This window comes from Macaca thibetana, chromosome 14 (genome assembly GCF_024542745.1).
Source record: "Macaca thibetana thibetana isolate TM-01 chromosome 14, ASM2454274v1, whole genome shotgun sequence".
Lineage (NCBI taxonomy): Eukaryota > Metazoa > Chordata > Mammalia > Primates > Cercopithecidae > Macaca > Macaca thibetana.
Window position 1 is genome coordinate 22,878,124 of NC_065591.1, and position 72,089 is coordinate 22,950,212.

The 72,089-nt window shown below is 37.2% G+C and overlaps 1 long non-coding RNA gene across 1 annotated transcript; it reads right to left on the reverse strand.

Annotated features, from left to right (window-relative positions):
* Nucleotides 1–4,631: 4,631 nt before the first annotated feature.
* Nucleotides 4,632–51,980, reverse strand: LOC126936597 (uncharacterized). The gene is made up of 7 exons (XR_007719452.1): nt 51,686–51,980; nt 47,198–47,293; nt 43,239–43,362; nt 34,027–34,123; nt 22,545–22,705; nt 6,757–6,870; nt 4,632–4,753 (listed from the first exon to the last, which is right to left on the reverse strand). It is a non-coding gene; the product is annotated as an uncharacterized LOC126936597 (long non-coding RNA).
* Between the last annotated feature and the right edge of the window lie 20,109 nt (nt 51,981–72,089).

The window sequence follows — 72,089 nt, forward strand, 5'->3', positions numbered from 1 at the left end:
ATGGGCAGAACTCCTTTGTGAAAATGCTGCAAAATTCAATGGCCTATTGAGGAAAATGCTATGATTTCCTAATATTTCAATGGTGGAGAATTCAGCTCGGAGTTATATATTGTTTGCTAAGGAGAGAATCATTACGTTAGTATCCGATTTACTTAACTTGGGACATTAGTGGGGCTAAGCAACTGAGAAACAAATAACTACCCAGATTTATAATTCACTGTGCTGAAATTGTCTGTGAAAAATGCTGAGAAAGTCCCAATTTAAAGTCTGCTTTTATTTTGGATAAAGTGAGAGAAGCCACATGAACTGAACAGCTTATGGGCTTGTCACCATTTATACAGAATTAGATTATGGCATGAACATCAGTCATAGATAAAGAATAGAGATAAGAGGTAAAGGATAGTATATCTTTTAAAATCAATTAGAATTATTTGTCTATTTGGACTAAAATGTCTTATTTTCAATAGTAAGTATATCAGATTCAATTTAAAAATTAAAATATTATCTGAAGGTGTTCTTAAACTTTGTATCTTACTTTAAACATGGGGATTTATTCTCAGTTGATATTCTTTAAAAACAATTCTTTGTAAATACTTTACAGGCATTAATTCAACTAACCGAGTTTTAATTTGCATAATAAAGCTATCAACTTGATTCTAGTGACCATGTGAAATGTTCTTACTTGTTTTATCTATAATTCCACTAATTTTGAAGAAAAGATTTATAAATGTCCATAAAATGGACCTACAAGTGTTATTTTCAAATAGGTTTTTTTGCACCAAGCATTTTCTTTCCATGGCGTTTACTTGGATCACGTCCTCCAATTTAGTAAGTGGAGGAACAGACACAAAGAAAGAATAAAAACAAGTATTTCAGAGCTGATGAGAAATAGAACCCCTCCAATTTCAGTGGCTTTTCACTCACACTGGACAACATCCCTTTTTTCTCCATGGTACTTCTCAGCAGCATTGCTGGCTAAATGGTATTCTCATGACAGCACAAGCCTGTTTCTCCTGTGAATACTTCACCAGGAAGTGAAGAGTGGGCTGATTTCATGTCGTATCATCAGACTAGAGTCCTTGTCCAGTTTTCAGAGTTTTGTAGCAGCTACACAGGGGGAAATTGAGCCATTTGTTTTCGATTTTTCATGTTCCTGGCATTTTATGCCAGGCTTCTGTATGGACCTAAAGATGAGTCTCTGCCAGATACTGACAATAAAGTACATGGATTAGAGACCAACAGAAGCCTTTCAGCTTCTGAAGGGCTTATCCACTTATGTCTGGGCTTTCTGTATTAAATGTCAATGAAAACATTCGGGTAGCAATTACTGCCCTGGACTTCTGCTAGAGGCTCCTGAATTCAAGGATCTTTGACTCTTGACTAGTGAATTTCATCTTTATGGCACCGTTAAGCAACCTGTACTCTTGTTCAGACTTTCACAGCTCTCTCTTAGCTCTTGTCTACTAAGAACTCACATGACTCACCCCTAGTAATCAGCCAGGCTCTATCATGTTCACAGTGCTGAAATACCTCCCCCCAGGATCAATGTCTCTAGAATAATATTATTCAGATTTTCTCACCAAAGTACCCTTAAATAAAGAGGAGAGTGAACATATATTTCTACACAGTATAGGGGAAGAAAATGGAAGAAGTTTGTAGGCCAAATTAAAAGGTGATGCTAATGACATGTGAAGATATATCCCAAAGTCTAATTTTTAAAATTGTTGCAATTTACCTTGTAAATTCACATCACAATTTAACATTTAAGCCTATAATACATAGGGCCAAATTATATGATACAGTACATAATTTTACTTTGACACTGTTTAATAATATATTAATATAGAACACATCAATATGTGCGATAATGCATTTCTTACCATTTCCATATAAAATATTTCCCCTAAATATTTGAGTAAAAATAATTGTCCAGGATGTTGTACTATTTTTATCCAGTGTTTTTTTTTTTTTTTTTTTTTTTTTTTTTTTTTTTTTTTTTTTTTTTTTTTTTTACTTTTATTACATACTCATATCCACCCAACTCATATCCCAACTCATATCCACCACTACCCAGAGGTATAAGGAATGTATGATGTAAAACAATTGTCTTATCAGGACACTAGCTAGTTAACTCAATTGCCTGAAACACTTGCACAGAGGCCTAAGATTTTACATTTTTGTGCAGTTTTTACTTTTAATATAGTACATCTGTTTCATCCCTTCCCTCTTTAAAAATATCTATAAGGAACAGCAGAGTAAATTCACAATTAGGAGCATTGTCAAATGTAATTTCTTTGGAAGTGAGTCACTTTGTCTTTTAATAAACTGTATGGAGGTGAGAATTGCATGCAAAAAAGGAAAATAAATCTAAAAAATAATGGAATATAGTTAAATCAATATTGATTATTTAGAGTGAAAATGTTTTATGGGAGGCAGTAAAATCTTTTAGGATTCCAGTGGGAAAATGTGGATGTAAAAGTAAAATAAATTACTACAGTTTAATCACTTGGTAAATAACTAAAATACTGTTGCTGGATTTATGGTGTCAGAGAGCAGCCTCCTATGAAATATAGAACATATTAGTGATTCAGGTGTGATGGATTTTAAAGAAATTGTGTAAGAACCATTACTGTCTGTATAGCTTGCCCTTAGCATTTCTCTTCATGAGTCTACCCTGCATGTGGGCCTATTTCTAAATGTCCTGTGTTTGTCAAACAATACATTTTTATTTAAAGGAAGTCCAGTGGATTCTGAAGTATCCGTTTAAGACCCTTATTCACCTGTGCTACTCACACTCCTGATCGTTTTTATTGAAACCTTTCATGATTCTACTTTACTTTACTCCTTTGCATCCAGGCCCAGTGCTTTGGCTGCAATCCCATGGCTGTATTGACTCCCGTGTGTTTTGTGGTGATGGCTATAGTTATAATTTTGTGCAAGTTGAGAAAAATAATTGATCTCCAGATATCTAACATTTTCTAGCTCCCACTTGCTTTATCATGATAAAGCATTGATCTGGAGAAGTAGAAAAACTGGGCTAGTAATAGAGCCTCTCATCAAAACCATACGCACCATGGGAAAGTTAGATATTGACTCCAACAAAAAGTAAGGCAACACAAGCCTGGGCAACATAGTGAGACCCTGTCTCTTAAAAAAAAAAAGTAGCAGAGCATGATGACACACACCTGTGGTCCCAGCTCCTCCAGAGGCTGAGGTTGAAGGAACGCTTGAGCCCAGGAGACTGAGGCCGCAGTGAGCCATGCACTACAGCGTGAGTGACAGAGAGAGACCCTGTCTAAAAAAAAAAAAAAGCCAACACAACACATTTCCATTATCCCTCTCATCAAAATACTCTTCTTCTACTCTTCGAAGTTCTTTCATTACTCAACAATTCTGACATTTTAAAAACTTTTTCTTAACATTTTTAAGATATTTTTTGCTTCCTTTGTCCCATTTTTCATAATTGACTAGAAAATAGGGAAATATTTTAAGTCTTACTAAATTGTAAGTCATCAATAAAATGTTTTAATCATATTAATTATATATATTCGGATATTTATATTAAAATAACAAATACAAGAAAGTACAAAATGATAAGAGCATGATGTACGGAGAAGTTAATATTGAATTACAACATAGACTCTTTCTCATACTACATTTAAAATCATTTTCTTGTTTTCAGTAAACTTTACGTTTTTTCTCATGTGTGATATTTCCTTTGCCAAATTACCTTCCGTCAGATCAAACCACATAAGACTGCCAATATCTAAGTGCATCAGTCAGGGTTCAACCCAGAGAAAGAGAACCAACAGGAGATATACATTTAAAGATTTATTGCAAGGAATTGGCTTATGTGATTGTAGGGGCTGGCTACGCAAGTCTGAAATCATAGGGCAGGCAGCCAGAAAGGGTAGGCTGGAACTTGCAGCACAGGCTGAAGCTGCTGTCCATAGTTAGGATTGCTTCATCAGGGAATCTTCAGCTCTGTTCATAAGGCCTTTCAATTGATTAAATGAGGACTATCCAGAATAATATCCCTCACTTAAAGTCAACTGATTATGGACTTGAGTCACACTTACCAAATATCTTTGTAGGACACCTACATTAGTGTTAGATGGAATAAATGGGGGTTGTAACCTGTCAAGTTCACTCATCCAAGGACCATCATATGAACCTTTCCGGACTACTAGAAAAAGCAACTAGATGTGATTTGACTGAATTGTTAAACATGGCTTCCAAGATGCTTCCTGTATCTATATAACTCTCCTATTTTAGGACTTAAAAAATGCCTTGAAATTACCTTGGACCCATCAATGGGAAGACATTTGATAGCTTCTTAGATTTTTCCATGGCCCTGAATCATATTAGAATGTTTATTATTATTCCACATGAAAGCCCTTCAGTTTTTTGAAAGGCTGCTTTTAATTAGTCTTCTCTTCTAGACATGACCAGCTTCATTAATTGGGCCTCAAGGGAAACCTGTACAGTGGTGACTAAGAACATGGCTTTTGAAGACAAATGAGAATTCAAAACCACTATCTGTTCTCTGTAACATAAGTTACCTTGGACAAGCCACTTAACCTTGTCTAATTTTATATTTCTCACCTATACAGCAGAAATGTTAATACATACCTTATAAAGTTGTCGCAAAGATGAGGTGGTGTCTTAGTCCAGATTTACCCTAGAAACAGAGCCTGCGACAAGGGTATTTGTGCACGTAGATTATTTTCAGAAGTGACCACAAGAAATTGGACTGTGAAGAGTAAAACAAGGAAAGAGGAAATGCTAGTCCAAGGTAAATTCTTATTCCCATATCTACTAAGGGCAGCTGGGAATTGATCCTATTGGAGATCCTGCTAAGTGTCCCCAGGATTTTCTGCTTCAAGGAAGAGGGTAATGTTTATCCTCTAACTCCCACCTCTCACTGGACATAGGCTATTAACTCCTTCCCATTTCTTAGTTGCCTCAGGCATCTCACATCGAAGTATTAATGGAGATTTGTGTTGCATGATGAGCCTGAGATGAGGTGCTATCAATAGGTTGTACCTGCATGCAGCTGTTTGCTATGATAAGAGCTGGAGTAAAAATACGAGAATAGGATACAAGGGAGGGCTAACCTGGTGCTTGAATCAGATGAAGTGACATGTGCAAAGTGTTCAGACTGGTAACCAGTATATAATACACACTAAATAAATGCTAGGATTTGAAAATACAGTAATGAGGTTGATGGCAACAATAATGATAATAGTGACAAGTATAATAGTAAATGCCATGGTTTTTAGATCATCCTGTTTTTTTTGTTTCTAAAGATATGCTCAAGGTTATAAATCTCTTTAAAATGCATTTCTTAAAACAGAATTAACTTACTACAGGTTAGTATGATCAGTTCAAGATAAAACAGGATTAGCATTTTACTTCTTGTGACCATATGAATTCCTATTATTTCATCTATAATTACTATTTTGGCAATAATGATACACTATATTTGTTACTTATTTTGAAGTTAAAATAATCCTTAATCTTTTTTCCAAAACAAATATATTTTAAATATATTCCATAAGTGTCTTAGTTTTTGAACCTCTATTCAGGATTTTATGCTTATTTTAATATATATGGAAAATATTATATAGTAAAACAATGATTGGCTTTGAATTTTGCCTTTGCCATTCACTAGCTATCCAATACTGGTAAAATAACTGAACTTTTCTAAGCCTTTGTTTCTTGATCTGTAAAAGGAGAATAACATTGCCTGATTTCTTAGATTATTAATATATGAAATAATATATCATGTGTATACAGATGCAGAAATAAATATACACTAATTTTTATTTTGCTTTCTTTGCCCTTTATAGTTCTGGCATACTATTTCAATTTCACCAAGAACATTTTAAATTTTGATTTGTTATATAACTTATTAAGTTATTCATTCCAGGTTATTATTCACAATTTTGTAAGCAAACTCTTTATGTTTTAATTGATTTTCAAAACAGTTCTAAATCCAGTGTTCCTTTGTATCAAGGATAATCTTCACTTAATTTAATATACATGAACTTTTCTGGGATGCCTCTATTCAGCCAGCTTTGGTTTCATGTTACTCTAAATTCTCTCATCTTTTCTACTTAATTCACAATAAAATCATAGAATGGTATGTGTTAAATACCTTACAGAAAGTCCAGTGCATTTTTACTCTAGAGTTTGTATGCCCCTAAGCCTTGGAACATAAAAATAAAGAAAGCAATAATTTTGATTATTTTCTCATCTTGAACCAACCAAATCTCAAACTATATTTACGCACACAAAACGGCCCAGTTTTTTTTTTCTTTTTAAATAAACAATATCCTGACTTGGCAGCACTCACAAAAATAAATTACAAAGCAAAATTTTGACCCAAATTCTGAGAGTTAGACTTCTCACAACAGGTAATTTTTTGAAGGAAGATGGAGGATATGGTTTTATTCATTACTGTTTGTACAGTCCTCAGAAACTCTGAAGATCTAGCTGCACTTCTTGAATTAACAAGTCAAGGTACCAGCTTCGCTAAGGAAAGCTTGGTGAAAGTGTCAGTATGGGCAATGAAAAATTGCAGCTTAAAACTTCACAGTCTTAAAACAGATGTTAGAAAATGTCAACCCCGTAAACAATTGATTGCCAGCATCAAGTGTTGCCTGACGTACTTGCGTCAGTACGTTTCCAGCATCATTAAGGTTATGAAATTTGCAGAGAGTAAATCTGTATTATTTACAGCAAAGGACACACCTGTATTATTCTTGTTTTTATTTTCCTGCCAAGTGTTGAGATAAATCAAGCCCCTTATACTCTGAGTCAATAGAAGCTTTATGGGCTTTCAATCATCAATGCTCGCTGCAGCGGCTGGAAAAATAAAGATGGTATCTGTGGTTAGAAAAAGAAGAGTCTCTTTTTTTTTTTTTTCGCTTTTTATCCTGTGTAGTTTGAGGGCGTTTAAAATCACCGTGTCATAATGAAACCAGTGTGGACCTAGCTAGAGATTGCTGAGCCATGGCATTGAGGTGGAAGTTAAGGCACTGAAGTGAACTGAGGAGGTTTATTGGATCCTCATCATTTGCAGATGCCAATAGCTACATCAGAACCAGGATCCCAACAGCTATAGGATGGAGCACCTTCAGGAGTTACCTGAAAGGGCAATAGACAAGTGTAATGATTTGGCCATCCTCAGATCCAGGGTGATGTAGCACTATTTGCCATTCCACTGTCTCTGTGATAGTCTGTAGTGAGCCTTACTTTCCCTTAGATATGGATAGTTTCTCTCCAGGAATAAATAGAGAAAGGGTCAAATAGAAATTATCTTTCTTTAAGGGATAGACAAAACAAATAAACAAACAAAACATGGATCAATGAGTCCCAATAATAGTAATAATGCTTAATGATATTCAAGGTTGAATTTATTGATTTTTGAATTCAGTATGTGTCTGTGCCGTATGAGAAGGGTGCAACTCTTATCTTCTTTCTCCACATAGGGAAGCAAAGGCTGATGGAGGTTAAGTACTATTGCCCCAGGTGATAAGCTATTGGGTGGTGCATTGAGGATTTGGATTCAGATCTAACTGTAGTCCTATTGTCTATATTCTGTTGCATAAAGCTAAGTGAAAGCGACTTTTCCAAACCACACCATCAACCATGAGAACTATTTTAGTCTCCTCAGTACATTTTATTCTGTCTTGTACTTTCTGCCTTCTTTGCTTGCCTCCTGCCTTGTCAAAATGCCTAACTCCCGTTGACTCTCAATGGCTCTCTGTTAAACGCTGCCTCTTCATAGAATACTTCCCTATGTCCACAGTTTAGGTCATGCTACTTTTCTGTGGGCATCTACAGAATCCCAGACTTATCTCCAGTATAACCGTGATTACTTGTTGTTCTTCATGAGATTCTGAGTCTCTCAAAGGCAAAGGAATTTATGTTTCACGTTAAATCTCCAGGGCTTAGCAGAATTCCTGGAACACAGTGTATACTTCGAAAGTGGTAGTCAAATGACATGAATTAGCAATATCATGACCAAATCCTTCATTTAATATGGGCTTCCTTCTCTATCTTGAGAACTTTGTGTGTGTGTGTGTGTATATATATATATATTTGTTTTCATATGTTATATGTGTGTATGTGTATATTTGACCTCAGCATTTTATTTTCTATTTTGTTCTTTTAGTGACTTTTGCTAATTTCATAAAAGGGAGTCAGATTAACATAGAAATGAAATCTGGACAAAATTAGTTGTTTAATGATACTAGACCACACACACACACACACACACACACACACAAAAAAAAAAAAAAAAAAAAAAAACCAAAGAAACCTCCTTTTCTTTCCATTTTAACTCTTAGCAAAGGCCTTGATGCTATCATCTTGGCTGCTATACTTTCTTCTTACCCCTTATTTTTCTCCTTTCTTGTGGCTGCCATTGCTAGTTCAGTATGAAGACACATCCCTGATTAATAGATGTGTCAAATCAGTCATCATCAGACTGTAGAATCTTGGTTACCATTTATTAATCAATTAATTACTTCAATCAAAGGTGCCGATATTGGCACCCTTGCTACTATGCCTGGTGAGCCAGGGCTCCATGAAATCTTGAGACATTTGCTAAGATCATTAGCTAGAAACCCTGAGTGGATTGATGGTGTGCCGGGAAACATCAGTTGGAAATAGCTATTATATCTTGTTACCCCTTAATATACTGCTTTGATTATATTTTTATTGACATTAAACTCATTGGGAACTTTTCTTGGAGTAGAAGTTGATCTCTGTGAAATTTCATGATCAATGTGAGAAAAATATTATATATATATAGAGTTTATAAATACACATATGTGTGATTAAACAAATATATAAAATAGGTGAAAAAAGCTAACTTAAAACTTGCATTGATTTAATGATATTTATGAACTGCATAATACTTTTTCCCCTATTGACAAAAGCACTTTTATGCAATCTGGTGGTTTTTTTACAGCATTCAAGGAGTGTTCAGCTTTTAGATGTGTAATTATCATACCTAAAAGCAAGGTACAACATCTGGAAAGAGGAAAGGAGCAACAACGAACAGAAGTAGAAGCTCATTTATTTCCAAGCTGGAAGGTGGTAAAAGGAAAATACAATATTCACACCTGGGTGTGCAAATCAATATCTATTACATTCCATTCAGAATGCTGGCAGCCCCTATTATAAGAATTGTATGAATGTATAAGATAACTCTGCCACAGCCTTTCGGTGTTATCGTGACAGCTGTATGATGGAGCACCTTGCAGCTAGAGCAAGGAAAACTTGGGCGCAATAAGGCACGTTTAACAGGATTTTACTATATATGTTTCGAGCCGAGTAATGAAATACAATTTCATATCATCCAATCACCATTTCTGCTGCTGAAAGAATAACTTCTGCCTTGGGAAATACGTTGCAAGAAACCACTGCACTCCTTGTGTTTAGGGACCGATGATTGAATTAGGCTTGTAATACAGGTAACTATAACTTAGAGGTAACCAGATAAGAGTATAAGTAATGATATTCATTTGAGGTATACATTGCTAAAGGTTGGGGACCTCTACCAGGAAAAGCAACTGCCAAGTTGCTTGTCTGGTTTTATTAAAAAATAGTTGTCAAACCCTGAAGGACATCTTTCCTTCCTTTTGTCAAGGCTGGATTCTTTCATAATCAGTGTTCTACTTGTGTCTCCAGAGATAGCTGTTGTTTAATTATGTATTGCCTAAATATTATCTTGACAGCATAAATAATATATAGGCAATTGGTCTGGGATATCTGTACAGTCTGGAAAGGTAATATTGATCAGAGCTTCCTAGACATAACTGCTTCTGCATCACCCAGAGCTGGGGAACACAGCACAAGTTTTATTACTTGATGAATTCCAAGGAAAGGATTGACTTCTTTCTTCTGCTTGCTTGCCATACTCCAGACTAAATGTACGTCTATATATATACACACACACATGCACAGACACACAAACATGCACACACACACATATATTTCTTGATTGTAAACAAAGTATATGTTTATTGAGGAAACTTGGAAAATACAGGAAGTCATATAAAAAATTAAAATTACTCATATTCTCATTACCCAAATACAAACATTTTGTAACTATCATTCAATATTTATTCATTTATCAAGTATTTACTGAGCATCTACTGTACACAGGCAGTTTTCCATGTGCTGGAAATATATTAGTAGCCCAAATAGGCAAAAATGTCTATTCAGTGGGAGTGAGTCAATAAACAAATAATTGAGTAAACGTTGCAGTTGTTGGATACCCTCCACTTGGATATTACAGACACTGCTCTGTGTCCTAGCAATAGAAATTCTAAGGACGAGCTCCTTTGTCCTCTGACTTCTGATTGGGTTCAGAAAGTGGCAGGTACTGGCAGGAGATGAGAAGGTGGAAGGAGAGAGGCCAGGGTATTTATTCCTGGTGGGCTGTGGACTCACATGGCTTTGTTTCTTTGTACAGGCCACAGTTCCTGTCTCTACAGTTACAACTTTCTTGTTCTAACAACTGCTCTTTTCTCTTGCCCCTTCATTCCCAGAAAACATTGGCTCTCCCATCATTGCTCATCCTGGAATGCTTTACAGTTTCTTGCTGGCTTCCCTTCCCTCTGTTCACACCCTTGTACAGGGTCCCTCCATTAAATACATCTCAATTACTATGGCTCTGTGTGCCACCCATTTCTGTCTAGGACCTTACCGGATGCATTTAGTAAGGTACAAAGCTGCAAATGCTAACTTAACATCGTGAATCGTAGCTCCCATATTTCCCATGTGTCGAGGGAGGGACCCAGTGAGAAGTAATTGAATCGTGGGGGTGGGTCTTTCCTGTGCTGTTCTCATGATAGTGAGTAAGTCTCATGAGATCAGATGGTTTTATAAGGAGGAGTTCCCCTACACAAGCTCTCTTGCCTGTCACCATGTAAGATGTGTCTTTGCTCCTCCTTCACCTTCTGCCATGATTGTGAGGCCTCCCCAACATTGTGGAACTGTGTGTCCATTAAACCTTTTTCCTTTATATATTGCCCAGTCTCAGGTATGTCTTTATTAGCAGTGTGAGAACAGACTAATACAGCTAAGGAGAAAAGTAAACAAGGAAAGGAGATGGAAGGTTTTGAAGGCCTTGGTATTTTAGGTAGAGTGCTCAGAGAAGGCTTCATAGAAAAAGTGAATTTTTGTTGGGATCTGAAGAAAGCAAGAGAGTACACTCTACACACACTCACACAGGCTGACACAGAAACTGACAGAGAAAGAGAAAGGGAGAGAGAGAGAGAGAGAGAGAGATCATTCATTCTAGGCATGACACATTAATATATTACAAGAATAGAATCTGATTTTGGCACACCATGTTCTATAACTTAACAGTGCGGGAGCATTTCCCCAAGCCATCAAATATGCTTTTATTTTTCAATTGTAATGGCTGTAGGGAGCTTCGTTTTAAGATGATAACATACTTTATTTAATTGATCCCCTGCTTTTAGACAATTACATTGACTTTACAACTCCATTATTATAAATGAACCCTGTTGACAGTTCTTACTTTCTGAAAGCATTTTACCAAGTTTCAGGGGCCTACTGGGTCATCTTTCAGGAGTCACTGTTTTGCTCTTACAGAAAATGGCAAAATGGGCTTGGTTCTGGGGACTGTTAGTGTCAGTCTTTGGGATAGATTCATCACTGGCGTGTAAAAGGGTAATTTCAGAAATGAAAGTGGGCTATATAATTACCATATTGAATAACAAGAAGCAACATCTGGAATAAGGGAAAATGTAATAAAGGGAGTAATACCTTTTTTTTTTTTTCATAAGCTATATGCTTGTGCAGTGAAATGGAAGTACAGTATTCATTGCTGCAGCCTCCTTTCACCTGATGGGTCTTTGCCTCACCCGCAAGGTTCCTGTTCCTCAAGCTGATCAGGAAATGAAGAGTCCCTGGAAGTGCTAACTATGCTGTTTTTCTGCCTAAGCTCCTCCCTTTGGAGGAAGGTACATGAAGCTTGTGTTGGCATGCAGGCAGACTCATGTGATTGAGTTTGAGGACAGAAAGGTCTTCCTGCTGGCTGTGTTTGGAGTCTGAGTGAAAGATGAGAGTGGCGTATCGATTTGCTTTACCTTGTTAGCCCTCCATGGGTTATCCTGTTCTCAGCCAATCTCAGATGACATATGTCACCCACAGAATCAGATTCTCATAGAAACATACTTTTGTCAGGACCCTGAATCTCCTGCCTCTAATTTTTTCCTGAGACAGATTTTATTCTGCACTGATTTATTTCTGTCCAGTAAGAAACTAAATGATATTTATAAAAAGTAATGCTTTGTACATATTTAATAAATATTTATTATAATTACATCTGAAGATACTTTATATCATTTATAGCTATTATTGACATCATTCTTCTTCCTTTCTCTTTCTTGCTCTTTCTCTATTTTAGTCAAGATCCCTCTCCTTAGTGATATTATGCAGAAAGAGGCCTCAAAAAGTTATTTAAAAGTCAACTCAAAGTGAAGAGAGAAACTCTTCTCTTTTAAAAAGTTCTGTTTCCTCTTGTTTTTTTTTTATATCTCAATCACACCTCCTGAGACTCCAAATGCCAGCATAAATATAAACAGAAGTCACTAAGTTTCTCAGGCACTGAAACAAAGTGAATCAACAATGGCAACTGCACTGCTCAGACTTGAAGGGGCCTTCATTGTTAAGCAAGTTTGGCTCAGAGGTTTTTATCTCTGAGGATATTTGCTATCTTTTTCCAACTGTGGAGTGAGTTATAATAACAGCTCAGGGGTATGAAACACACGAAGAGTTCATGTAATCAAAGAAATCCCCTATTCTCATGAGTGATGTGTTTGCAAATATTATTGCCTATTCACACGTGAAGAAACGGGGGCTTACAGAAACGCAAAACTATGCAGCTCTTGTGTCAGAACTAAACAGTAAATCTGAACATACAGAGCATTAACCATGACTGCCATGTGTGTGCATGGCCCGTGTTGCCTTGGGATAACTCTAAGAGAATTGCAGGGCTAACCCCATCTTAAAAGTTGCACAGTAAATCCAATAAGGTGTGTGCTGGGATGCCCTAGTAGAATGATTTCAGAAAGTTTCCAATGCAGGATTTCTAGGTCTGCTTTCTATACACTAGAAAACTGAAAACATAGAAGAGGACCTATCGGAACATAAAGTTTAGTGACTCTAGTTGTAACATTGGATTTCTATTTTTCTCGTGTTAATTTAGAGTGGTTCTTCAGAGACTAAAATAATGGACACATTCTGTTGTGACACTAAATTATTGAAATATTTGGTTTCTTGAATATTCCAAGTATGTCTCCACATGATTTCTATCATTCTGGGCCATTCTTCCTGTCCTACTGCCCTTCCATGGAACCCCTTCCATATTTATGCTCACACATTTTGTTGGTTTCATTCCTGGTTATCCTTCTGTCCTCAGTTCAGGTCACCACACTTGAGTGGAATGGATATTTCTACTCAGTATTCCCATCACTTTGCAAGTTTTACCCATTGTAACTCTTAACCCTTAGTGCTGTAATTGTCTGTTTACTTGTCTACGTTTCCCACTAAATTGGAAATTATATAAAGTTAGGGATATTGTCTGTCCCATGGACTACTGTATCCGTAGCATCTAACACAGGACTGGTACATGACAGGTGCTTCATAAATCCTTCCAAAATGAATGGATGGATGGAAGAATGAATGAGGCTGGGTGCAGTAGCTCACGCCTGTAATTCCATCACTTTAGGAGACCGAGGCAGGTGGATCACCTGTGGTTGGGAGTTCGAGACCAGCCTGACCAACATGGAGAAACCCCATCTCTACTAAAAATACAAAAAAATTAGCCGGGCATGGTGGCGTATGCCTGTAATTCCAGCTATTCGGGAGGCTGAGGTAGGAGAATCGCTTGAACCTGGGATGCAGAAGTTGCAGTGAGCCAAGATCGCACCCTTGCACTCCAGCCTGGGCAACAAGAGTGAAACTCTGTCTCAAAAAATAAAAAATGAAAAAGAAAGAAAGCATGAGTGAATGAAGAGAATAAATGAATAAATTCCTCTAGCAATTAAAGAGTTCTTGTTAAACCCTTTGCACTCAGATCTACCACTCAGCTCACATCACTAACTGCTTGAGATATTTGATACATTTGAAGAGTGATCATTTAAAAAGCTTCATATCCCTGCTCATACTACCAATATCCATGCTTTAGTAAACTGATTTTAGGGTGTCCCTTATGGGCTTTCATGATATCCACAGTACTGTCACCACGCAGAATGGAATGGCCCAACATAAAAATTGGGTTCAGATGTTGAGACTGATGACAACACACACACCAAGAAAGTATGCAAAGCTTTATGACTCACATAATGAGGCTCTCTGAGAAAAGTGGAGTGGCTCCCCAAGAAGGTCTAAAGTGGCTTGAAAATAGGAAAAAGAGATTATCTTGAAGTTTTTGTGCTGTTTAGGGAGTGCATCTGGGGTGAGGATTCCTGTGCATGACCAGGAGTATGTATGGTTTGAAACCCCTGCTCGTGTCAAATGGGTGGGCTCCCAGGCTTTCTTATCATCTTGACCCTACGTGGGGCACAAAGGGAAGGGGGAGAGGTTGCTTAAAAACTGCCACAAGTCAGACATTTTAATACACATATCCTTGTATAATTCCACCTTCTTGAGTACAAATAGGATTTGTGAATTAATTCTAACTAATATAAAAACCAGGATAATGGATGGTCTCCATTAAAACTACTCCTGTGATTATGTTACATTTAATAAGACTCAGTCTTTGCACATTGCAGCTAGAAGTTAAGTGGCCAGATTGGAGAAGCCCACATGGCAAAGAACTGTTTTTGGCCTCTAGGAACTTCAAGTGGTCTCCAAAACCTGATGGCTATCTCCAGCCAACAGACAAGAAGAATCCATGTCCTTGAATCCCTCAGCTACAAGGAGATTAATTTTTCCAACAACCTGAATGATCTTAAATGTGGATTCTTCCCCAGTCAAGTCTGCAGATGAGAACACAGCCCAACCAGGTCTTGACTGGCCTTGGGATACTGAGCACTGAGACTCAGTGAAGACATGCCCAGATTTATGAATCACAAAAATGGTGAGATAATAAATATGTGTGTTTTGTAAGCTTCTACATTTGTGGTAACTTGTTAGGCAGCAATAGAAAACTAATACACATTCTGACTGGATAATCTGTCTGCCACACAGTTCCTCCATAATTGCCTTTACAACTGATGTCAAACTGTCACTATAAGTCCTTTCTAGATGGTTACTTTTCAGAATCACTCAGTGTCTTCACTATTATGCCAGTCTGATATGTGTGGTGAATTTTCAGACTTTTCCAAATCTTGGATAACCCTGAATCATCCAACAAGGAAAATGGCACCTTAACAATGGCTTCTAATTTTTGAGAAATTTTATTTCCCAGTACTTCCCAGAATAACTTTCATAAATTATACCATTCAATCCTCACATTAAACTATAAAATGAGTAACATCATTATCCCCATTGCACAAATAAGGAAATGGGGACTCAGAGACTTTGAGGAGCTTGTGAGAAATAACCCAGCTATTCAGATCTGGAGTTCATGACTAGATCTATGCTTACTACAAAGATTACTTCTCTCCTGTGGGAGGGTTTTGGCAATTTATATCTCCTGCTGATGGCAGTGCAACTTTACAACACTTTTACAATATAGCTTTTATTTTTACCTTTTTTTCTCTAGGACCAGTTATTCTATAATAACTCTAGGCTTTTCATATTCAAGAGAGTTTAATGCCATGAATAAAGCACCAAAATTCAAGGGCTTGGACTTTGGTTTCCTTAAACCAGGGTCAAATTTGTTTTCATCATGATACGCTGGGACTTCTGAATTATCAACTTGGAAAAAAAAAAGATGCTTTGTTTCTGCTTTACAGTTTTCTTTGAGAATAGATCCTATTCTCATGGCTTTAGGTTATAGTATGTCCTGCTCAAAGAAAAATGTAAAGCAGAAGCAAACATAATTTTTATAAGAATTATTTTAAAAAATCAGCCGACTGGGTGCAGTGGCTCATGCCTGTAATCCCAGCACTTTGGGAGGCTGATGCGGGTGGATCATGAGGTCAGGAGTTCGAGACCAGCCTTGCCAACATAGTGAAACCCCATCTCTACTAAAAATACAATAGTTGGCTGAGTGTGGTGGCACGTGCCTGTAGTCCCAGCTACTTGGGAGGCTGAGGTGGGAGAATCACTTGAACCCGGGAAGCAGAGGTTGCAGTGAGCTGAGATCAGGCCATTATACTCCAGCCTGGGTGACTGAGTGAGACTCCATCTCAAAAAACAAAAACAAAATGAAACAAGAAACAAAACATCTAAAACCAGAAAATTTGAGAGTAGATTGATTTTTTCCAGATGATACCTAATGTTAACTTATGCCTGGCCTGGAGGTCTGTAAGCCAGGCACGGAAAGACAAACCTTGCATGTTCTCAATTATTTGTGGGACCTAAACCTCAAAACAATTGAACTCATGGATATTTTTTAAGCAGTATTAATGCAGGAAGGGAATCTAGATCTCCTTTTGAGTCTCAGTGGAGCAGTACATCTCTCTGTTTACCTCATAGGTAATTAAGTAAGGCTTTAATTGTATTAGGTAAGGGGTGGATAATTTTTAAAAATAGGTTTAAATGATTTGGGGAACATGAATTTATTCTTGTGATAAAAGAACTGTCTTTTCCAGTTGCCATTTGCTGCACTGTTTCAGTTCTTTTCGTCTCTAATAAATCACAGAGGCTGGGATCTGGTCCCTTGGCTGAGAACTGTGTCTGAAATGGATGTTGGAGGTGGCCTAATAAAGTTTTCAGCTTAGGAGTTCCATTTTTGACCATTGATCTGGGTTGTATATCTTCTTCTGAATTGCTGTCCTTTTCTGGCGTTGGCCTGAAGTTTACCTTGGACTCAAGGAGAATATATGGGTTTTCCCCAATATTCCTGGAAATGAGACTCATGAAAGAAAGATGCCATTCCCATCCTAATAAAAGGTAATAATAAGAAAATAATTTCACTGCAACAGACACTGCCTGTCCCACCCAAATCCCCTAGAATCTTCTTCTATTTGTTCATATACGTCCCCTTCCCACTCTCCTCCTACTTCCCACCTGGTTCCTGTTACTCTGCCCTTAGGTTACTCCTGCTGCTTTGCCTGTGGGTGTATACACTAGAATAGAAAGTCCTATGATTTTTTGCAGCTCCTTTTTTCCTACCACATCTGCTATGTTTTTTATTGAATGACTGAATAATGCATAAGTATGAAAGCTCATTTCCCTTCCTCGACTTAAGAGGGTATTGGGAGGTTGGGAGGGATGGCAAACTGAGGTGCAATTTATACTTTAGTCTTCGCCTGAAGGATCAGGCTGAACCTGGAAATTTTCCTGTAAGTGCATCTTTGCTTGGCTCCTTCTTCTTCCCTGTCCCACTTTCCCACTCCCTTCTGGTTCTCTCCTGGGAGCACACACTTTTGTTTTCATGATTTGCTTCTGAAGACCTCCGCCTAAGATAGCCGCCAACCTTTTACTGAGCCTACACTGCTGGTCAGTCACATTAAATTGCTTAATTCTCATGAAAATTCTTTGTAGTAAATGTGACAAATTAATGTACGGAAGAAATAATTAATCAATTTTCCCAAATAGCTGGTAAATGTTGCAACCCAGATTTGAACACCGATTCATGTAACCCTAGAACTCATTCTCTGAACCATGTGACATATGCCTCTCAACAGTAAAAGGCTGACATTAAGAGTCAAGAGTTTCATCTTAAAATGGTAACAAAGGCACTGATTTATGAGTCAGAATTTTGGAATTCACACCACCCTTTTACTTGGCATGTGGCTTTAGACAGGTTGCTTAATTTTTCTAAGCATGAGCTCCTTCCTTTATAAAAAATGAGAAACTAATATCTGCCCTCCTTATTCTCCTATTTATAAATTATGATAGAATAATATGATGAAGGCTGGGATTGCTTTGCAATTGAAAAGTATAAGAGGAAAGAACTAAAACTGGATGTGGATTTAATGCTGGGTTTAACGACTAACTCATAGTGTGGTCTTGGGCAAACTAGTTCACCTCTGTGTGCAGTGTCTGCTTCTATAAAACAGAAATAATCATGCTATTTACATGTAGGTGCCAAGATGAGATGGAGTAGGCTGCTATAGCAAATTCTGTCATGGAAGTAGGCTATATCCCCTGTCTGGCACAGGATAGTTGCTTGGTAAATGTTAGATATGCCCATCTTCTTTACTTCCCTTCTTCAAGTAGATGCTTGGATTCAGAAATAACCTGGAATTGTTATTTTCTTCTTCAGCCACTTGCTCGTAGAGGATGTGTATGTGTGTGTGTGTGTGTGTGTATACACTCAAAAACACGTATTTTGATTAAGCTTTTCTTTGCTTTTATCAGTTGCTATTCTTTCAATTCTTTTACTATCTTTTTATGTATATTTTATGTCCAATCAATGTCAGAAACCTTATGCAAATATCTTGTTTGTTTCTGTTTTCTCCCTTGATCTCTACCCAGCTCTGCACTTTAATGAAGCTTAGTTTTCTCCTACTATGTTCTTCTAATTTTAATTTTTTTAATCAAACAGAAAAGGTGTGTGTGTGTGTGTGTGTGTGTGTGTGTGTGTGTGTGTGTTTCCTTCCCAGTGGCAGGTACTCTGGGTCATGCTCACAGTTAGGTACTGAACATTTGGACATTGGTCCCCAGTGACTAAAACTTGCTCTCTGGGAAGCATCGTAAACATTCAGATCAAGTGACTGGAAAGACCATTCAAGTTTCTCATTTACAAGTAGACAAGTTGAGAGAAGGCAAATGGCTTTTTCAAGACTAGAGTCCAGGACCTTTCACTTCAGATCCAATGCTTTTCCACCAGGCTTTCACTGAGACATAGGAGAGATATAGAAATCCTATAGAAAATATTTTAAAATATTTTTAGTTGCTATTCAGAGTGTATTTGTATAGTTTGTGCCTTCTCTCCTCTTGGTAACTGTTCAGTGGTAATGCTCCTTTGATTCAGTTAAAATTCAGTCCTTTCATAGTTCCCGACATCACCACCTTTGCAAAGATTAGACAAACTGAGAGAGGAAAGTCAAATGGTCCTAAGATTTTAACTGTATCTATAACTGGTCACATAAACTGGAATGGTTGTTTTGTCTCTCAGTCTCTTAATCAGTAAATTCAGAATGATAACATTCATCTTGAAGAGTTGTTGAGAGAATGAGATTTTATAATATCAACCAACTACTTAATCTAGAGGCACACATATTTTTTTAACTGACATGTCAGTCTTAGAACACTGAGAATACTAAATTTTCCTCCAAATTGCAGAAGAGATTTGGTTCTCTGTGGAAGTAAGGATGCCTTTAATGCATTCCAGAGTAAGATGAGTTGTTTGGGGGAAGTTTTAAACAGCACCCTAGACAAGTGTAAGATTGCTATTTACTTCTTTCTTAGGTAAATAAAAAAAAAGTAGAATGGGCTGATTTACCTTATAACGGTGATGTCAGAATGATGGAGGTCCCCCTTTCTGATCTCCCCACTTTCTGCAGGAGCACATCTGATAGTAGGGATGTGGTTTCCTTTGTTCTTTTAGTTTAGGAGCTGAGTGACTATCCTGTATTTTAAATGTCCATGGGGAAGGCTGTCCCTTGAAGAGTGTTGCTCCTGTATATGTTTCCTTGGCTTTGTCACTGAGCCTCTGCACTCCAGCCACATAAATGTACCCCAATACAAAATAACTGGAGGAACCCTCTAATTATTGAGAATCTGTACTGTGTTGGGCATTGCCCTATATGTTTTACATACATTATTTTATTTAATTATTACCACAGTTTTGAGTTAGACATAATTATCTGCATTTAGCAGCTGAGAAAATGAAAGACTCACAATATTTTCTGTAAAATGCTGGACAATAAATATTGATGGCTTTGCAGACCACATGAGTCCTCTGTCTCAACTTCTCTGCACTGTGGTTGTAGTGCACAAGCAGCTGTAGACAATACGGAGACAAGCGAGTGTGTCTGGGTTCCAATAAACTTTTATTTTCAAAAATACGTGGTGGGCTGGAATAGAATTTCATAGGCTTAAGCCAACCCCTGTTTAAATAGTGACTACGAGGTAAAACCAGTATATGAAACCAGTTTTGTCTGCCTTTAGAGCTTAATCTCTATTGTCTCCTTAACAAGTTTCAAGATTAGAAAGAAACCCAAATATATCGTGCAAGATGGTGGTTTCTCAGTTTCCAAGATTTAAAGAGAAAGTGGCTTATGGACTGGCATGACAGATTCCTCAGAGGCAATTCCTGGAATCAGAGGCTTTGTGTCTGGGAAGAAGTGGCTGTGTGTCTCAGGCAGGCTTTGCAGGTTTGGCTCCACTAAGTGACAGCAAGCACAATACCAATAGGCCAGATGCACTTTGATTGTGCCTTGACATGTTCTGGCCTGGACCATAGACATGCCAACGCTTTGAGTTTATACTGAGGATCCTAGAAGGACTTCGCTCAGAATTACTGTAAATCCATCTCCCAGGAGGCAAGGAACCTGACATTATTCAAGAGTGAAGGAGGCACCTAAGCCAGGATTCAGATCAGGTAAAGAAGAATCTGGATGTTACCAATGCCTCTTGGTAAAACCACACTCCATTGGCTTTGAAAAATAGCCCAATTATCTTCAAATTCAGCATGCAGAAAAATGATGCAGCACTGTGACCTCATACCATAAATCCCACACACATAAACACTCCCTATTCAATTAGTTGTTGCTCTAAATTGCTCTCATCTAAAAGAAACGAATAGCCAGTTCTATCTGTCACCCAGGGGAAGCATAAAGCAGGTACAGAATAAGGCCATTCAGCTGTCTCAGCCATCAGAAAAGAGAAAGGTTGGGTTTCTAGTTTAGTGGATGTACTAGCTATCAGAGCACTTGTAATATAGCACAGCAAATTGATAGAAAGTACCCAACCATTCATAGTTCGTCAACATGATCTTGCAAGCCACAAAGGGTGGAAGAAAAGATCCTGAAATTCAAAATCAGGACCACTGGCTTCTATTTTACAGTATGACCTTGGGCAATCGTAGAGGGGAGAACTGGGGACCCAGTGTCAGATTATTTGCTTTTAAGCTCTAGCTCTCAAAGTTATCAGCTGGGTGGCATGGGGAAAGTTACTTAATGTGACATCGATTGCTCTATGTTCATGTAAATCCATCCTCTACTCTTCCTAAGGAAATAGACTGCATTCTCCAATCTCCTTTGCAGTTAGTTTGACCGTCTGATTCAGTGTTGATTAATGGAATGTAGGTGGAAGAAATGAAGCCATTCGGCCGGGCGCGGTGGCTTAAGCCTGTAATCCCAGCACTTTGGGAGGCCGAGACGGGCGGATCACAAGGTCAGGAGATCGAGACCATCCTGGCTAACACGGCGAAACCCCGTCTCTACTAAAAACACAAAAAATTAGCCGGGCGAGGTGGCGGCGCCTGTGGTCCCAGCTACTCGGGAGGCTGAGGCAGGAGAATGGCGGGAACCCGGGAGGCGGAGCTTGCAGTGAGCTGAGATCTGGCCACTGCACTCCAGCCTGGGCGACAGAGCGAGACTCCGTCTCAAAAAAAAAAAAAAAAAAAAAAAAAAAAAAAAAAAAAAAAAAAAGAAATGAAGCCATTCTGAGGCTTGGACTATAAAAATTTTTCTTCATTCTCTCTCCCACTTTCCTCAGCTGTAAGTCAAGTAATCCTTCCAGGAACCCCAAAAGCCTAGAGATTGACAGAGGAATCTTGATCCCTCAGTAGAACATGGTACATTTTTCTCTCCCTATGCCTCTCGCCATCTTCAGCTTGCCAACTGAACTTTATATAAATGGGTTAAGCGGCTGAGATTCCTAGATTGATCTATGGGAGTAATTAGTGTTAACTTAGCATCACAATAACAACAATCAGGCAAAAACAGCTCATTTTTCTGAGGTCTTATATTAATTAAAATAGGAATTAGACCATCATGAATTATCTCTTATGAATTTCAAAATACTGACTTTGTTAAATAAGTTATATTATTTTTCCTAATTCAAGATTGAAGCTGAGGCCTACAGAGGTAAGGTAGCTTGTAATGGAGCTGTGACTTGCTTAAAACACCAGTTTTCTCTTCTCCATAATGAGGATGATAGTATCCTGCCTCATCTATGCAAAATGTTATCGTATACGTCACATAAGTTAAGATATATAAAGACACTTGGAGGACTAAAAGCATTGTATAAGTGCTAGGTATCATTAATTTCTCTGAGCCTTAGTGTTTATAGCTATAACATTTGTTCTACTTAATCTCTTTTTAACACAGTAACAAGAAATATTTATGTATTCCATGGAGGCCGATGGTGGTGACAAAGACTCCTTGCTATGTAAATAGTATTTAGTGGGTAATAAGTACATGATAGAGCAAGAAGCATGAGAGGTGAGCGTAAGTAGAAAGATTAAGAAGGAAGAAGGCACTTACAAGGATTCTTCTCTTGTCTCATTCTCTTCTCTACTTTCTTCAGCTACATATTTCCTCTGATCTGTAATTAGACATAATGGCACTAACTGCTGGGTGACGACACTAAATGACTCCTTCATTTCTCTAGTAGATGATGTAATACTCAGCTCAGGTCTCAGGACCTACGGGAATGGGAAAAATCAACTTTTATGGCTTTTCTTTTTAAGAAAAGATAGAAAATTGTTATACTACATGCTACTTGATACTAACATTAAATTCTGATGTAATTCTCAGTCCAGGCCAGATCTAAGGACATAAATAAATGGGAAAAGATACATTTTATGGCTTTTCCTTTAGAAAAAAAGATTAAAAATTATTATACCATATACTAATTGATTATGAAGTTTAAATCAAAATACATGGCAGATTAGTGAAGTACATGTTTAACATGTCTGCCATCCAAGTTCTAATTTAAAAATCACAAGCTACAGGATTCTGGCATATCTTGGACTTGCAGAAATGTTTGGTTTAATTCACAGTGTCATCCCATAGACTGTTAAGTTGGTAAATTGATATTAGGAAATTTTTTACACACCCAGATACACTCATGTACGTGTGCACATACACACCATAATCTGAATCTGCTAGGCTATAATAAAGGTCTAGAAACTTTGCGGTCATGTCTGTACATGACAATTGTTTGGAATTGAAGAATGCTTTATATCAGGACAGGCCTGCACTCTCCACATTATCATAGTCTTCGCCACTCCCTGTTCTCACTATTGCTTCTTAGCATGATGGGCAAGTGTCATTTCCTATTTGCTCCCTTTCATGTTGCCTGTTTACCTTATTTACTCTGGTATCCTGGCTTCTGTAATTAATCAGCTGTCTTGTTTTTAGACTATAGCTTCCCTAGGAAGACAATATTACTGCCACGAATGAAATTAGACTCTTCTCCTCCTTGTTGCTTTTGGGACAGAGAGAAAGTACTGTTCACTCTGGTTAGTAAATGAATCAGGCTTGCTAATATCTGTTCGGATACTGTTGGTTCTACAGAAAAATCTTTCCTTACTATCTTTAATATCTCCTGTTTATCATTGAAGACTCATTTGTATGTCACCTCCCCCCACCCCCAGGAATTCTCCATAACCTCAACCACCTCAGCAGGCTAAGGAGGTTTTCCTTTCTCCGTCTTCAACAGCAACATATACTTGTTTCTGTCAAAGGACTTAACATTGCAATAATTGATTTACTTGTCTATCTATCCTACTAAAACATAAGCTTGAGAGAATTTTCACCTCTTCTGCATATGTCACACTCTATCCAGTTGCCATGACTTTGTAGACACTGTTACCCTTCTTGGAATGCCCTCGCCTACCTGTAGCACTCTCCTCTGCACAAGTAAATACTACTCATCTTTTATTTTTTTTTTAACTTTATTTTGCTACATTTAATGAGCCCATTTCCCTGCTACTGTTTCCAGGACACACTGTGATGAACAGAAGTGCCTGGTCAGGCATCCCTAATTGATTTCTGATCTTGAAGAGAATGCATGTAATATATCTCTATATAAAGATTAGTGGCTTATGGGTTTAGGTATACACCCTTTATCAGGTTGAGGAAGTTCCCTTCTGTTACTACTTTTCTTGAAATTCTTACTATGCATAGATAGGTATTGGACATTAATAATGCCATTTCTGTGTCTATTGATGCAAAACTGTGACTTTTCCATGAGGTTATTAATTGGTGGATTTCACTGATAAATTTTCTGATATTAAATCATCCTTTAATTTATTGCATAAATCCTATAACAATGCTACTCATCTTTGAGGACTTCTCAAGCATTACATTGTCAGTGAAACAATCTACAGAACCTTCTCACTGGCTTGGTTCCACTAACCTACATTCTCATAATGCAATTTTGAGCCATAGTACCTAGTACCTATCATAATGTATTCTACCTCTCACAACAGACTGTCATCTCTCTAACATTAGGAAGATTCCTGTGCAAAGGAAAGAGTCTTTATTCTCCATAACTTTAGTGTTAGTGTGCCTGGGATATGATAGATTTTATATATATTTATCATGATAGATTATACACATACACACAAATATATATGCATATGTATACACACACTGAAGGATAGGAGAAAGGAAGAAGAGGGAGAGAGGGAAGGAGGAAGGCAGGGAGGGAAGGAAGGAAGAAAGGATGGAAGGAAGGAAGGAAGAAAGGAAGGAAGGAAGGACAATGGAAGGAACAATTGAAGGAAATTATTTATTTGTGCTGTTACATAAGTTCCTAGTGTTGATCTCTACCCTATTCTGTTCAACTTTAAATCCAGTTGGCCTACTTCTTATTGCTCATTTGAATACCACTGGTATGACTGGCCTGCTCTCCTTTCCTTATTTTCTAGCGATTTCTTATGAAACTGGCATGTTGTTTCTTATTTGGTCAGACAGCCTGTCAATAGATTTCCTTATTGTTTGAGTCTTTAAAGCTTGCCTTTTGTGTGAACCTGGGAGGCGGAGCTTGCAGTGAGCCGAGATTGCACCACTGCACTCCAGCCTGGGCGACAGAGTGAGACTCTGTTTCAAAAAAAAAAAAAAAGAAAAGAAAAAAAAGGAAAATTCATAAATAAATGTCTATAGCGCTCTTGTGGAATTTAGTGCTACTTATTCTTGTTTTTTCCAGGCTCCATCATCACCTGAGTCTTTTATCAGAATGGTCTCTGCAATCATTAAGGTTGCTTCCGAAGCAAGTGACAAAAATCTATCTTGAATAAGTTTAAACAAAAGAGATGCACTGGATGCTTGCCCAAATGTCATATAGCACAACTACATCATAGAAAGAACAGGCTCTGAGGAAAGAACTGAACCTAAGGAAAAATTGTATTCAAAGACTTCAGGATCATCATGACTCCCTCTATATTTAATTTCTTTATCTAACAGTTCTGGTTTAATTTATTCTAGTGTCCCAAGTCCAAAAATTTTAAGGAAGAGCTATTATGATTAGCAGTTTGATTATGGTGTCTCCTCTGGTTTAAGGGTCCGTCAACTCCACATTCTAAAATGTGGGAAAAAGTCACACATTTTAGAAATTGGCTACTTCTGTAGTTATCACATGGGAAGTGGAGAAACTGCCAGAAAAGCAGGGCAGGAGGGGCAAAACAGTATGTCCATTATATTTCCTGGCTAAGTATTTGGGAATAGCTATCCATTTAATTAACAGACACTTATTGAACATCTGTCGTTTCTAGGTACAAGAATTGCCCCAATGAATACAATCCACAAAATCACTCCTACCAGGAAAATTATTTTTTTACTCATTAATGAATGTTTACTTGGTACTTTCTATATACAAGGACTGTTCTGGAAACTATGGTGAGGTGAACATACAAGATGCAAATATATATAGTCTCAGCCCTCACAAATCTTACAAATGAAATGGGAGATAGGATGTTTGAACAAGTGAATGTTACACAAGACTGGTCAGTCCATTCATTTTAGCAGTCATTTACTGGGTACGCAGCATATGTCATTGTGTTAGACATGGAGAATACACAGATAAACAAGAAACTGTGACTACTAAGATGTTCATAGACTAGAGCAGAAATCTGACATATAACTGGTTAATTTCAACCAAGGATAATTCAATATTTTCTGACAAAGCTGTATAAGAAAGGAGATACCTACATGAAGCAAAATGTTTTAGAAGTGTCCAGGAAAAGAAAGACTATAGTTAGCAGAAAAGCCTAAATAGAATAAATCTAACCCCAGTGAAAGTAGCTAGAACAAAGATGCAGAGGATATATCTAGAAAATGGTGTGGAACCAGTGAGGACTTTAAGAAGCGATACAGAGGATAACTCTGGAAATGTACGTAGGAACAAGTTATAGCATGTTAATAAGAAGTTTAGAGTTTTTTGCTTGACAATGAGGTCACTGATTGTTTTTCAGCAGGTAGTACCATGATCAAAATACATTTTTAAGTGATAAAAAATAGATAGGGTACTTCTTGCTGCTGCTGGAGGGAGTGGAGTGCTATTTGACGGATGAAAAGAGACTAAATGGTTGGTTTAGGCTATATTGGTGATCATTTTCTTTCAAAATTTCTATTACCTCACATAGCTCTTGAGGGGCTTAAGTTATATTGCAACTCTCTGGGTTATCATCTTTCCAGTTAAACTGCAAGCAGGTTGAAAACAAGGAGTGTTATTCATTTTTTTGTATCCCCTAAAACCTAGTACAGAGTCTCGTTTAAAAATTATAAATAAATACTTACAGAATGGATGCAAAAATAGGTGACTATTCACTATTAATATAATGAATGGTATAATGAATGGCTCCAATAGAGCAATCTAAACACCCAACGCCTGAGAATTCCCAACATTTGTTCAAATCTTGAGCATCACAGGGAGACAGCACATCATGTTGCAAATCTCAATTCTGTTACTTTCTAAATGTGTAGACTTATAATTTTCTCAATTTCCTGAGCCTCTAATTATTATTTTTTCTGCTTAAATGGGGATAATAATTCTTACTTTCTCACAATAGTAGTGTGAAGATGAAAAGACATATTGTATAAAGCACTTAGCTTGTTACTAGCACAAAGTGTAAACTCATTAAATGGTATAGCTTAATATGTTTACAATAGCTTACTAATGATAGACAAGGCTGGAAATGGTGTCTTGCCTTTTTTCCATTCCTTTATTTATTTATGCGCTTATTATCAATCAAAAACATTAATGTATGCCTATTGTTAGATACTGAAGGCACAAGAGTGGAAAAGTTATAGTACATCACATTCAAATAACTCTCCAAATAATGGAGAATACTAGTAAGTTAACAGGTATTTATGATACAATGGGATAAGCAAATGCTGCTATAAGGAAATGGGTTTTGAAGATGCCACCTTTAAGCAAGCCTGGAGGATGAGAGAGATCATGGCTTGTTCAAGATCTGTGAGTAATTGATTTGGCTAGAGCTCCAAGTGTAAGTGCTGTCATGAGGCTGTAGAAGTGAGCCAAGTCAAGTCATGGTGGACTTGCCAGTTCTTCACCACATTGAGAAGAAAATTCTAATTTCCTCGTGGTTCATCCTCTCCAAATTCAAATATCTTTCTACTCAGACCTGGTTCTTTAGGTCTTTTTCTGACTCTGCAGAGCAACCTGAGTCTTAGAAAATGCGTTAGCTTCCCAGAGAGCCATAGCTGCGCTGGATGGCAGATCACTTTTTGCTGGAAGCCAGGATGCCTCTGTGGGCTTGCCTTTTCAGCAGGAGAACGGACCCAGCTGGGACTGACTTGAGTCAACTTGCAAAACTCATTTCACACATGCGTTCTCTGGGAGCAGAATAAGAAGCCCCTCACTGGTGGAGTTAAAAATCAGTATTTGTCAGTCTGTTTGAGTATGGGAGGTCTGATGATGGCTGTGCAAGGAGAATCTAAATAGAGTAAAGGAATCAAAAGCATCAATTGGTTTCACTGAGCACCGAGTATTTAAAAATTAAAGTTGTGTTTCTCCCCTCCCCCAGATCTTCTTCTTTTCTTTTCTTTATTTTTGTTTTTTAGTTTCTTGAACAAAAACATTGTTCTCTGTTATTAAAGAAAGGGTCGCATTCCTTTATTTCACTGTCTACCCTTTATCACTCATTTACAAATATTAGTTTTTCACCCATTTGATTTTTGCATTAGATTACACCCATAGATGTAATCTATGGAGGTCATTACACCTCCACGATGACACAGTATGACCAATTTGGCACTATAAGTACTGTTCCCTTCTTCATACTTTATTTGAAGTGTGAGCTGGCTAAGAAAACTGATGTTTTTATTTGTTTGTGTGTTTTCCCTGGAGTGAGTGAGGTAAGCAAAACATGATTGGGCAAAAACGAATGACTTCACCAGACTCTCCTTCTCACCCTCCTGAAAAGTGATGAAAGATGAAGTCCAAATTAGGATACATCCAGTCTGATACTTCCTCTGAGAAATGGAGGTCACCTTTTAGTTGGCCACACCAGTTCTGTTCTGACCACATTAGTGGTCTTTGCAAAGTCACATTTATTTTCAGAATGAATGCTGTCATTTATGTATGGTCACCCAGCTTCAACATTTCAGAATATCCCTGAAATAAGATCAGGGAAACCATTTTGAATTATTTAGAAAGAAAAGGATGGATTCTGTCAGAAGCCCATGATTTGGCTGAGACAAGCCAAAAGCAAATTGTGATTTCCAAGGTGATAATCACCCAATCTGATAAGGGCTACTCATGTATTTATCTGGTACTTGACCTGTGCTAAGGGCCTTACTTACTTAAGTTTATGTAATCCTCACCACCATCCAATGAAAAATGCAGTATTATCTTTCTTTTATCAGATAATAAAAATGGTTCAGAGGTGTCAGTGAATGGTCAGTGATCACAAGTCAGTACATGGGGAGTTGGATTTAAATCTGGGTTTATTGGAGTCCTAACATTGTGTTTGTTCTGTTGCACTCTTAGGGCAAAAGAGAGATAATTAGGCTTGCATTCATCCATGCTGAGATTAGTGCCTCTCCTCTGTGTGTCTGAGGGAATGCAAGTTTCAGAGTCTTTAAGAGAAATGGCAAAAGGCTAGTAGGCTGCTGAGGGAAATATTGGGGCTGTTTATTTATATTTTCTGTAGTCTTCACAGGCACTTTTGGAAAGTCTAGATCAAATAAATAAACCAGTAATTTCTTCTCAGTGGTCAAATATACAGTATGAGGATCCTGGAATCTAACAGCAACTTGAGAGAATTACAACTTGGATTCGAAGGATAGGCTTTGGGGCCAAGACTTAAGATCCATTGCTGAATAAGCATTTTACTTGCTGAGTATTTTTCTGGGCAGGTTACTGCATGTTTCTGGGGCTGAGATTCTTGGTCTGTAAAATAGTAATACAAAATTACTTTCCTTTTAGTTTTCTTTTTTTTTTGGATGATTTAATGTGATAAGTAATGCAGGTGCTTGGCACTTAATAGGTTATTTGTAAATGGCAACTATTATTCGCTTCAAGTTAGAACATTTGGGATCTGTTTCTGTTTCTTCTATTATCTTACCTTTAAACCTTTGCTTAGTTACTTAATATTTATGGGTACAAGCTAATGCAAAATCGGTGCAACAAAAAAAAAACAAACTAACCCAAAGATAAAACAAGAAAAGTTTAAAAACTCATAAAATAAGGTGTTTGAATTATTTCTCAACATTTTTCTTACCAGATATTACTTCTATTAGTCTCCCTTGATTACTTGAACTGCATTTATTAATACCTAATTTGTTTTCTTATTTTTAATTAATCAAAGATGTATATATCTTATTGTCTGTAACATAGACAATAAGTATTAGGACTACAATAGAAGGACAGGGCAGTAGTACATCTGGTTAATGAGTCCATGTTTTCATTAACAAAAGAGGCCTTGTTTATATAAATATTCAATTTCAAATAGTTATTTTTTGAATATATAAAATTTGTTCAAGGGTCCTCACTGATGATTCCTTGGATCCTTAGAGATTTGAGAACTTCAGGTTTGGCACCACAGTGCTGGATCTTGTCTAAGGGCCTTTAGCTGTACTAGGTCTTCAAAACCTTTGGCCTGTCCTTAAATTTGAAGATTGTTTTCCCCTAATTTTCTACTTTTTCTCTCCTAATTTCTGTAAAACCTATTCACCATTGCTATAATTCATGTACTCTGATTTTTACCTCCTTTTTGATAATAGCCACTTTTAGGGCCCTCTGGATCTTTGCTAGTCAAAGTGAGGTCTGTGCATCAACAGCATTTGTATCACTTGGTTGCTTGTTAGAAATGCTGAATTCTAGTCCCCACTTCAGGCTTTCTGAACCCCAATCTATAATTTAGCAAAATCCCTAAGAGGTTTGTATAGTCATTCAATTTGAGAAGCACTGGAGTAGAATGCAGATTAGAACTCAGCATGGAGTAATTCCCTAGTAAATTCGAATTCCTGATCTGTTACCTGGAACAAGCCGTTCAACTGTTGTGAGCTTCAGTAAAAGGAAGGCAAAGAGCTTGCTTGTCTTACCTAGAGGTTTTGTTGTTAGTTGCAGCACAATAATCAATAGTAAAATATCTCATAATGTCAGCTGATCTATGATCCCAAAGTGCATATCATTGCATCATTCTTAGATTTTTTTAAGAATCAGAATGAACTGTAAAATTAAATAAGTCCTCTTGCAATTCAGAAAACTCCTATAAGTCAAGTCACCACTCCTCTGCACTTCCCCTAGGAACTGTGAATCCCCACTTCTCTGCCCTGTCCATATTGAGTTGGAGTTATCTGTTAGTCCATCTGCATCCCCCTGAGATTTAGGAATTCCTTGAAACCGTTGTCATGTAGACCATATTAGACCCACCTCTGCTTTCTCCCTTACTTCTCTGTGCTTCTCCACCTCCTCCCAGTGCCTAGAACAGAGTGGGCCCTCCATATATGCTTGTTGAGGTGAACAAATAGATACAAGGTACAATAATACTTGACAGCATCTGTCTGAAAAAAAAATTCAGCCAGTGCAGTGGGTACCTGTACCACCTGTTTAATAGGGTTGTTAAGAGAATCAAATGAGTTTGGACACACAGTATCCCTATGTGAGCTGTAAAACACTGGATAAAATGAGAGAGCATTATTAGGCATATGTGGTCTGCCAGGGTCTTACAGATGGCAGTCACCTGTCGTTATGAAAACTGTCTTTAAGCAAAAGCCAAAACAGTAGTGATTTCAGAAGCTCCTGGGGCAGTGAATTGTAAGCTTTTATCTCTGCTCCCTCCTGAGACCAAGTTTTCATTTACCATGTGTATTAGCTCCGGGGTGGTGTATCTGCTGTTGTTATTTTGCTGTCTGGAGTAGTGCGGCCACCTTGTTGAGCTGGCATGCACACCCTGCTTCCGGGAGCTGTGGGCAGCCTTCCGGGGTACTGCATTTTGTTGGCAAGGGCTCTCGTCCTGTCCTGTGCCATGTGCTTGCAGTGTTTTCATGCTGTGTTGCCTCATTAGGGAGACTCACTCAGACTGTTTTGCTAAAAAACAATAAGGTCTGCACTGGGATAGAACACAGTTGAATAGACATTTATCTTTTCACAGGGCAAATCAATGAGTAATTTTCTGGTTTGAATGCTATATTTAACACCCCGTCTGGGGAAATGCTGTCAACCATGTCCTATTCCAAGGTGGCTTTATTAAAAGACTGTAAAAAAATCATATTTAATATTCCTGGAATATGCCTTTTTTCTTTGCTTAAACGTTTCCAGGGAGTAGTTGCTCCTCATATCCTGGTCCTGATGCATAACCCTCTTAGAAATGGGCTATGTGTTGACAATGTGCACCCATGTGGGGTAGTATTCTTTGAATGCCAGCGAGGTAGAAAGGCAGACAGGCTCTTTACTATCTCAAATTCAAAACTCAAGCTCTCTTCGCTACTGCATGTCAAAGGCAAGGGTGTAGAAAACACTTCCATCTGTGAATTATTGGACTCCTGCCCATAGCAAAGCAGAGAAATGAATCAGGTGAGGGGCTGAGTCCATTAATGACCACCCTCGTGCTGTCATCAAGAGTAGAATAGTCTAGTTGACTTGAATTTTATTCAGCAACTGAGCCACTTACAATTTGTGACCTAAGAGACCTCAAGCTTCAATGTATTTCTTTGTTTTCAACTTATATTCAAGCATCCCAAATTGTTTTCTTTCATCCAACCTCATCGATGTACACATTAAAAAAAAAGAAAAAAGAAAGAAAGAAGTCTCAGAGAGATCAAGTGTCCTGTTCAAAGTCACACAGCTCACATTAGCAGAGCTGAGATGACATATTCTTTAAGACTTCTCCTCTGAATTAGTCTCATCTATGCAATGGGGATACCAGCACATACACAGGTTTTTGTGTGTATTAAATGGGATCATATTTGTAAACTCCTAGGGTACTGCAGAAACATTGAAGTATATACACTCCCAACAGACCCTTCCATTTCTGACATATTAGAGTTTTGAGCTGTACCAATACTGGGTTCTCATTCATCATGTATCAGAAAGCATCTTGGAAAATGTGCCTGAAAAATATAACCATATAACATTAAAACAGTTTTCCTTATATTGAGTTTAGAAATATTTTAACACTGATTTTAGAAAAAATGGCTCTTAGAAACCCTTAGACTGTTTTCAAAGGAAGGTCTAATGCAGTGTAGCAGACCTCTCTGACTGGGTAGACTTCTAAGCTTGGGTAAGCTGTTGTTTTTGTTTGGTTTTGTTTTCTCTAGGAACAAATGGGTCATTCATGAAATCTCATGGGAATCCATTGTTCGTGATATTCTCACGTTGGTACTAGCTTAACATCAGGCAGGATGACAAGCTGTAGGTCCAAACACCAAGGAAGGTAGCCCTGTGCCATGAAAACCAATGTTGTCCTACTTCCCTGGCTAGTGCAAAACCTCTGGGGTTACCTTGATCTCATTTCAGGGCAGTTTCCCGAGCTCAGCAACTCCCACAAAGCAGTTCTCACAGTTACCTGTAGATGGCGATGTTGCACCAAGAACCTTCTCCACAGAGGCTGTGGCAGGCAGAAGAGCATCCAGCTGTGGCCTGCTGAGGCTCAACTCTGCAAACCCTATTTTAAGTTCCTCTGGTTGGTCATAACCCAGCAGTTCCCTCCTGGGTCCCCTGCTTACCAATCATTCTCCCCAGCTACAAGCCGAGAAGGAGAGTTCTGTCTCCCCTACCTCCTCCCTACTTTCCTTTACAGTGGGCTGTGATTAATGGCAGCACTAGTGAATAATTGAGAGGGAGAAGGTACTTGCCTGATGCAACAGCAGAGAGATTAAATGCAACCGGGTGCCGAACCTCTTTAGCGAGAGCATCCTTGCAAATTTGTTTTCCCTTCCTTCTACAGGGGCCCCCTCCTCAGCGTGGAGACAAGCACAGTGACTTTATTAATCAAGGCGCTTTGCAGGGGCCGATGAATTTTAACAGCAAATTGTCACTTACAATCCTTTGCTGTCTCATGTATCCCCGAGCACTGGTTATTTCATAGTCACCAATTAATCAAGACAGCCACAAAGCCACCCTGGAGTTTATTAGCAGAAAACATATTGTCTCTTCCTCAGAAACAACCTTTTTGTGTTACATCAAATGTGAAAAGTACCTTTGCTTTAGTTTTTTGATTGAGAGACACACACAAGTCATAGTGACCCTTCTATAGTTTTCAAGATGATCACTAATGATTTTCCCAAATCTTATTATACTTCCTTGCCATATGGACTCCGGAGGATTGACAGAAACAGACTTGAGACAAGGTACTTTGTAATCTAGAGTGATTCTCAAACCTGATTGCATATTTGAATTATTTACAGATCATTTTAGAAACACTTATGCTCCTGGACTGCATTAAATGCAAATGATTACAGAATTTCTGGGGCTCTTGCCTGGGTATGGATAAAGTTTTCTCATGCACTTTGCAACCTGGATTGGCAGCTGGTGCAAAACAATCTTGCTCACCTGAAGAAGGTATGCTCATGTATAAAACGAGGGACTTTTATCTGTATGGAGTTTCTGGGATACTTCAATGATGTCCGTCTCTCTCTTTACTGACTTTCTGCAAGACAGAACAACTTTTGTAGCCAGATATTTGCATAGTGCATTTCTTTTATTCTTGCATTCATTCACTCACTCATTTATTCATTTCAATAAACATTTATTTGCCATTTTCCTCTGAGCCAGATTAAATTTCTGCCATCAAAATTGTTAATATTCAGCAAATACTTACACAAATTACATTTCATTACAGTTACGATAAAGGCTATGAAGGAGAAACACAGGGTATCATGAGAGCGTTTGATGCAGATTGAATCTTGCCTGTGAGTCAGAAAAGGCTCCCCTAGGAAATGACATTTACAAGGAGACCTGAGAGTTGATAGGAATCAGCCTGGTGAGAGAAATGGTGGAAAGAGGGAGTAAGAGAAAGAATAATCTGTGCAAAAAGCCGGTAGGAAGATGGCTTCTTATAGGTATCAGAAGGAGGCCTGGGGAAGAATGATAGAGTTTGAGGGTGTAGGAGTGGAAAGGGTGTAATACCCGTTTTATTCATCCTATGAGTCATGGCTGGTATTCCTATAACAAAAGACAAGTTAACAAGAGAAAAGTAGAACATATTTAATTAATCCAGATTGTATAGCCACATAGAAATGGGATTGGACACAAAGGGAATGATCTAATAATAATAGACCAGTGGGGAAACCTAGCAAGGCCTATCTGTTTGAATTCTTCTTGGCCTTTTTGTGACATTTCTTCCTTCCAGTTATGGGGTAGGACCCCTTCTGGAATGAGGGTCTTAAAATCTACTTTCAGGCAAGGTAATTCAAAACATTTCTTCATGACCAGGTCTTATACAGAAAAGCAGGGGAAGATTAGAACAATATTTTTAGGTTTTGTGGCTGGCTTTGGGGGAGAAGGATTCTGGTTTCTAAGACCCACTTTGGGGAAAAGGATTCTAGTTTCTGGGGCTTGCCTTAGAAATGGAAGGAAAGCAGGAGAAAAGAAGGGCAGGAGGTAAGAAAGAGACGTTGCTTCTGATGGCCTTCTAATGTTTTTCAGTTCAAAGTACTCAGTGTACCAAGGCGCCATACTTTGGGGTATTATTTCCTGAGCCTCATCAAGGCTAAGAGATAGGTAAGAATGGATTTCATAGGACTTTGTAAGTCATTTTTGGGACCTTATCTAGAAATTAAAGAGAAGCTTTGGCATAATTTTTTTAAAGTTGAATGGTTAGACTAGTGTGTTAAAAGATATTTAGGAGAAAAAGATTCCAGAATGGCAAAATAAAGACCTTCAAAAATCTACTCCTTTATAAAAGCAACAGTGGCAAGAATTATCGAGGTCAAACTTTTTCAGAAGTCTGGAAATCAGCCAAAAGCCTGTAAAAGTTTGAAGACTGTTTAAGAAAAATGGCTGGAGATTAGTAAGACCAGTGGGGATGTGGCGTTTTGACTTATTCTATTCCGATCTCCTAATCCCCAGGTCCCCAGCAGTGCGGAAAACTAGCGGGCTTATAACCATGGCAGCGAAAAAGTCCAGATGCCTAACCGTTGCTACAGCGGTCAGGAAAGGTTGGATGTTTCTCAAAAAGACCTATCCCCAGGGAACCGTCACTCTTTGACCCACCTGACAGCTCCCTAGAAAAGCTTCTTTTTACAAGGTTTGTCTTTGTTTGATCTGACTCAGAGATCATTCAGTGGGAAAAGTCCTTTTCCCAGGGCATTTGATGAAGATCATTGGTCCATTGTTTAACATTACGACTGTCTAAGGTGGGGATGCCAGTTGAGGCAAATAAGAGACTGACCAAAAACTTTAAAGGAAAATCTGGGAAATGAGATGCTTCTACAAGGTATTGGAAAGCTCTGACATATTCCTGGGAATTTAGAAGGCATGTGTATTTACGGGACTGTATACATAACTCCTGGTAGCTGTGAGGACTCTAGATTAAAACATCAGCAACAACAATAGCAGCAAAAACCTGAGACGACGTTAATCTTTCACCTCTTGCTGAGCTTGAGGGTCTCTGCAAGCAGAAAGTAAGCATTCAGTGTTGACTTTGTGCTCCACCACACACACAGTCCCATAGCAAATGATGAGAGACTTACTAATTCAAGATATTTAAGAACATCTCTGTTCAATCATTAGCTAATCATTGAGCTAACCAAGCAGAGACTCCAGTCAGGAGTAAAACATAACAAAGTATACAGAGTTTGCAGAACTGGATAAAGAAATTCCTTAAACAAACAGTAGTAGTAGCAGCAACATCAATAACAACAGCAACAATAGCAACAATAAACAGCAATAATAAAATATGTGGTTTGGGGGAGTAGGTCTGATTTTCTGGAGTTGCCACAAATATTATTCAAAATATCCAGTTTTAAAAAACAAATTTAATAGGTATGTGAAGAAGCAGGAAAATGTGGCCTATGCACACAGAAATAAAAAGCAGACATTAGACATTGTCCCTGAAGAAATTCAGATGTTTTGCTTACTATAGTGAATTTAAATTATCTGTTATAAATATGTTCAAAGAATAAAACAATCTGAACACATTAAGGAAAGTGTAAGGATTGCTTCTCTAACTAGAGAATATCCATAAATAGAGAGAAACAATAAAAAGAGCCAAATAGAATTTCTAGAGTGAAAAGTATAATCAATGAAGAGAAAAAAAAATCACTAGAGGGGTTAAACAGCACATTTGAGCTGATCAAAGAAAGAATCCGTGAACTGGAAGATATGACAATTGAGATTATGCATTCTAAAGATCAGAGAGAAAACAGAATGGAGAAAAAAAAAGTGCCCCAGAGCTGTGTGAGATGAGCCACCATTGCTGATACCAACATATATATGCATACACACACACATATATGTATATATATGCACCCACGCATACATATATGTGTGTATGCATACACATACACATATGTATACATGTATACACACACACACACACACACATACACACAGTAGTTCATCCTTCTCCACAGGGATACATTCTAAGACTCCAAGTGCAGACTTGAAATCACAGATAGTACCAAAATCCTATTTACACTATGCTATGCTTTTTCCTGTAGTAGAAAATGTCCCCGTTTTCACTGAAATAAAGCACTTTATGGCTGGAACTACAGGCACCTGCCACCTCACCAGCTAATTTTTTGTATTTTTAATAGAGACAGGGTTTCACTGTGTTAGCCAGGATGGTCTCCATCTCCTGACCTTGTGATCTGCCCACCTCTGCCTCCCAAAGTGTTGGGATTATAGGCATAAGCCACTGCACCTGGCCACCACAGTGTCTTTTTAACTCCAAACAACTGCACTAGCTCCTCAGCGGTGGTTCCTAACCAGGCTAAAATAGCTGAAATGAAAGACATAAAATTCAGAATTGGGATAGCAAAAAAGATCATCAAGATTTAGGAGAAAGTCAAAGTTCAATCCAAGGAATCTAAGGAATTCAATAAAATGATGCAAGAGCTGAAAGAGGAAGTAGCCATGTTAAGAAAGAACCAAACTGATTTTATAGAACTAAAAACTCACTACAAGAATTTTATAATACAATTGAAAATGTCAACAGCAGAATAGGTCAAGTTAAGAAAAGAATTTCAGAATTCCAAGACCGGTTTTTGAAATCAACTCAGTCAGAGAAAAAGAATAAAAAAGAATGAATAAATCCTCTGAAAAATATAGGATTATGTAAAGTAGTCAAACCTGTGACTCACTGGCATCCCTGAAAGACAGAGAGAGTGCAAGCAACTTGGAAAACATATCTGAGGATATTTTTCATCAAAATATTCCCAAACTTGCTAGAGAGGTCAACAAACTAATTCAGGAAAGTCGGAAAACCCCTGTGAGATACTACATACAAGACATTCATCCCCAAGACATAGAGTCATTAAACTCTCCAGGGGCAACCTGAAAGGAAAAATATTTAAGGCAAGTAGAGAGAAGACAGAATTCCCTACAAAGGGAATTCCATCAGGCTAGCAGCAAAACTTTCAGCAGAAACTCTACAAGCCAGATGAGATTGAGGGATTTATATTCAGCATTCTTAAAGAAAAGGAGTTACAACCAAGAACTTTATATCCATTCAAACTAAGCTTCATGGGTGAAGGAGACATACAATTCTTTTCAGACAAACAAAAGCTAAGGAAATTTATTACCATGAGACCTGCCTTATGAGAGGTCCTTAAGGGAGTACTCTACATGGAAATAAAGACTGTTACTGGCCACCACAAAAACATACTGAAGTACATAGACCATTGACACTGTAAATAAACTACACAATCAAGTCTGCATAACAACCAGCTAACAACATGATGACAGGATCAAATTCGTACATATCAATGTTAACATTGAATGTAAATGGGCTAAACACGCCACATAAAAGGCACATAGTGGAAAGTTGGACGAAGAAATAAGACCCAACGGTATACTGTCTTTAAGAGATGCATCTCATGTGCAATGATACCCATAGGTTCAAAGTAAAGGGATGGAGAAAAATAAACTAGGCAAGGGGAAAACAAACAAGATCAGGGAGTTGGTATCCTAATTTAAGGAAAAACAGACTTTAAGCCCAAAACAGTTAAAAAAGACAATGGAGGACATTCCATAATGATAAACGGTTCTGTTCAATAAGAAGACTTAACTCTCCTGAATATATATGCACCTAACACTGGCACACCAATATTCATAAAACAAGTTCTCAGAGACCTACAAAGAGACTTAGATAAGCACACAATAATAGTGGGAGACTTTAACACCACTGTAGTGGACAGATTTTTGAGGAAGAAAATGAATAAAGATATACAGGATGAATACTTGACACTTGACCAAATGGACCTAACAGGCATCTAAAGAACACTCCACCAAACAACAACAACATATATATCCTTCTCATCTGCACATAGTATATACTCCAAAGTTGACCACATGCTCAGCCATAAAACAATTCTCAGTAAATTCAATAAAAGAACAAAGTAATACCAACCACATTCTAAAACCACAGTGCAATAAAAATAGAAATCAATACTAAGAATATCTGTGAAAACCATAAAATTACATGCAAATTAAACAACCTATTCCTGAATGACTTTTGGGTAAATAATGAAATTAAGGCAGAAATCAAGAAATTCTTTTTCTTCTTCTTCTTCTTCTTCTTCTTCTTCTTTTTTTTTGAGGTGGAGTCTCGCTCTGTCACCAGGCTGGATTGCAGTGGTGCGATCTCAGCTCATTGCAACCTCTGCCTCCGGGGTTCAAGTGATTCTTCTGCTTCAGCCTCCTGAGTAGCTGGACTACAGGTGCATGCTACCATGCCCAGCTAATTTGTGTATTTTTAGTAGAGATGGAGTTTCACCGTGTTGGTCAGGATGGTCTCAATCTCCTGACCTCTTGATCCACCCGCCTCGGCCTCCCAAAGTGCTGGGATTACAGGCATGAGCCACGGTACCTGTCCAAGAAATTCTTTTGACGTAATAAAAATGAAGATAAGACATACTAGAATCTCTGGGACACAGCTAAAGCAGTGTTAAGAAGGAAGTTTATAGTGTTGAATGCCCACATCACAAAGTTAGATCACAAGTTAACAACCTCACATCACACCTCAAGGAACTAGAGAAACAAAAACAAACCAACCCCAAAGGTAGCAGAAGACAAGAAATAACCAAAATCAGAGCTGAACTAAAGTAAATTGAGACATCAAAAACCATACAAAAGATTTTAAAAATCTGTAGCTTGTTTTTTTGAAAGAATAAATAAGATTGTTGGACAACTAGCTAGACTAATAAAGAAAACAACAGAGAAACCCCAAATAAACACAATCAGAAATGACAAAAGGGACATTACCACCAACCACACAGACATACAACACCCGTACCCCCACCAGCAACTACTACAAACACCTTTATACACACAAACTAGAAAATGTAGAAGAAATGGATAAATTCCTGGAAAGACACAACCTCCCCAGATTGAACCAGAAAGATATTGAATTCCTGAACAGACCAACAATGAGTTCTAAAATTGAATCAGTAATAGAAAGCCTATGAACTAGAAAAAGCCCAGGACCAGGTGAATTCACAGCCAAATTATACCAGATATATAAAGAATACTGGTACCATTCCTACTAAAACTATTTCAAAAAAATCAAGGAGGAGGGATTCCTTCCTAACTCATTCTAACAGGCCAGCATCATACTAATTTCAAATCCTGGCAGAGACACAACAAAAAAAGAAAACTTAAGGCCAATACCTTTGATAAATATAGATCCAAAAATCTTCAAAAAAAAAAAAAAAAAAAAAGCTTGCATACCAAAACCAAATCAAGCAGCACTTTAAAAAGCTAATCCAACACAATTAATTAGGCTTATCACTGGGATGCAATATTTCTTCAACATACACAAATTAATAAATATGATTCATCATATGGAACTAAAGGCAAAAACCACATGATTTTCTCAATAGATGCAGAAAAGTCTTTTGATAAATTCAACAAGCTTCATGTTAAAAATTTTCAACAAATTAGGTATTGAAGGAACATACCTCAATGTAATAAGAAATATCTATGACGAACCTACAGCCAACATCATACTGAATGCGCAGTAGCTGAAAGCATTCCCTTTGAAAACTGGAACAAGACAAGGATGCTGATCCTCACCAGTCCTATTCAACATATTACTGGAAGTCCTAGCTAAAACAATTAGGCAAGAGAAAGAAAAGGCATCCATGCAGGAAGAGAGGAAATCAAATTATGTAAAAAATTCCGTAATTTCTTCCCCCAAATTCCTAGATCTGAGAAATAACTTCAGCAAAGTTTCAGGATACAAAATCAGTGTACAAAACTTAGTAGCATTTTTATACACCAACAATGTCCAAGCTGAGAACCAAATCAATAATACAATCCCATTAACAATAGCCCCCCCCCAAAAAAAAAGTATAAAATACCTAAGAATACAGGTAACCCTGGAGGCAAAAGACCTCTACAACAAGAATTATCAAACACTGCTTAAAGAAATCAGAGATGACACGAAGAAATAAAAAATCATTCCATGCTCATGGATGGGAAATACAAATATTGTTAAAATGGCTATACTTCCCAAAGCAATCTAAATTTTCAGTGCTATTCCTATGAAACTACCAATGACATTCTTCACAGAATTAGAAATAAAAGTATTCTAAAATTCATATGGAAATAAAGAAGAGCTCAAATAGCTAAGGCAATTCCAAGCAAAAAGAACAAAGCTGGAGGCATTACATTTCCTGACTTCAAACTAGACTACAAGACTACAGTAACCAAAACAGCATGGTGCTGGTACAAATTCAGACAGACCAATGACCAATGGAACAGGTTAGATAAGCTAGAAATAATGCCATACACCTACAACCATCTGATTTTTGACAAAGTACAAAAACAGCAATGGGGGAAGAACTCCCTATTTAATAAATGGTGCTGTTGTAACTGCCTAGCCACATGCAGAAGAATGAAACTGGACACCTTCTTTTCACCATATAAAAAAATCAACTCAAGAAGGATTAAAGACTTAAATGCAAAACCCAAAATTATAAAAACCCTGGAAGATAATGCAGGAGACACCATTCTGGACATACAACCTGGCAAAAATTTCATTTTGAAGACTCCAAAAGCAATTGCAACAAAAACGAAATTGATAAATGGGACTTAATTAAATTGAAGTGCTCCTACATAGCAAAAGAAAGTGTCAGCAGAGTAAACAGAAAACCTATAGAAAGAGATGAAATATTTGCAAACTATGCATCCAGTGAAGGTCAAATCCAGAGACTATAAGGAACTAAAACTAATTAACAAACAGAAAACAATCTTATTAAAAAATAGACAAATGTCATGACCTGACACATCTCAGAAGACATACAGATGGCTAGAAAGCATATGAAACAATGCACAACACCACTAATCATTAGAGAAATGCAAATCAAAATAATAATAAGATACCATCTCACACCAACCAGAATGGCTATTATAAAAAAATCAAAAAATAACAGATGTTTGTGAGGTTGTACAAGAAAGGGAATGCTTATACACAGCAAGTGGGAATGTAAAATAGTTCAGCCACTGTGGAAAGCAGTTTGGTGATTTCTCAAGGAACTTAAAATAGAACTACTGTTCGACACAGGAATCCCATTACTGGGTATATACTCAAAGAAATGGAAATCATTCTTACCATAAAGGCACATACATGTATATGATTATTGCACCCCCATTCACAATACAAAGACACGGAGTCAACCTAGATGCCTATCAACAATGAACTAAGTAAAGGAAATTTGGTAAATAGACATGATGGAATACAATGCAGCTATAGAAAAGAATGAGATCAGGTTCTTTGCAGCAACATGGATAGAAATGAAGGCCATTATCCCATGTAAATTACCACAGAAACAGTAAACGAATTGCCACATATTTTCACTTACAAGTGGGAGCTAAACCTTGAGTACACATGGATACAAAAAAGGGAACAATAGACACTGGGTCCTACTTGAGGACGAAGGTGGAGGAGGATGAAGACTGAAAAACTACCTATTGAGTGCTACGCTTCTTATTTGGGTGACAAAATAATCTGTATACCAAACCCCCATGACATAATATTTACCCATGTAATAAACCTGTGCATGTACCCCCTGAACCTAAAATAAAAGTTGGAAATTTAAAAATACAACAAAACTATAACTTAGCTATACATATTATCTATAGAATACTCTACCTAACCTCAGCAGAATAACTTTCTTTTCAAGCACACAGGGAAAATTTTCCTGAATAGAGCATATGTTAGACCCCATTAGTTAGCATATATGAAAGGATTGAAATCATACTTAGTATATTGTAATCCAGTAAGGAAATGAAATCAAATACAGTTGACTCTTGAACAATGTGGGTGTTATGGGTACTGACCCCTGAGTCAGTGAAAAATTTGTGTATAACTTTTGATTCCCCAGACCATACCTACTAATAGCCTTGTGTTGACTGGAAACCTTATCCATAACATAAACAGTTGATTGACATATACTTTTTGTGTTATATGTATTAGATACTTCTTATAATAAAGTAAGCTAGAAAAAAATGTTACTACAAAAATCACAAGAGAAAATATATTTACTATTCATTAAGTGGAAGTGGATTATCATAAAGTCCTTTGTTCTCATTGTCCTCACCTTGAGTGGGCTGATGAAGAGCAGGAAGAGAAGGGTTCAGTCTTGTTTTCACATGGGTGGCAGAGGCAGAAGAAACTCTGCATATAAATGAATCCATGAAGTTCAAACCATGTTGTTCAAGGGTCTGTACAAAAGGAAATTTGGAAAATTCACAAGTATGTGGAAATTTAAAAACACACTTCTAAATAATCAGCTGGCCGCAGTGGCTGACACGTCTAGTCCCAGCACTTTGGGAGGCAGAGGTGGTCGAATCACGAGGTCAGCAGCTTGAGACCAGCCTGACCCACGTGGCAAAACCCCGTCTCCACTAAAAATACAAAATTAGCCAGGTGTGGTGGTGGGCACCTGTAATTCCAGCTACTTGGGAAGCTGAGGTAGGAGAATCACTTGAACAAGGGAAATATTTGTCTTTACCATGGCATCAAAAAGAATAAAATACTTAACAGGTTTCACAAAAGAATTCTAAAACATGTTCTCTGAAACTTACAAAAAAGTGTTAAATATGAATTAAATAAATGAAAAGCTATCCCATGATCATGGATTAGAATAATTAGTACTACTAAGATGCCAATAGTCTCCAAATTGATCTGTATTTTGAATGCAATCTCTATCACAATTCTAACTAGCATTAATGAAAAAAATTAAACTGATCCTAAAATTTACAAGAAAATGTCACTCTTCTTTCTCCTCAAAGTTCAAAGTATAAGCCAAACTGGTTATGTTAGCCTGCTTAGCCCATTCACCCACTTTGTTTTTTTTATGATTTATATATATATTTTTATTATACTTTAAGTTCTAGAGTCCGTGTACACAACATGCAGGTTTGTTACATATGTATACATGTGCCGTGTTGGTGTACTTCACCCATTAACTCGTCATTTATATTAGGTATAGCTCCTAATGCTATTCCTCCCCCCTCCCTCAACTCCAAAACAGGCCCCAGTGTGTGATGTTCCCCTTCCTGTGTCCAAGTGTTCTCATTGTTCAATTCCCACCTATGAGTGAGAACATACGGTGTTTTGTTTTTTGTCCTTGTGATAGTTTGCTGAGAATAATGGTTTCCAGCTTCATCCATGTCCCTACAAAGGACATGAACTCATCCTTTTTTTCTGGCTGCATAGTATTCCATGGTGTATATGTGCCACATTTTCTTAATCCAGTCTATCATTGATGGACATTTGGGTTGGTTCCAAGTCTTTGCTATTGTGAATAGTGCTGCAATAAACATATGTGTGCATGTGTCTTTATAGCCGCATGATTTATAATCCTTTGGGTTTATAACCCATGGGATGACTGGGTCAAATGGTATTTCTAGGTCTAGATCCTTGAGGAATTGCCACACTGTCTTCCACAGTGGTTGAACTAGTTTACAGTCCCACCAACGGTGTAAAAGCGTTCCTATTTCTCCACATCCTCTCCAGCACCTGTTGTTTCCTGACTTTTTAATGATTGCCATTCTAACTGGCATGAGATGGTATCTCATTGTGGGTTTGATTTGCATTTCTCTGATAGCCAGTGATGATGACAAATTTTTTTCCTGTGTCTGTTGGCTGCATAAATGTCTTCTTTTGAGAAGTGTCTGTTCATATCCTTTGCCCACTTTTTGATGGGATTGTTTGTTTTTTTTCTTGTAAATTTGAGTTCTTTGTAGATTCTGGATATTAGCCCTTTGTCAGATGAGCAGATAGAAAAAATTTTTTCCCATTCTGTAGGTTGCTTGTTCACTCTGATGGTAGTTTCTTTTGCTGTGCAGAAGCTCTTTAGTTTAATTAGATCCCATTTGTCGATTTTGGCTTTTGTTGCCATTGCTTTTGGTGTTTTAGACATGAAGTCCTTGCCCATGTCCTGAATGGCATTGCCTAGGTTTTCTTCTAGGGTTTTTATGGTTTTAGGTCTAACATTTAGGTCTTTAATCCAACTTGAATTAATTTTCGTATAAGGGGTAAGGAAGAGATCCAGTTTCAGCTTTCTACCTGTGGCTAGCCAGTTTTCCCAGCACCATTTATTAAATAGGGAATCCTTTCCCCATTTCTTGTTTTTGTCAGGTTTGTCAAAGATCAGATGGCTGTAGATGTGTGGTATTATTTCTGAGGACTCTGTTCTGTTCCATTGGTCTATATCTCTGTTTTGGTACCAGTAACATGTTGTTTTGGTTACTGTAGCGTTGTAGTACAGTTTGAAGTCAGGTAGCGTGATGCCTCCAGCTTTGTTCTTTTGGCTTAGGATTGGCTTGGCAATGCAGGCTCTTTTTTGGTTCCATATGAACTTCAAAGTAGTTTTTTTCCAATTCTGTGAAGAAAGTCATTGGTAGCTTAATGGGGATGACATTGAATCTATAAATTACCTTGGACTGTATGGCCATTTTCACGATATTGATTCTTCTTATCCATGAGCATGGAATGTTCTTCCATTTGTTTGTGTCCTCTTTTATTTCATTGAGCAGTGGTTTGTAGTTCTTCTTGAAGAGGTCCTTCACATCCCTTGTAAGTTGGATTCCTAGGTATTTTATTCTCTTTGAAGCAATTGTGAATGGGAGTTCACTCATGATTTGGCTGTCTGTCTGTTATTGGTGTATGAGAATGCTTGTGATTTTTGCACGTTGATTTTGTATCCTGAGACTTTGCTGAATTCATTCACTTTCTTTTGTCAAATGCCACCTTCTCAATGAGGTCTATTCAAACCACCTTACTTAACAATGGACATTCCTTGCCCTCCACATACTAGACCCTCTTCATTTTCCTTATTTTGCTTAACTTCTCCTTTTTTTCAAAAATGCTTTATAACCATGAAACATGCTATCAGTTTTACTTATTTATTATGTTTATTGCTTGCTTTTAATCTCCATCTGCCAGATGATAAACTCCCTTAGGGAAAAAAACTTTTGCTTGATTTGGTTTGCTTCCCATTATATCCCAAGTAAGAACTAGAACAATGCCTGCCACAGGATAGGTGCTTAATCAGTGTTTGTTGAATGGATATATAAATAGGTCTATGTCCAGCATCAGTATTATTGAAGAACTTAATAAAATATTCTTGATCTCTTTGGGAATATACAACTAAACATTGGTCCAAACACACTACAGATAAAAAGAAAAGAGTTGGACTGTTTTTTAACATCCAAAACATAGCATCTGTAAACTTAGCCAAATATTTCCTAGGATAAAGACAGTAACAAATCAACATAATTAACTGTCCAAGATCTTTGCCTCTTTAGGAGGTTTTTCAGTATTGTATTAAACTCGTCCGCATTACTGAGTTTAGTCTTGCAGAATTGTTTTCTTTAATTTTTTTTTTTTTTTTTTTTTTTTTTTGTATAGAAGATCAGGTTTCTTTGCTGTAATTTTACCCTGTGCAGCCTAGATTCCCTTCATCTTAAAGATGTTTTTCATCTTCCTGTTCTTTCATTTTCATATAGAACTTTCTCTGCACACTGCCCAAGCTTCCTTCTCTGATGATATTAGTTCTGAACTCTGCCTTTTCCCTGTCCATACTAGGTTATTCCAGCCTAGTATGGTTTAGATAACGTCTGTAACCAAACTCTGTCTTAGATTCTTGGGGACATTTCAAAGGAAATGAAACATACAATTTATAGCTATTAATATTTTCTTAACTACAAGTGATAGTAACTTAACTTGTGCTGGCCGTCATACCCAGAAGAGTAAATAATCAGTTGATTTTCCTGAGTGGTGCTAGGCCTGAGAAGCATCTTTACCAGGGACTCAAATACCATCGGGATCCTCTTTCTCTTTGTTTTTACCTTTCTTGGGAGGTTTGCTTCATTCACTTTCCCTGCAGTTGTGCTTTAATCACATGGCAGCAAACCTAGTTATTGACAACTCACACATTTCATATTTTATGGTTTTATCACTGAAAGTGGACTATTCTTATAGTCTCTTTGGCCCAAATACTGTATATCTAGAAGAAGGGTTTCATTATCTTAGCTGAGGTCTTCTGCTTACCTCTGCAACAAATGTGGTGGGGTCATATTTTACAAAAATCGCTGCTTCCGTGAAAGCCAACTAGATGGAAACTTGTGTTTCACGTCAAAGCAGGTGCTATTTAGACAAATCAATATATTGTTTACTGGAAACCTATAATCACAGAGTTTGTGTTCACAGAGAAAGATCCAATGATTATTGAGAGAAGTGTGCCTTTTTAGGAGTGTTTATAATCAATACAACTGCATAGAAAGATTGCTAAGAAAGAATGGAGTAGCTGTAGGCTTATGGCATCAATCTGAAGAATTCTGAGAAGTTAATTTTAAACCAGTAATCATATAAAGCTCAGTTTTATAAGGAGAAAGGGACACAGAATCATCTATTCCATTGATTCCCATAACAGTATCTGGGGTTTTTGGAATCTTAGAAATGGGGAGAGGATTTTCTCTGGACTGTTTTCTTTTTTCCTTTTTGATCATATTTTTATTATATTACATTTCTCTTCCACAGTTAAAAAAAATAGCAACAACATTAACAACAAACCTCTATTTGCTGCAACTACTGATATAGCATAAAGCTATAAGTAAACAAAATGCATAATCTTCCCCTGCCTATTTTCATTTCCTCCCCTTATCATAGAAAGATAGGTATATGTATAGAGACACATGAGGGTTGTTTCTTTCCACAAAACAGCATCATATCTTACAGGCTACTTTGAAACTTGATTTTCTTTCTTAGTACTATGCCATAGTTATCCTTCCAAGTCAGTAACTATAACTCTAAAACATTATTTCAAGTAGCAATATACTATTTCACAGCAAAAAAGTACCAACATTTATTTAATTATTCGTTTATTGATGTTATTCAGATTCTTTTCAGTTTTTCAACTTTGCAAATAAGGATCCTATAAGTTTTCTTTATACTATGTCTTTGAAACTTATACTTTTATTTCAATAAGATAGAGTCCTAAAACTCTTATTTCTGTATCAAAGGTTATATCTGTTTTACATTGTAATGAATATCACCAGATACTTTACAAAGAGTTTGTGGAAATTCACTTTAGCAATATATGAGAGTATTCATTTCTCTATGTTCTCAAATATGTGATATCGTGTTTCTTTTTAAGTGTGGAAATGAAATTTCATTATTACCTTCCTTTACTCTGATTATTAGTGCAGTTGATTATATTCTTATATGTCGATTGCCAATAGACTTTTTATTGAATTTCAAACTTACATTCTTTTATATCTATTGATTTGTCTTTTATTTTGATCAACTTGGATATTATGATAATTATTTCTCTATTTGTTGCAAATTTTCTCTAGCCTACTGATATGGTTTGGCTGTGTCCCTACCCAAATCTCACCTTGAATTTTAATTCCCATAATCCCTATGTGTCTAGGGAGAGACCTGGTGGGAGGTGATTGGATCTTGGGGATGGTTTCCCCAATTCTGTTCTTGTGACCGTGAATTCTTATGAGATCTGATGATTTTATAAGGGGGTCTTCTCTCTTCGCTACTCACTCTTCTCTCCCCTGCCACCATGTGAGAAGATCCAAGATTGCTTCCCCTTTGCCTTCTGCCATGATTGTAAGTTTCCTGAGGCCTACTCAGCCATTTAGAACTGTGAGTCAATTAAACCTCCTTTCTTTATAAATTACCCAGTCTTAGGCAGTTCTTTATAGCAGTGTGAAAACCGACTAACATAGTAAATTGGTACCATAGAGAGTGGGGTACTGCTATAAAGATATCAAAGCCAGGTGCAGTGGGTCAAGCCTGTAATCCCAGTACTTTGGGAGGCCGAGAGGGGTGGATCATGAGGTCTGGAGATCGAGACCATCCTGGCTAACATGGTGAAACCCCGTCTCTACTAAAAATATAAAGAACTAGCCAGGCGAGGTGGCGGGCGCCGTAGTACCAGCTACTCGGGAGGCTAAGGCAGGAGAATGGCGCAAACCCGGGAGGCGGAGCTTACAGTGAGCTGAGATCTGGCCACCGCACTCCATCCTGGGTGACAGAGCAAGACTCGGTCTCAAAAAACAAAAAATAAAAGAAATAAAGATATCAAAAAATGTGGAAGTGACTTTGGAACTTGGTAACAGGCAGAGGTTGGGACAGTTTGGAGGGTGCAGCAGAAGATAGGAAGATGTGGAAACGTTTGCAGCTTCCTAGAGACTTGTTGAATGGTTTTGACCAAAATGCTGATAGAAATGTGAACAATGAAGTCCAGGCCAAGGTGGTCTCAGATGAAGATGAGAAACTTATTAAGAACTGGAGCAAAGGTGATTCTTGTTACACTTTAGCAAAGAGACAGGTGACATTTCACCCCTGCCCTAGTGATCTGTGAACCTTGAACTTGAGAGAGATTATCTAAAATTGGAACTTATGCTCAAAAGGGAAACAGAACATAAGGATTTGGAAAATTTGCAGCCTGACAATGTGATAAAAAAGAAAAACATTTTCTGGGGAGAAATTCAAGTTTGCTGCAAAAATTTGCCTAAGTAATGAGGAGCTTAATGTTAATTGCCAAGACAATGGGAAAAGTGTCTCCAGGGCATGTCAGAGACCTTCATGGCAGCCCCTCTGATCACAGACCCAGAGGCCTAGGAGGAAAAAATGGTTTTGTGGGCTGGCACAGGGTCCTGCTGCTGTTCTGTGCAGTCTCGGGAGTTGGCACCTTGTGTCCCAGCCTTGGCTAAAAGGGGCCATTGTACACCTCAGGCCATTGCTTCAAGGGGTGCAAGCCCCAAGCTTTCATGGCTTCCATGTGGTGTGTGCCTGTGGGTACACAGAAGTCAGAAATTGATGTTTGGGAACCTCCACCTAGATTTCAGAGGATGTATGGAAATGCCTGACATCCAGAGAGGTTTGCTGCAGGGGTAGAACCCTCATGGAGAACCTCTGATAATGCAGTGCAGAAGGGAAATGTGGGGTTGGAGCCCCCACACAGAGTCCCCACTAGGCACTAATTAGTAGAGCTGTGAGAAGAGGGCCACTGTCCTCCAGACTCCAGAATGTCAGATCCACCCACAGCTTCCACTATGTGCCTGGAAAAGCCACAGACACTCAGTGCCAGCCCATGAAAGCAGCTTGGAGGAAGACTGTATCCCCAAAAGCCACAGGGGCAGAGCTGCTCAACACTGTGGGAACCTACCTCTTGCATCAGCATGACCTGGATTTGAGACATGGAGTCAAGAGAGATTATTTAGGAGCCTTAAGTTTTAATAACTGCCCCACTGGATTTCAGACTTGTGGGGGGTGGGGCATGTAGCCCCTTTGTTTTGGCCAATTTCTCCCATTTGGAATGGGAGCATTTACCCAATTCCCATAACCGCATTGAATCTTGGAAGGAACTAACTTGCTTTTGATTTTATAGGCTCACAGGTGATCAGAATAAATGACAAATTAATAGACAAACTTTACTTGTCTCAGATGAGATTTTGGACTTGGACTTTTGAGTTAATGCTGGAAAGAGTTAAGACTTTGGGGGATTGTTGAGAAGGCATGATTGGTTTTGGAAACTTGACATGTGTCAGATGAGACTTTGGACTTGGTCTTTTGGGTTAATGCTGGGATGAATTAAGATTTTGGAAGACTGCTGGGAAGGCATGGTTAATTTTGAAATGTGAGGGCATGAGATTTGGGAGGGGCCAGGGCAGAATGATACAGTTTGGCTGTGTCCCCAGCCAAATCTCCTCTTGAATTGTAATCCCTGTAATCCCTACGTGTCAAGAGAGAGACCTGGTGGGAGGTGATTGGATCATGGGGGTGGTTTCTTCCATGCTGTTCTCATGATAGTGAGTTCTCATGAGATCTGATGGTTTTATAAGGGATTCTTCCCTCTTCATTACTCACTCTTCTCTCTCCTGACACCATGTGAGAATGTCTAAGCTTGTTTTCCCTTTACTGTCTGCCATGAATGTAAGTTTCCTGAGGCCTCCCCGGCCATTTGGAACTATGAGTCAATTAAACTTCTTTTCTTTATAAATTACCCAGTCTAGGGCAGTTTTTATAGCAGTGTGAAAATGGACTAATATACCTACTATATGTGCATATGATTTTTTGTTATTTTTGCTATACACACACACACACTCATAGTTATTTTGTATATATGTGACTTTCCTTTGTAACTTTTAAGTTTTAGTAGTTCAAAAAATGTAAGGAAAAGAAAATCCAATTTAGCTTATCAGAAACTCTCATTTTGAGAGTTCATGTACAATTTAGATTAATAAAAAATATAAAATAAATTATGTAATAAATGAAGTTTTCTTAGTAGTTTCCATTTTTCAAAATACAGAGATCCAACAGCAGCTGTCCATGGCCTAAAAATGTTTGGAAATTGCTGCTCTAATACAAATGACTCATTTTATGGTAGAAGCCAAAAAGGCAGAATAGTGAAATTACTTGCATCTATCTCTCCTGTTGAAAATGAGATTTAATGGATCTGTGAAGTAACTTAAAATATTTCCTGGAAAATACATTTAATAAGAAGAGAATGAAATTGACTACCTGTACCTTCCCGCTGACTTCTGCCTGGTTATGTGCTTCTTTCCTCTGACTCCTGCTTTATTTTCCAGAAAAGAGCTAGTCCAATGAAATAGCAGTAGAGAGAGTTTCTCTTTTATAGGTCCTTTAGGTATATACTTAGGGGTAAATTTGCCATAACCAGATATGGACCACCATAAAAGCAAATATGATTTCTAGTAATCTATGCTGATTCTTTACTGTTATCATCATGGCAACGGAACCCCATGATACAACAATGACATTACAGTAAGGAGAAAGACTGCATAAGGAGGACCAATCAGCTCACTTGAAAGCACATGCAGGGTTTTTGGCAACAGGGACATGTGAGTGTTATAAGGATGGTCCAGAAGAAGGGAGGACCTCTCGTGAACAGTAGATGTGAAGTCAGAGGGACAAGCTGCAAATCCCAGTCCTCAAGGCACATGATGCTTAGCTACAGTTATTCATTAACAGCACAACCATACTAATGAACAGAATATTTTGGAAACTTCTTTGCTTCTGTCCCTTTTGGCAAGGATATCTCTATGAAAAAATTGATAGAACTCAGTTCCCTTGACAGAATCCTGAATATTTGAGTCAAGATTCCAAGAATTCCTCATCTACCTTTGCAAGTGTAGGGACAATGTTGCCTATCTCAGTGGAACAGCCTAAGATTTGAAGTCAATAGGAAACTGAGCTTGACGTAGGATCTTAAACACTCAAATATCAACACAACCTCCAATGTCATAAGTATCTGGAGTCTGCTCAAGATATCATTTGAATTATGGGCTACTTGCCTTTAACATATCTTTTCCTTGGCATGTCTTACTTGATGTTCTCATGCAATCTTTTGAGGATTTATTTCCAAAAGTGGTCCACGGAGCCCAGCATTTTTCATGTTGAGGGGCCATTTCACTTTAAGCTACTTTAAGTAGCTGGTGAATAATGTTGAACTTGTTGTGGTTGTTTGTCGGAATCCAAATTAATTAAGATGTCAAGACAATGTAATCTCATAATTCAAAATTCAATTTTTTACCATCAAGAATTATATGTCTGTTAAGTTTGTCCCTACCTCTTCATAGTCTTCAAGAATCTCTATTTTGGGGCTTCCACTGTCTCTTACCCGGGTCATTACAATGGCTTCCTCATATCCTCTTGATTTTATACCTCATCTCCCTATTATTTTCTCCAAAGTGCAGGCAGATCAATCCTTCTAAAAGGTAAACTTTATCATGCTTTAAGAATCTCCAGGGCCAGGCGTGGTGACTCATGCCTGTAATCCCAGCACTCTGGGAACCGAGGCCAGTGTTATAAGGATGGTTCAGAAGAAGGGAGGACCTTCTTCTGGAGTTCAAGAGATGGAGACCATCCTGGCCAACACGGTGAAACCCCGTCTCTACTAAAAATACAAAAATTAGCTGGGCGTGGAGGAGGGCACCTGTAGTCCCAGCTACTTGGGAGGCTGAGGCAGAAGAATCACTTGAACCAGGGAGGCGGAGGTTGTGGTGAACCGAGATTACGCCACTGAACTCCAGCCTGGCGACAGAGTGAGACTCCATCTCAAGAAAAAAAAAAAGGAATCTCCAACATATAACTTTTATACAATTTGGACACTTTAGAATGGCATTCTGTACTAAAGATCCTGACTTTGCTTTTGGATGTTTGACTACTTGACAGTGTTTAAGGTTCATCTCTCTATCTTCCCCTCCTTATATCTGGACAAGTTTATAAAAAATTATTGATATTTGCTTCTTTGGCAATGACAGATTTAAACCATGTAAGCCCTGTCCATGTGCCAAAATACTCACTGTGGTGTTTCCACATGTATCCATAATAAAAATCTAAAGCCAGTCTCCTTTATATCATCTTTCAAGTCATTTTCAGACTATCTTGGGAAGCCCTTCCTGTTATCCCCCAAACGTCTCATTGTGTAATTAATAAACATTTTAATATCCTTTTGGTGAAGATGTGGTATCATCAGTCCTAACATCCAAACCAAATATTGGTTGTGGATCCATTCTATTTACTAGTATAACCAGAAATATACCAGGCTTTTCTATCTAGTGCTTACTTACATATCCATTGTCATTAATCCAGCATGTGTTTATTGATGACCTACTATATACTATGTACTTTCTGGGCATTTGATAAATGATGTTGACAACATGAAGGTCCCTGTTCTTAGCACTTATATTCTAGCACAGTGAAACAAACAATTAGTAAGCAAAGTAATATATAAATTTACATGGTGCTAATTGTTTTAAAGAAAGAAGACAGTGTGATGTGGCATAATCTGAGCAGATAGAATTAGACCGGATTGTTTTAGAGGGATCCATTGAGAAGGTGTCATGTGACTTCAGCACTGTCAGCAAGAAATTATCACCTATGCAAATGTTTAGGATAAAGTCATTCCAGGCAAGGAGCATAATAAGTGTAAAGTCCCTATGTGGGACAGAAGGGACTTGTGTCTTAGAAATAGAATAAAGACTAATAATGCTAAGCATGGAGAATAACTGAGGGAAAAACACTAGGTAAGGACTTGAGGGGGTAGGTAGGTACTAGATCAAAGGACCTGGTAAGTCATGCCAAGGAATTATAAGTTTTAATCTAAGTAGTTCAGTAGATAGCCAATGAAAGGTTTAAACCTTATCTGATTTGCTGTTTAATACTGCTAGATGCTGGGAAAAGAAAAATTGCAATGAGTAAGAACGAATGCATAGAGAACAATTAGTGGGTTTAGGAAAATAATTTCACATGAGAGATGATGGCAGCATGCATGACAGTAGTAGCATTGGGGAAGAGAATTGGATGAACTTTGAGTATATATTTTGGAAATAAAGTAAAGAAGATTTACTCTTTTATTGAGTGAGGGTGACATGAACCCTTTCTTTGGGCACATGGAACATTTTATAGATCCTGAACACTCCTCTATGATCTACACTTGCTGTTTCATATAAATGTAACCCTCCTCTGCTGCCATTCCTTCCTGCCTGACCCTATTGTGTTGGGCTCACACAGAATCCTGTAAATACTTTTTATCACAGCACTTATCAGGACATATTGTAATTGTTGTTTCTCTAAGTAAGAAGTTAACGCAGTGATGAACACAGTGCTTGACACAGTGTTGGCATTTAATAAATCTCTGTCGAATAAATAACCAAAAGCATGCCTTATGCAACTCTGCAATGGAAGGGTATAAATAAGGGCTTTGTGCCTTGCAGCAGTCCTAGCATTTGAAGAGTACTGCCAAAGGTCAGGGACCCATCAGGAGGACTCCTTTTAATTACCCCAGGAACTCTCAAGAAGAATGATCAGAACATTTTAAATGGTAATGATCTGGAAAATGGAAAGGGACTTACAAATTGGAAAATGAAAATAGTAACCTCAGTTGCAACAAAATTAGCTTAAAAGGCAAGCTAACTGGAGGGAGGAAAACAAGTCATCCCTAGAGAAAATATTAAATTCACCTGAGTACAGGTCAAGTTCTATTACTTAGTACATTAATCTTGCAGATTTTTTTCATTTTCAAAAAATAACTTTTAAGCCCTGATTGGTGCTCTACTTTTTAAGGTGTATTTCATACTATAGAGCCTTATAGGAAAAAAAATTAAATAGCACAGCAGTGGAAAGTCACATAAAACTGGAATTTCTGATTCAGGTCTTGTCTTTCCCTTGCTCTGTTGAGTAAGTGGGACTCTAATTCTCAATTTCCTATACATTAAAAATAATGATCTAAAAGTAGTACTTTACATTCTTTCCAACTCTAATATTCTAAAAGTTCTATGACATTCATTGTTATAGGATTTCTCTTATTGGTTTAGTGATAATGTGATAAAGAGGAGGGAGCCATAATTTCTACTTAAAAATAAACAAATTTTTGGTGTAAATATAGTAAGTCTAGAACATAATCATTGGAATGCTGGTCATAACAAAGGCATTGAGATGCACGTCAGCTGTGCTTTGCATAAACAAGTTTATTTGAATTTGTGGTTAACACTTTTACAGTTTAAAAAGTGCATCCACATTATTTATTGTCAAACCTGTTGGCAACTCTACAATATTGTTGGCAATCAGTTCTACTTTAGAAAGGGGTACACTGAGGCTAACAAATGTCATATCATGAAGTTACAAAACTTTCATGGAGCATAACCCAGGTCTGAACCCAGATCTTCTTGCTCCTACTCTGGAGTTCTTTCCTTAACTGCAGGAAAACCTCTGTAACTAAGATTTTATATGCAATACATTAAAATGTCTCTGAACCATCCTGTAATGTAGGTCATAATGGTTTCCACTGTTGAATGAGAAAACTAAAAAATCTGAGAAGTTAAATAACTTGACCAAGGTCTCAGATGTATGAAGTGACTGAGTTGAGATTCCATCCAAGATTTAATTTCAAAGACCACACTAAAAGATTGTATTCCTAAGTGGTGTGGGATATGTGTGCCAAACCCTTGTGCAAAATTATATAAAACACTAAGTAGAATTGGCCTGGTAGAAACAATAGAGTAAAAATCATACGGTAAATTGTAAACTAACAATTTTTCTTGGAATAATTTGGATGAAGCCATTCTGGCCAGTTATTTGACATAGAATCTCATTTATTTATCTCTGCATGTCTACAGAGCAGATATATCTAAATCTAACTTAGTGATATATAAAAGTAATGACTATGACATAAGAATCTATAATGTTTTATATTTAGAGAATGCATCATTCCTCCGAGGAAAAATCTGTAGATATATATGATTATGAAATATGATGATGATCCTCAGTCTAATGTGTTTTATATCCTACTGTTTCATTGCTAATGGTCTATCATATTCTTATAAATAGTCCATGAACTATATCCCTTAACTATGTAGGTGTTAGTGTTATACCTCATTTTTCTTTTCTGCTATGTATCAAAAAGTACCTTATTAAAATTGATTGCTAGTGATTCGTTAATTCTGTTAATTAAGCTCTGTATGATTCAGGATCATCTTCTCTAGACCAAGTGACTTCTATACAATTTAGTCATGTTATATTTAAGCCTATTTTTATCAGTGCTAGCGTTTTGTTTGAAGGTTTGTTACTCCAAAATATTTGTATCATTATTCCTTTTTTTTTTTTTTTTTTTTTTTTTGAGATGGAGTTTTTTGCTCTTGTTGCCCAGGCTGGAGTGCAGTGGCATGATCTCGGTTCACTGCCACCTCCGCCTTCTGAGTTCAAGTGATTCTCCTGCCTCAGCCTCCTGAGTAGCTGGGATTACAGACATGTGCCACCATGCCCAGCTAAATTTTTTATATTTTTAGTAGAGACGGGGTTTCATCATGTTGGCCAGGCTGGTCTCGAACTCTTAACCTCAGGCCATCCACCCGCCTTGGCCTCCCAAAGTGCAGGGATTACAGGCGTGAGACACCGCGACTGGCCCATTATTCCTTCTTTTGATGGCAATGTGCTTTTAAAGAAAACGGGCAGTTTAGAAACAGATTTCATCTGTTAGTAATCCTTCCTTTTTTGATTGGGGCAGGGGACTTTCCTTTATCTTTTTATGTTTTAGTTCCTTCTTCAGCTTTTCCAATCATATTGTTCTTTTTGCAGCTTTACGGGGCCTTTTTTCTTGCCTTTAGGCCCTAATGGATTCAGGTTATGAAGCTACTTTTTCTGTATACTTCCTTCATCTCTCTCATCACATCTCGAGATATCCTTGAACAAAAAATTGAGATTACGTACAAGAAAGAAAGAATTCCCTATTTTTGCTTTTGGATTAGATTTATCCATACATAACTGAGGATATTATTTGAAGAATGTTATTTAAAATAGTGATAATTAAATAATAATAATGTCATTTATGTTTAAATAATGTTTAAAATAAATGACATTATCTTTTAAATTATAATTTTAAAAATAAATGACATTATTATTTACATTATAATTTAAAGAATGAATAAAATTATTATTATTTTCACTGTATGTGTCCTTGTGTGTGTGTTTGCCCATAGACACACAAATTAGGTATGAAAATATTTGCTTTATTTTGGTGAAAAGATTCATAGCGCCTATTATAATCTCAAAGGTCTGTTACCCACATGAAGTTAAAAGTTGTTGCACTTTCTTTTCTCCCACTAATAAAATACATGAGGTTTCAAGTAAATGATAGTTGACATAATGAAGGAGAAAAATAGGAAATAGTATTTCCTATATTTGCTTTTGGATTAGATTTATATATACATTTTATAACTGAAGATATTATTTAAATAAGAAATTCTGTTTAAAATAATAAATTGTTCTTAAAATAATAATTAAATAATAATATTTTTTATTAAATGTCATTTAATATTAAATAATATTATTATTTAAAATGTCATTTATTCTTTAAATTATTTATTCTTTAACCTAAAAGCAAAAATAGGGAATATTATTACTATATTATTACATAATAAATGATATATAATATAGAATAAGTATATATTAATGTAGAATAAATATATAAGATCAATATATTATGTGATATTATAAATAATATTAATGAATATTAACAAATGAATATTCTTAAAATTATTTAAAAACATTCATTCTTCAATAATCAATGCCATTTATTTTCAAAAATATTATTTAAATATAATAAATATTTAAAGAATAAATGTCATTGATTATTTAAGAATAAGTAATAATAATTAAATTGTAAATATTATTTAAAGAATAAGTGACATTGATGAAGCAATTAGTATATACCCGTTAGATAATGAGTAGGATACTGCTTCCAAACAATGAAGAATTTAATAGAAAATATAGGTCACAGCCAGACGTGGTGGCTCATACCTGTAATCCCAGCACTTTGGAAGGCTGAGGTGTGCAGATCACCTGAAGTCAGGAGTTTGAGACCAGCCTGACCAACATTCGAGAAACTCTATCTTTACTAAAAATACAAAATTAGCCAGGCGTGGTGCTGCATGCCTGTAATCCCAGCTACTCAGGAAGCTGAGGCAGGAGAATCACGTGAACCTGGGAGGCAGAGGCTGCAGTGAGCCTAGATCGCGCCATTGCACTCCAGCTTGGGCAACAAGAGTGAAACTCCATCTCAAAAAAAAAAAAAGAAAAAACAGAGGAAATATAGGTTGTATATATCATATATATAGAACTTAAGAAACATATTCTGTGGAATTTTGTCACATATATAGAACTTCAGAAACATATTCTATGGAATATCCAGTCAAATTATATTTAATCAGAGATATCTGGATTCAAATAATGGATTAAACAAATGACATCCCCCTAATCTTGAAAAATTTCCTATTTTTAACTCAGTCTCCTTCCAATCATGTTAATCACAAAGGGTTGCTGTGAGGATAAAACGAATTACACATATGAAAATGTTATCTAACAGTCCTCATGAAGGACTTCTGACATTTTCTTCTTGAATGTTCGTTATCAAATTCTTGACCTAGTAACTAAGTGGTTTTCCTTCCAGAGGACTTTCTCTTAATGTGCTGTCTGGGTGGGGACACCTCCTCATGACTCTCTCTATGGAAACTGAGGGAAGCTTGGTCTTTACATATTCTATTGAGGGAATCAGTGGGGGACTAAACTTGACCAAACAGCTTAGTGAACTCAATGAAGGAGAAGTTTAGAGTTTAGACTGATTACAGAGATAGTATTGCTATATGAAACGCTTTTTATGACATAATGACAGAATGCCTTGTTCTGAAAAAAATCAATACTATGAAAATTCCCAAAAGATAGAAATTAAGTGTCTTCCAATAGCTTGGATTAATAAACCTAATTTATGATTTGTACAAACGAAGGATCTCTATAGTACAGAGGGGCTGAGAGGCCTTGGTAAATCACTTACCTTCTATTTTTTCTTAAAAAAGAGGGAATAATAATGCATGTTATATTGATATTGTTATGAAGTTCAAGTGAGAAAACAAGGATGAATGCATTCTGTATAGGCCTACACAGAATGACTCAATGCTCATTTCGGTGGTATGGAAATGAGGGTCTAAGCATTGAAAGGATTAATGGTGTACATCCTATACACTTGTAGTAGGCTTATTGAACATGCCAAACCTAAAAATAAGGCTATTATCTGAAAATATGAAAAAGAATGGTTGATTTTTGTCTTGCAGTATAAATACATGTGTAAGAAGAGTAAAAGTAGAATGATATACTCTCCAAGACAAGCTTGAATAACAGATAAAACTAAAAGAAAAGGTAGCTTTGTGATTTTTATGACAGTAAATAATATCATACGGTTAGAATGTTTAATTTACATATTTATTTTTTCTCCCCTGATGAAAAAAACACATATACCCTTTCCAATGCCTTGGCCCATTTCCTCAAGCCTACCACAGTGCTTTGTTCATAGCAGGAATTCTTTACTAGATGTATTTTTACTAGGCTGAGTTTTCCCTTATAGGTAAATTTGTCTATCAGTGAAACACCATATTCACACCGAACTAGAAACAACAACAAGAAAATACTTACCACCTGCTTTTCTTCCCATGAATTAGGAAAGACGCTAATAAAGTCTTTTACTTTTCAAGGATAAGAAGGGACTGACCACAAATGTGCCCTGTGTCTCTAACTATCTGTCCTGAGAAGAATGACATCTAGTTTTATGCAGATGGGGGGGGGGGGTCTGAAATCTCAACTGTTCAAAATTTGGGGGAAAATTAGAAGCTACTGAGCAGAACTACTTTATGCTTCAGTTTCCTTGTGTGAGAATTGGGGTTAAAATTAAAGTGATTATGGTGATGGTAATAATACCAGTGATGGGGATAATAATAATGGTAATGATGGTAATACATATCCACATGGTTGTGGTGATATTTAAATGAAAGCTTTCTCCTGAAGGGTCATTTTCTTAATTACCTTAATTCATTTCTGATAACCCTGCCCCTAACTAAAAAGATATTAAATAAAAATATAATTCTATTAATTTTAATGGGAAGTTATGATGATTTTGATCCTAATCGAATGAAAACAAGTTTTAAAGATAGGAAAAATATATGTTACGTAATGAAAACAGTTCATATAAGTAATAAACATCTATTTGAAAGTATTATATTAATTCAGTTTATATGTAAATTTTAATGAAACAAAGGTTTCTTTATTCACTGAAGGAGTATGGGAAAGATGGATAGGGTGAATGAGGGTGTAAAGAGTTTTCTTTAGAAATGCATTCTATTGGCCAGGCATGATGGCTTACACCTGTAATCCCAGCATTTTGGGAGGCCGAGGTGGGTGGATCACCTGAGGTCGGGAGTTCGAGACCAGCCTGACTAACATGGAGAAACCCCATCTCTACTAAAAATACAAAATTAGCCAGGCATGGTGGTGCATGCCTGTAATCCCAGCTGCTCAGGAGGCTGAGGCAGGAGAATCGCTTGAACCCGGGAGGCAGAGTTTGCGGTGAGCCGAAATCGTGCCATTGCACTCTAGGCAACAGGAGCGAAATTCCGTGTCAAAAAAAAAAAAAAATAAAAATAAAAATAAAAATAAAAAAAAAAAAAAAAAAAAAAAAAGAAAGAAAAAGAAAAAACGACACCAAAAAATGCATTCTATTTAAAAACCATTTTCTTCAACAAGTTTTCCATGTTTTGGGGCTCATGATTATCTTGCCCTCAAGCTAAACTGAATAAATTGATAGCATAGAAAAACTATTTTATGCCAAAAATAAATGCTATAACAGTAATACTCTGAACACATGGAAATGGCATAGATGCAAGGTAAACTGAAGAGCCTTAGACAATGCTATTTTGTTATCTCCCTTGGTATCTATATGTAAAGCAAAATGATCTAAGTCCATTCAAAATGTAACTCAGTTCAATTTATTCTTTATGATATTCTGTAACTGAAAACTTTAAATTGATGAATATGTCTTTGCCCAAAACTATCATATTGAAATATGACCTTCCTTTTTTTTTTTTTTTGGTGGTTGGGAGGGGTAGAACCTCACTCTGTCGCCCAGGATGGAGTGCAGTGGTGTAATCTCGGCTCACTGCAACCTCCACCTCCCAGGTTCAATCAATTCTCCTGCCTCAGCCTCCTGAGTAGCTGGGATTACAGGCACCCACCACCACACCCAACTAACTTTTATATTTTAGTAGAGACAGGGTTTCGCCATGTCAGTCAGGCTGGTCTCGATCTCCTGACCTCAGGTGATCCACCCGCTTCGGCCTCTCAGAGTGCTGAGATTACAGGCATGAGCCACCACGCATGGCCTGATCTTCCACACTATATTGATTTTGTGTTTTGGGAAGAAAAAAAAAATCATCATATTGAAAGTAAGAGAGTCAGTGTCCAAACAGCAGCATGCCTTTTCAAAATGGAGCTTATTCTGTAACTATTTGTCAAGTATGATGCAGTCTGTACTTAACATAGTTCAAGACACCAGAGTAGAAACTGAATTCTAATTAATCTTTCTTCTTCAGCACCTCTTCCCTTCTTTTTCTTCCATACTCCTTCCCTCTCTGGAGACTATATTTAAAACTTCAGCTTCATAGAACACCTCAGAAAAGAGCCTGTGATTTTTACCACCTGCAAAATAATGTCTCAAAGCCATCCAAATCAATGTCTCTCCTTCAACTTTGCAAAAATTCAAACTGACTTCAGATCTCCATCTAAGCTATGCAATTTTTCTGAGAAAATGTAAATATGGCATAGGCATGTCATGCTGTTTTCCAACGTCCCTGTGAGGTATCGTGGTAAATACATACTATTTTTTAAGTGAAGATGCCCAGTGAGACAAAATGAGCTGTCCAGCTTTGCAAAAAAGCTGGATTCCAACCATGTCACCGCCTGTCCTGTGTTACCTTGCTTCCTCAGGTATGCTTTTCGCAGAGGGAGTGCATTGGAAGTTCAAACATCTCTTTTTCTATTCCCAGCCTCAAAAAATAAGTTAAGCCTTCTAGAAGCATCTGTCTGATATGCTTCCTTTAGAAACTCTCAATTTGTTGCTTGGTTGAAATTCTAGTCATAGTGTATTCACAGATTCATGTAAGCAAGTATCCACAGCTAAGAGACACCCACTTTTTGCTAGCCCAATACATTTGAGGGCACACCTATTTCCAACAGTGGCATATTGTTGATATTATAGTGGAAATGGTAGACAAGGGATTCCTGAAGGGCCAGGGAATTGAAGTTTGAAACATGTTGCAGCAGCCACGGGCATGTGTTTTGCAAATTCCAACTTTAAGGAACATAGTTGATCAAAGGACCCAAGCTGTACAATCTGAAATCTATCAATGTGTTTGAGTCAAGAATATGCTTCTCATAGAATGAGAAATTGGAGTAATGTTTTAAAATTAATAATGTTTAACATTCTACCCCGATTGCATTAACAGATAAGACTAGAAAATAGCAACACAAGTCTTTTTTCTTTGTTGTAGAAAATATAGGCTATGATTGAAAATATGCTGAAAATATAGGCTATGATTCATACACATATGAGACTCGAAGGGAAAAATCTGACTCAGAAAAACTCAGGAAAGCTAATAAGAAAGAACAAGTAAGTAAAGTGAGTGCTTTATTTGAAAATATGTATTTGTTTTCAATTTATGAATTTTGTAATTAGCCATGTTTCATTCTTTTTTATTTTTCTTCTTTGAAGTTTGAAACCAAATATACGACCCTCTTCTTGCAAAGGTGTTTGTTTCCTCCAGTTTATTGTTTTCAGGATCTACTTCAGGAGACTTTTACTCACCTTTAACAAATGCTGTGGTGGGCTTCAAACATGGAAATTCCTTTGAACACAGACCTATCAGTACCACGAACATACTATAAAATTATCTTACTGGTTTTAAATTTGCTGTGTTCTAAGTTAGGGGAGAGTTCATCAGTGAAAGATTTCTCAAACCTACACTAATCATAATATGAATTGCACAGATTATTCCCTGTACCTCTGAGAATATTTCTGATCAGTAAAATGAAGAATCACCCATTCTACAGTCTAGAAATTTATATTATGATTAGTTTAGCTCATGATGGTGAGATATTTAATGGTTATAAGTCAAACTCAATACATACGTCAAATGAAATGTTTCTCTTTTTGTGTGAGGTAAGAAACCCCAAGTATTTGGATTAAGATTTATTTCCTAGCAGAAAGATAAGATAGGGCACACTCTTATCATAGAATGGATAAACATACATTAAGAGACAAAGATATTAAATCTAGAAGAGATAGCTACCCCACAAAAAATCAAATAAGGAAATCAATAATCACAACTTACTAGTAAATATAGTTATACTACTTTGCAGTTAATATCAATCCTAGAATGACATAAATAGAAATTGTTTTGAGGTTCTCAACACTTCCGTTCTTCCCAGGATGTGGCCTAGGACACTTGAGAAACAAGTGAAATGACAAAACCAAACAAAATTATATAAATAAATAAACATAAACATATATATATGTACATATATGTGCATATATATACTACATATATAAAACTCTTAACCAGGATTCTCTCTAAAATTATGAAAAAATCAATTAATGATTTTACTGATTTCTCACTGTTCCTACTATTAAAATCCAGCTTTGATATAATTATAAATTTTTTTTTAATCATACTTTAAGTTCTAGGGTACATGTGCACAACATGCAGGTTTGTTACATATGTATATGTGTGCCATGTTGGTGTGCTGCACCCATCAACTCGTCAGCACCCATCAACTCATCGTTTACATCTTAAATAATACCCAACAGCATGTTGACATACTGAAATTCACCGACTTGAAACTCACAAAAGATAAAGTGAATTAGAACTTAAGACAGAACCATTCTCCCTTCTCTTCTTGATTTCCTCTGACAACTTGGAACTTCCCCGAAGTGCCAAGTAGCAACAGTCACTAACAAAGCTCACTATTAGAAACTTGAGTAAAGGAGTAGGTCAAAGTAATCTCCTCAACAGGTCTTATGTTTTAGATAGTTACCTCCAAGGTCCTTACCTATTGTTAGAGATTCCATTTAAATAAAAGGGGTTAGAAGTAGGACTTTGTGACTTAAATCATCACTTCTCAAATAGTCAACTCATTTTAGGAATGATCACAAGCCACTTGACACCTTCATGCATCTTGATATGGCACCAAAGAGACTAGAGAAGATGGTAGCCATTCCTAAATGGGATTGGGGAACTGGCTTCCTGAATTAGTTGCCTTGGATATGCTTACCCATTATAGAAGTACCAAAAACACTATTATGAGTTCAGGAATTAAACATGTATCTTTGCATCTCAACTGAAACCCTTAGAGAATGAAGTAAGTGATATCTTATTCTCGTGAAAAGTCTTATTTTTAGATGGTATCTTGTGAAATTTGTGAACATCTCAGTTGTTCCACTTTTAAACACTTTTTTTACAGTAGTACCCCTTTGATTTTGCTTTCTGTGGTTTTAGTATTTGTGGTCAACCACAGTTCAAAAATAGATGAGTAGAGTATAAGATATTTTGATACAGAGAGAAAGAGAGAGACCACATTCACAAAACTTTTATTACAGTATATTACAAGTGTTCTATTTTATTATTAGCTACTGTTGTTAATATCTTTCTATGTCTAATTTATAAATTAAAGTTTATCATAAGTATGTATGTATAGGAAGAAGCATAGTATACATAGGGTTCAGTACTGCCCATAGTTTTAGGCATCTGCTGGGGGTCTTGGAGTACATTCACTGTGGATAAGCAGGGACTATTATAGTTATCTCCTTAGGATCATCTCTTCATCCTTTTACCTTTATTTAAAATGTATTAAAAAGTATAGCTAATGGTTGATTGCCAGGTGAGAAGTGAGCTTTATAATTATCTTTGAGATCTTTTCATGTAAAGGACCATTGACTGCCTAAATGACATTCAAACTTGAGTTGCATTTCAAGGAGAACATTACCTGGTGTATTGGTCTGTTTTCACACTGCTGATAAAGACATACCTGAAACTGGGAACAAAAAGAGGTTTAATTGGACTTACATTTCCACATGGCTGAGGAGGCCTCAGAATCATGGCTGGAGGTGAAAGGCACTTCTTACATGGTGGTGGCAAGAGAAAAATGAGGAAGAAGCAAAAGTGGAAACCCCTGATAAACCCTTCAGATCCCATGAGACTTATTCACTATCACAAAAAGAGCATGGGAAAGACCAGCCCCCATGATTCAATTACATCCCCCTGGGTCCCTCCCACAACACGTGGGGATTATGGGAGATACAATTCAAGTGGAGATTTGGGTAGGGACACAGTCAAACCATATCATCTAGCATACGACTACTACCATTATCCTCTCTCTTTTTAAAATTCCTGGATTGCTAATCTTACTTTGAATCATTCTCCTTTGAAATTTTGAACTGTCCAAGGAATGAATGCATATCTCTGGGTCTCCATACAATGTAGACAGTTGTCATCTGAGTGTCTTATATTCACGGTAGTCTTAATCTCAAAAAAAGAGTAATAGGTAATTTTCACTCCCAGGAATTCTTCCGTTATTACTGTCATCTTCCCTGAAATATAAATTAATCTCAGGAATTACCATACAACCTAGAGTGGTTTTATTGTTTTAGCTTATCTGCTGATATTTTTACCCACCTTGGGGGTGCCTCTATGACTACTCTATGTTAGCCATTAAATTCCACTGGAATGGGTAAGTTTTTACTGTCAGGGTGACCTGATTAGATTTGTCTTCTGTGAAATCCTTGCTCATTATGGGAGTGACTATCAGTGCCATAACTCCCAAAGGTCATTACATGTTAATTTCATTAAAGAGGAGTTATAAGAAGTTGTTGTCAGAGTTTTTCTACCTGACTTCCTAATTTTTTAAAGTAGCAAAGGAGTTTGGAAAATAGAATGATCACAGCTGAACACTGAGTTCAGGGAAAGGAAGAGAGGTTGAAATATCTGAAAGGCCAAATCAAAGTGTGACGGTGGGTGGGGGGCAGTAAAAACACAAACTCGAGGCAGAAACTGAGCCACAGCTTTTCTTTTATGTAATATTAATAGGATTTTAATCTTAGAAACATTATTTCTTCTCCTACATTAGAATTTTGACCAGGTGCATTTCCTATACCTCCCTGCTCCACCTCCTATAGGTTTCAAGAACTTGAATTCAAGGAAAGGTGGGGTTGATGTCTGTATTCCTTCATTTCCACATATTACCTGGATTTCATATGCAGATTTGATTGTGCCATCCTCTGCAGGCTCCTGCATCTTCATCATTTCTTCTCTCATGTCTGCCAAAATAAAGTTTCTGTAGGATACTGCCTTACTTTGGATTTATATTGTCATCTTTTACAAAAGAATATCAGAACTACGTGGGGTGCTATAAGTATATTCTTTGTCGTACCTGAGGAAAAAACTTGAAGAGAAAACCAACTGTATTTAAGACTTTTCAACTTTTTCAGTTTTATCAGTTCATGTTACATAAAAAAGAATAAATGGCACTTCAATTATGCTCTCAGATGATACTAAATTGAGAATGTTGCAACCTACAGGAGTGAGAGAGAAACAACACTACAGGGACTAACGAGGTTTAGCTATGTGGTGGGCAAAACCAAGAGCATAAAAATCACCCCAGAAAAAGTTCCAAGTAATTTTAAAATGTCCTGTGCTTATAGACATATGTATATATGTGAGATTATGTGTGCAGCCGTTCTGTCACATTATTTCAGTTTGAACACATAATTTCATGGAGGAAAAGCAAGCTGAGATTGACCATCATAATCTAGGGTATGTACTTCTTCCTCTATGCAGTGTTTTGGTCTTGGGAAATGCTTGCATACGTAAGTTCTTTTTCAGATTTATTTAAAATGAGGGGATTGTGGCCAGGAGTGGTGACTCATGTCTGTAATCCCAGCACTTTGGGAGACTGAGGCGGGTGAATAACCTGAAGTCAGGAGTTTGAGACCAGCCTGGCCAACATGGTAAAACCCCACCTCTACTAAAAATACAAAAATTAGCTAGGCATGGTAGTGGGCACCCGTAGCCCCAGCTACTAGGGAGGCAGAGGCAGGAGAATTGCTTCAACCCAGGGGGTGGAGGTTGTAGTGAACAGAAATCATGCCATTACACTTCAGCCTGGGTGACAGAGCAAGACTTCATCTCAAAAAAAAAAAAAAAAAAAAAAAAAAAAAGAAAAAAAGAAAAAGGGGGGAGATATTTATAAGAGCTCTTCAGCCATTAAAAGTACATTAATAGATATTTGAGTCATTGTTTTTATGGCAAGTGGAGTATAGAAAATATAACCATTTGAAAATAAATAGAAAAGTAACTGAATTATCACTGGTGATATTCTTATTATTCAAGGGATTACTCTTTTTGGGGGAGATCAAAACTCATTTTTTCTTTTTCTTTTTTCTTTTTTTCTAAATTATACTTTAAGTTCTGGGCTACATGTGCAGAAAATGCAGTTTTGTTACATAGGTATACACGTGCCATGGTGGTTTGCTGCACCCATCAACCTGTCACCTACATTAGGTATTTCTCCTAATGCTATCCCTCCCCTAGCTCACCACCCCCTGACAGGCCCCAGTGTGTAATATTCCCCTCCCTGTGTGCATGTGTTCTCATTGTTCATCTCCCACTTATGAGTGAGAGCATGTGGCGTTTGGTTTTCTCTTCCTGTGTTAGTTTGCTGAAAATGATGGTTCCCAGCTTCATCCATGTCCCTGCAAAGGATATGAATGCATCCTTTTTTGTGGCTGCATAGTATTCCATTGTGTATATGCACCATATTTTCTTTATCCAGTCTATCATTGATGGGCATTTGGGTTGGTTCCATGTCTTTGCTGTTGTGAACAGTGCTGCAATAAACACAGATGTGCATGTGTCTTTATAGTAGTATGATTTATAATCCTTTGGGTATATACCCAGTAATGGGATTGCTGGGTCAAATGCTATTTTTAGTTCTAGATCCTTGTGGAATCGCCACACTGTCTTCCACAATGGTTTACACTTCCAGCAGCAGTATAAAAGTGTCCCTATTTCTCCACAGCTTCTCCAGCACCTGTTGTTTCCTGACTTTTTAATGATTGCCATTCTAACTGGCGTGAGATGTTATCTCATTGTGGTTTTGGTTTGCATTTCTCTAATGACCAGTGATGATGAGTTTTTTTTTCATATGTTTGTTGACCCCATAAATGTCTTCTTTTGAGAAGACTGTTCTTATCCTTTGCCCACTTTTTGATGTCTTTTTTTTCTTGTAAATTTATTTATGATCTTTATAGATTCTGGATATTAGCCCTTTGTCACATGGATAGATTGCAAAAATTTTCTTCCATTCTGTGGGTTGCCTGTTCACTCTGATAATAGTTTCTTTTGCTGTGTAGAAGCTCTTTAGTTTAATTAGATCCCATTTGTCAATTATGGCCTTTGTTACCATTGCTTTTGGTGTTTTAGTCATAAAGTCTGTGCCCATGCATATGTCCTAAATGGTATTGCCTAGGTTTTCTTCTAGGGTTTTTATGGTTTTAGGTCTTACATTTATGTCTTTACTCCATCTTGAGTTAATTTTTGCATAAGGAAGGAGGCCAGTTTTAGTTTTCTGCATATGACTAGCCAGTTTTCCTAACACAATTTATGAAATAGAGAATCCTTTACCCATTGCTTGTTTTTGTCAGGTTTGTGAAAGATCAGATGGTTGTAGATGTCTGGCATTATTTCTGAGGCCTCTGTTTTGTTCCATTGGTCTATATGTCTGTTTTGGTACCAGTACCATGCTGTTTTGATTACTGTAGCCTTGTAGTATAGTTTGAAGTCAGTTAGTATGATGCCTCCAGCTTTGTTCTTTTTGCTTAGGATTGTCTTGGCTATATGGGCTTTTTGTTGGTTCCCTGTGAAATTTAAAGTAAGTTTTTTTCTAATTTTGTGAAGAAAGTCAATGGCAACTTGATGGGATTAGCATGGAATCTATTAATTACTTTGGGCAGTATGGCCATTTTCACAATATTGATTCTTTCTATCCATGAACATGGCATGTTTTTCCATCTGTTTGCCTCCTCTCTTATTTCCTTGAGCAGTGGTTTATAAAATAAAGGGTATTCAAACAGAAAGACAGGAAGATAAATTTTCTCTGTTTGCAGATGACATGATTGTATATTTAGAAAACCCTATCATCTCAGCCTTAAATCTCCTTAAGCTGATAAGCAACTTCAGCAAAGTCTGAGGATACAAAATCAATGTGCAAAAATCACAAGCATTCCTATCCACCAGTAATAGACAGAGAGCCAAATCATGAATGAACTGCCATTCACAGTGGCTACAAAGAGAATAAAATACCTAGGAATACAACTTACAAGGGATGTGAAAGACCTCTTCAAAGGATTACTCTTTATGACTTCTGTACATCACCTCAGTTTTTAACAAATCAGAAATTGGCTTTGCACACTGAAGCCACACTGATGACTTCAACTAGCAGGCTCACATGTATTTTGGAATCATGTCACTAATGGAATGGTGTACATTCTTAGGGATTATTTGGAAGAAATGGGTACTAACACCAATATCCACAAGTTGACTTAAGGTTTTTCTATTCAATTGTAGGAAATGTAGCTGTTACCTGGGGAAATTGGATCATTATTAAGGCAAAAAGAAGTAGGAAGTACCAAGAGGCCCACTACTTGAAACTGATGCTAGTCAAGTGATTAGAAACAGAGTTTCTAGGACAGGACATTCACTAACGGCTGATTCACCTGCCCTAGGAGGGTGCCACCCACAAAATTCTCAATATTTTCACCTCCCTCTGAGTCACAGTCTGATGAGGTTAGGACAGATTAGGCTAGGAATCAAGAAGACTAAAGTTCTAGTCCCAAACCTGTAGTTACAAATAATAACATCAGGGACTGTCATTCCTTCCCATCACTTCCCTTCCACCAAGTTTCAGCCTTCACATTTGGAAAAAGAAAGCAATGAGTCTAGAGCAGCAGTGAACTCCAGCGTCTTGGGGTCTGTGGTTACAGGAAGAAACCTTTCTAGACATGTGATTTAAGATGCTTGAGGTTTTGCCATTGGGTGAGTAGAAAACAGCAGTGTCTTTAATAGATATAGCACAGCCAGGAAGAAGAACGAGTTTCAGGATTAGAGTGGCCCATTTAATAGAGAAAATAATTACTAATTGGGACAAAGTCCTTTGGTTTTTATGTTTATTCAGTCATTTACTACCATTTATTAGCATTGTGATTTGCTTGAACCATTATTTTCCCAACTGCTACATGAATATTTTACTATTTTTGTTATAATGAGTAGATTGAAAAAGAACCCTCCGAAATACAGCTGCTCTATTTCAGGCAGTTGGAAAATAGGTTAGCAGAGTCCAGTAGCACAGTAGCATGGAGGTAAAGAAAACGAATAAATACCCATTAGAGTGAGCATTTAGTAGATCAATGGCAGCTGCCAAATACAGTTTTTTAATGCCTCAGAATTGTAGTTGACTTTTAAATTATCTTTATCAATAACATAACGTATAGCATAATATTCTAGGAATATTATATATGATGCACTCATTTACTAGATTATCTTTTTTAAAACAAGTTTTTTTTTTCTTTAGCTCTTTTACATTTATAGACAAATTAATCAGAAAGCACAGGTAGTTCTAATATAACCCCGAGGCGGAGCTTGCAGTGAGCCGAGATAGTACCACTGCACTCCAGCCTGGGCGACAGAGGAAGATTCTGTCTCAAAAAAAAAAAAAAAAAAAAAAAAGAAAAGAAAGAAAGAAAGTAGTGAATGGATATGAAGATACTTAAGGGACAAGAATAGACTGCAGTCAGATCAAAGAAGAAATGAGAACCAAATAGAAAAACAAGTGAAAGAAGTTTTCTCTTGGTGGTGGTGTTTGTATTGGCTTTTTTCTTCCTTTTTTATTCTGGTTTTGGGTAATGGGATTTGTAAATCTGTTTAAAACTAAAGAGAAATAGCCAGGGCATAGGGCCAAGGCAAAGATGAAAGAGAAAACAAAAAAGAAAATGAGAATAAACATGAAAGAGATGAGAGTAGTTGATGCAATTGTTATGGGAGAAGAATTTTTTTGGAAATAAACAGAAGTACTTGGAAACTGTCCTCTGAAATTCTAGAAGGGTAGGAGAAATAGAGTGAAAATAAAGTCATTTAGTTGGAGAGAGAAGGTAAGTTGAAGGTTGAATTAGTTCATTTTATACTGCTATGAAGAAACACCTGAGACTCGGTAATTTCTAAAGAAAAAGAGGTTTAATGGACTCACAGTTCCACATGACTGGGGATCCCTCACAATTGTGGCAGAAGGTGAAGGAGAAGCAAAGGCATGTCTTACATGTTGGCAGGCAAGAGAGCATGTGCAGGGGAACTGCCTTTTATCAAACCATCCAATCTCGTGAGACTTACTCACTGTCATGAGAACAGTGCAGGAAAAACCCACCCCTATGATTCAATTACCTCCCACTGGGTCCTTCCCATGACATGTGGGAATTTTGGAG